Below are 72,089 nucleotides of genomic sequence, written 5' to 3' on the forward strand. Positions count from 1 at the left end.
TTATTAAAATAATTGCATATAATTCGTACAATATCGTCAAATATTGCATATAATAATTGCATATAATTTGATAATTATTATTTCCTTAATACTCTCCCTCAAGTTGGTAGGTGGAGATCAAGAACCCCCAACTTGTGTCGTAGCGTCAAAAATCGTTCCTTGTCCAATGCCTTCGTAAAAATATCTGCGAGTTGATACTGTGTCGGTACATATGAAGGACTGATTATCCCAGCTTGTAATTTTTCTCGCACAATGTGGCAGTCTATCTCAATGTGTTTTGTGCGTTCATGAAATACTGGGTTTGTTGCTATATGTAATGCCGCTTGATTATCACAGAAAAGTTGAGCTGGCAAGTTACATGGCACCTTTAAATCCTGCAACAGATATCGTAACCAAACTATCTCCAAACAAGTATTGGCCATTGCACGGTATTCTGCTTCCGCTGATGATCTTGATACGTTTGTCTGTTTTTTTTTTTACTTCCATGAGATAATAGAGGAACCAAGAAAAATGCAATACCCAGACACTGATCTCCGAGTTGTTTGACAACCTCCCCAGTCTGAGTCGCAATAAGCTGTCAATGTAAGATTGTTTTCAGATGGCAATAACAATCCTTGTCTTGGTGATCCTTTGATGTACTTTAGGACTCGAATTGCGGCATCCCAATGAGGTTTTCGTGGATCCTGTATATATTGACTTAGGGTCCGAACCGAAAATGCTATGTCAGGCCGAGTAACCGTGAGGTATATCAGTCGTCCCACAAGTCGCCTGTATTTGACGAGATCCTTTAATAACTCTCCATCGTCTGGTGTGAGTTTTAGGTATTGTTCCATTGGAAATTTGTCTGGACGAGTACCTGTGAGTCCCGTATCCTGCAAAATATCAAGCGCATATTTTCTTTGGGACATGTAAATACCAGCTTTGGAACGGGAAAATTCAATCCCTAAAAAATATTTTAGGTCTCCAAGATCTTTAATGCGAAATTGTTGTAATAAACAATCTTTAACACGCTGAATTTCTGTCAAATCATTTCCTGTCAAAAGAATATCATCCACATAAATCAAAATGGCAGTAAATGATGAGTTATTATGTCTTGTGAATAGAGAGTAATCTGTCTTGGACTATTGAAACCCTACAGATTTAATCACGTGAGAAAATGTTGAAAACCATGTTCGAGATGCTTGTTTGAGACCATAAAGGGATTTGTTGAGTCGACATACAATGTTCTCCCCCTGTCGATGATGCCCGGGTGGCAAGTCCATGTAAATAATTTCATGCAATGTGCCATGTAAGAAGGCATTTTGCACATCTAGCTGGTGAGTAAACCAATTTCTGGCTGCTGCAATGGTGAGGAGACACCTCAAAGTTGTTAATTTTGCTGTTGGTGAAAAATTTTCAGAATAGTCAACACCTTCAATCTGAGTGTACCCCTTTGCGACAAGGCGCGCCTTATATCTGTCGACCCTACCATCTGAATTGTACTTTATTTTATAGACCCATTTGCATCCGATGGGTTTCTGCCCAGCGGGTAACGATGTCAAGGTCCACGTTTGATTTAGCTGCAAGGCGGAAAGCTCTTCGTCCATTGCTTTTTGCCAATTTGGATCAAGGATAGCTTGAGCATAAGTGTGAGGTTCTTTGGTGGCTGTGATGTTAGCAAGATATGCACTATGTGTAGAAGAAAATCGTGAATTAGAAAGAAAATGATGCATAGGATACCTGGTTCCATTCGGTCGGTCTTGGACAGTGGTCGAATGATTGGCTTGGGATCCCGTTACGTAGTCTTGAAGCCAGGAAGGTTGGGTTGATGTGCGACTGGATCGTCGAACAGGAAGGTCGGTTGGAGAAGGTTTGGTAATGGGTGCTAAACTTCTTGGCATGGGAGAAGAAGGTTGGTCTACTGGAGGTTCAGGTGTATTATGACGAGTAGAAGAAGAAGGTTGATTTGATGGAGGTTCAGGTGCATTGTGATGAGTGGGAGAAGATAGTTGGTTTGATGGAGGTTCAGGTGTATTGTGACGAGTAGGAGAAGAAGGTTGGTTTGATGGAGGTTCAGGTGCATTGTGATGAGTAACAGAAGAAGGTTGATCGAGTGAATGTTGGACAGGAGTGGGTAAGTCAATGTCAATAGTGGGCAAAATACCTTGTAATGGAGGTGAGGATGGTGTCTATGACTGTTGGCAGAATGGGAAAACACTTTCATGGAAGATGACATCCCGACTTGTAAAAAAAGTGTCTGCATCTATATCAAATAATTTGTATGTTTTTTGACTATGAGGATAACCAATGAAGATGCATTGTCGGGCGCGCGGATCAAATTTTTGCTTAGGTGAAACAACAGTTGCGTAACAGAGGCAACCAAAAGTTTTTAGGTGAGAAAGTGAAGGTGGTTGATTATATAGTAGCTCAAAAGGTGATTTATTTTTTAGTAAAGGTGATGGCAAGCGATTAATGATATATGTGGCGGTTAAAATGCATTCTCCCCAAAATTCTAATGGTAAATTGGACTGAAATAGGAGGGCTCGTGCTGTGTTTAAAACATGTCTATGTTTGCGTTCTACTACTCCATTTTGTTGAGGAGTGTAGACGCAAGTGCGTTGACATTCAATACCTTTTTTGAGAAAAAAATCATACATTGAAATAAATTCCAGTCCGTTGTCAACGCGGATGGTTTTAATAGATGCCTGAAATTGATTTTGTGCAAATGTAATGAATGACTCTAAGAGATGTTGGGTTTCAGATTTGTGATTCATAAGAAATAGCCAAGTACATCTAGTATAGTCATCGACTATAGTGAGAAAAAAACGTTTTCCAAAATGAGTTGGGGTTTTATGAGGACCCCAAATGTCACAATGCAATAGATTAAATGGAGAATGAGATTTTATTGTGCTTAAAGGAAAGGATAGCCTTGTCTGTTTAGCTTTGGGACAAATACTACAATGATTCTGAATGGGAATGAGATTTTTACTGATAGGGATAGGTAGTAAGGAAGATACAAGTTGTAGACACGCCGGAGAAGGATGTCCAAGGCGCTTGTGCCATAAATCAGGATCGGTCGATATTTGATATGTGTGGGCTTGGTTTGGAAGAGGGGACATATAGTATAAGCCTGCGTGTTGTTTACCCGAGTCAATCATCCTCCCCGTAGCCAAGTCCTGTAAAACGCGAGTAAAAACGACACAACAATTTAGTGAACTGGTTATCTTACTAATGGACATGAGATTTAAATTAAAAGAAGGAACACAAAGAGAACATCTTTGAGAGTGATTTTGTCATTGAATTTAATTGTGCATGTAGATGAGATGGGCGCAGTTGAGCCTGTGGGCAGATTAACATTTGAAATAAATGATGATGAAGTGTGTGTGAAAAATTGTGAATCAGATGCAATGTGATCGGTTGCTCCGCTATCCAAAATCCATGGTTTCGTAAAAGCATAATTAGAAGAGGAGTTATGGGCAAGCAGATCTGCAGAGCTAACAAACGTGTCACTTTTACCGTTATTGTTGAGCGAGTAAATAGCCCTTGCCAATTGCTGAATTTGCTCGGCACTGAAGCGTTGTACGAGGTTTCTATCGGACTCGTTACTGGTGCCTTCTTTGCTAGACATGATTTTTATTTAGGGAATAAAAATGGAGAGGCTGTCAGGGCACCAAGATCGGTGCTCTGATACCATATAAGAAAATGATAAAAAATGGTAAGAAGAAGAAATGTTTCTTATTCTCTTATGTGTATTTTACATCACTTTATGTATAGGAAATATATAGGGAGTTTCTCTTCCCAAATTACAATCTAATTATGTAGATACTAACCATGAGATTATATAATTATTAAATTAATTGCATATAATTGGTACAATATCTTCAAATATTGCATACAATAATTACATATAATTTGATAATTATTATTTTCTTAATAAGCTTCATTGTTATTTTCTTCAAATTTATGCAGATGGAACAGAAAAGGATGTTCCAGAATCAATAATCAAATATTTTGTCTCCCTAATCCAGAACTCCAACTTTTTTCAGAAAACCCATAATTCAGCAAATTGTACATGCAGTATTTTTTATGAGTAAAAATCACTAAGCCTGCAGTTTTTTACATTCCTTTATCATAGTCTTGTTTTAGCTTTTACAATAACTAGTTATAAACAGTATATAATGATAATATTTTATTGACTGATAAAATAATTTCCTAGAAAACCAGAAGATCATGTGGGGTAGGTGATTTCTAGAAAATGTTCCATATTTAGGTCAAATTCTAGGTCTCCATTGTTGGTATTATATGTTAAGTTTACAAATATTGATATTTAAAACTTACAAAAATATCACTCATTTTCATGTTTTTCTTTCATTGTCATTTGTATTTAAAAAAAATTCAGAAAATCTTTTGTAAGACATTGACTCGCGGATCACTTGATTTTAATATTCTTAGAAAATATTAAATATAAAAAATATCATCTATTATAATGTAGAACTTTTATTACTGTAGAAATGAAATATTGTTTTTCACAGTTTTTCACTGAGAGATCTATGTAATGTAATTTTGGTGATCGACTACAACTACCAGAGTAATGAAGAAAAAGAGAATTGGTTGGATCCAAGTTAGATTCTATCGAAATTTCTCTCATAAAAGAAAGAGAACAAATTCAAAAAGATAAAAGAAAAATAAAAGGAATAAAAAAATAAAGTTTATCAAACTAATGATAAAGTTTAGTATCATATTAATGCTAACAAACTAATGATAGAAGAAGAAAAATTAAAAAAAATAAATATATATATATATATATATCAAACTTTATTTTTGAATTAAAGTTTTTTAATGAATAAGAGATACCAAAGTTATGTCTTAAATACACAAGATAAGTAGAAAGAAAAAAGTTTGCAAAATGATAAACTAGTTAATAACATAGTTATTATAAACATAACACACACAAAAATAATTAAATAAAAATGAATTTTAGGGATAAAAAATGATTAATCAATATATTAATTAAATTATACACTAATTTAAAAACTAAAAAAATATTATTATTTAATATAATTTCTAAATTTATAAATTAATTTTAATTTTATATTTAATTAAATATTAACTAATTTATATTCTAAAATTAATAGCTAAAACTTTGATAACTAATTAAATATCAATTAATTAATTAAATAATAATTTTAATCTCTAAAATAATTTATATTTTTATTAATATAATGATTAATTATTATTTTTTATTTAAAAATAAATTTTATTTAATAATATTTTAGTAGGTAAATACAACTATAAAAAATCCAATGAAAAAACTTAAAATTTAGTTAAGTTTAATCATTATTATTTTATATTTTAATTAATCAATTAAAACTTTTTTCAACACTACTCATAAATACTTGAGACTTTTTTCAACACTACTCATAAATACTTGAGACTTTTTTTAACACTAATCATAAATACTTGAGACTATTTTCAACACTACTCAAAAGAAAATGATTATTTCACAACTGCTTTTTTTTGGGCCATATTATAATGTATTCAAAGTTTTTTTATCCTTCAATAAATCTATACATTTTATAAGTGACTTTTATTCTTGTAATAAATATACCTAATTTTTATATGGTGTAAAATTATCAAATGATGATTTGAATCAAAGTTTTCAAATAAATTTATTTTTTAAATTATAATTTATTATTTTATTTTAACAAAAATATTTGTTTGACAACTAGCTTAAATTACAGAATTAGAAAATTCTTTTTGTGATGTTTTAAACAAAAAATTGATAAATTTTTTTTCTGATTTTACATATTCATTATTTTCAACTAATAGAAAACTTTTTTGGAGTAATCACATTATGTATAATATTATCATTTTCAATACTAACATACAAATATATACAATAAAATATGTTATACTTAAATTAAAAAAGCTAAAATATTGTTAAATAATTGATTTTTTTTTAGTTATTAAAGTCTTTTTATTCAATTTAAACGAGAGTTTGATAAAAAAGAAAATTTTAATTTTTCAAAAAATTAAAACTAAAAAAAATCTAATAATTGCTATATTTAAGAAAGTAACATTTTTAACAACTAATATTTTCAAAAAAATTATGTTATGATTCTAATAATATTATTTATGTAGAGTACATGAAAATCTATTTTTTCTCAAAATAAAATGAAAATTTAAATAATAAAAGTTTATATGTTATATTAATAATATATTTTATTAATTCAATTATTTATTTATAAAATTTATAATTTATGAGATTCATAATTTTTAAGCATAAAAAAATTCACATACCTAATGTCTCTTTAAAATAATTCGAAAAATTAAAACATTAAACATGAAAATTATAAACTCACAAAATAGTTATATTATTCATATAGTAAAACTTAATAGTATTTTTTATTGATCATTTACATCTCTATTTCTTTCTTTATTTATTTCTTGTTAGAATGTTAATAGATATTCTTTAGAAGCTTTTCCTAAATTATTGTGAGAAGTCCATAAAATTTGATGTCGTAACCTGATTAATAGAGTACATAAACATAATAATATACAATGATTATATACAATATAACAAAATACTATCATCAAAAGAATCATAGAATTTGCAAAAATAAAAGAAGTATTAAAAAAGAACAAAATGATGATATGGATTACGAATTTCACAATCATTTATTTAAGAGGTTTTGTGTGCATTCATTTGTATTTGACAATCCTTTTGCACGATTTACATTCTCTGTCAGCATCACCACAAACCCCTCTTGGCTAAATTTAAGTTATATATAGTCAATTCTATCCAAGAAAATTTAACCAACTATATTTTAGGGTGTTCCTTGTTCCAACGATCTCACTAGGAAGGTAAAACCATATAGAAGGGCTACCACTTATGTAAACATATATGTTTTGTGTTGTTCTATTGCGGGGTGGTGCATGAGTGATGACTTTTTTACGGCAAGTGCATTGTGTTGTCAAAAGTAATAATTTGTCTATAGGGACGAATATCGAACCCACAAGGAACAGTTGAATAATCAAGTAAAATATTCACTAAATAGAAAACAAAATAATAAAGTTTTTTGGGATTTGTTATGATGACAATGATTAATAAGAAAATAAGTCAAAGAGTTTGTTGCTTCAATTGAAAAAATAAGGATTGCGGTTCATCTTTCTCACTCTTTTGTATTTTGATTAGCATGAAAATATTGTGTCCTTTGATTGATATTAATGCCCGTATAAAAATCATTTATATCGATTCCTCGCATATAAAATTATTAATATGCTTCCTAAATATCGATTTTTCGCATATTTATAAAAAAAAAACTTATTATTAATATTAGATGTTGATAGAAATTAACATTTCAAATCTATTCCTAGCATTCAAATATGTTAAACATTATCATTTGGGTCAAAACCTTAGAAGTACTTTTTAGCCAAATCTAAGTTTCGAAATCATGGAAAACCAAACATTACAAACAAAAAAATAATACCAATCATTAATCAAGAACAAAATATTATATTTAGATATCACATCAATGCATAAAAGTTAAAACAGATTACTCCTAATCCAAATGGTAGACTTAGCCACACATGATGGTTGTTACAAGTAGGGAGAGCAAGAAAAAAAGATTCTGGATTTTCTCCTTGACGGTTGCCTCCTCTAGGGTTTCTAACACCTCATATTCTCCCAATTGGATTACAATTCACTCAAAGGTGTTTTCCTCTCAATCACTGATATTTAGGGTTGTGCCTCAAGCCCCCTATTTAACCTAATTTTTGTGGGCTAAGTGTCTTCTCACTTGGCCTTTATTGCTGAAATTTGACACTTATCAATGAGGAGTGTGAAAAGTAACCTTAATGGAGGAGACCAAGGTACAATTATCTAATCTCAATCTTAATGTAGTTGGTCAAGTTAAGTGGTGACATGTGTAGGAATAAGCGGTGACCCTTGCTACCAACTTTCTACACAGTTAATTAATTTTAGAAATATTTAGGTTTGTGTTGTTCTTATGTAGAGTGGTGCAATGCATGAGGTATGTGTAAAGTAACCCTAGTGGATGACACGAAGATCAAGGTCTCCAACCTTACTATTATTGTAGTTAGAGATAGTTATATTAAGTGGTGACTTGTGTAGGAATAAGTGGTGACCTACTACCAAGTTTCTGCACAGTTAAGTAACTTTATAAATTTTAAGTTTTGTTCTTGTGTGAGGTGGTGCATGAGGTGTGTGTAAAGTGACCTCAATGCAAGACACCAAGGTACAATTATCAAATCTCATTGTTAATTAATCAGAATAAGTGGTGACCTATGTACGAATAAGTGGTGATCGACTACCAACTTTTTGCACCACAAAGTAATTTTTGAAATTTTAAGCTTTGTATTATTCTTGGGTGAGGTGGTACACTGCATGAGATGTGTGTAAAGTCACCCTAGTGGAGAACACGATGGTTAAGTTCTCTAATGTCATTGTTAATGTAGTTAGCCACAATCACATTAAATGGTGACATGTGTAGGAATAAGAGGTGACTTATAACCAAGTTTTTGTACAGTAAAATATTTTTAGAAATTTTAAACTTTGTTTTGTTCTTAGTAAGTGCATGATGTGTGTGTAAAGTGGCCTTAGTGGAGGACTCTAAGGTCAAGTTCATTAATCTCAATTTCAATATAGTTAGTCACAATAAGTGGTGACATGTGTAGGAATAAAGGGTGATATGCTACCATTTTTTGTGCATAGTGATGTAATTTTGAGTTTTGTTTTGTTCTTAGGTGGGCTGATACATGGGATGTGTGTAAAAAGTGACCTCAGTGGAGGACACCAAGGTCAAGTTCTCTAATCTTGATGTGAATGTAGTTAGTCATAGTAAGTCGTGACCTGCTACCAAGTTTCTGCACACTAATCAAAATTTTGAAAATCTAAGCTTATTGTTGTTCTTGTTAGAAAAGATGGCTTTAAACTAGAGGGGGGTGAATTGTTTAAAGGGGTTTTCGCAAACTTTCCAAAGCTAGAATGAATTTATTTCAGAAACCAATTGATTCAGCAATTCAGTTAGCCAAAACAACAAGCAAAACTGTAATACTAGAAAAAAACAATCGGTTGTTTCTTCGAAACAATCGGTTGTTTATACCAGCAAACAACAAACAAGCTGAAATTAAAGAGTTAGGGATAGAGAGATTGTACACATTTGTTTATACTGGTTCACTCCAAACTAGAGCTACATCTAGTCTTCTCAGAAACCCTAAGGATATCCACTAAGTAATCACCACTTGATCACTTACACCACAACCAAGAGAATGACCTTGAACACCTCAAGAAACACACTCTCCTTGGCCAACACTAAGATTGCTGATCTTGAACACCTCAAGAACACACAGCCAATCTCAGCAAAACATGCACACGAATTGTTCAGCAGTTTACACAGATTACACTTGTTACAGATGAATATCTGAAATCAATACAAGTAGAATCTTATTCCAGCACCTTGATCAATCTCTCAACTCTTAAGCAATCTCAGAACTTCTTGAAAAACTCTTAGTTGTTGTTATTGTTAAACTTTGTCTCAAGATTCTTAATCCTTAAAAACAGTTTTTCAGAATATATTCAAGAATATAGTTTGTTATCAAATCTTAACAAACTCTTAATTGCATTTAAAATAGATTGGTCAAAGCATTTAATGACTGGAGCGTACTCAGTTAAAGCATTTAAAGCTCAGTCAAAGAAAACAGTTTTTCTGTTATGGTTTCAAAACAAACAATCGATTGTTTCCTCAAATCAATCGGTTGTTTTGTTACTTAACAAATTTCACCATTCAAAAACGGTTTTCAAACTTTCTCAAAACACCTAAGTGTAAACAATCGGTTGTTTCGACAAAACAATCGGTTGTTTCGACAAAACAATCGGTTGTTTCGACAAAACAATCGGTTGTTTCGACAAAACAATCGGTTGTTTCAACTTAGTTTGAAAAACATTTTTCTTTGATAAAAGTTGAGATGTTAATGCTTGAGATTTAATCTAAGGGTGGATTACAACATTACACTACCCCAGAACAAAGCTTAAATCAGCACAGCAACACAAAGCAAAGCAGAGGCTTCATCATCCTTCAAAGGATTTGGATTCTTCAAAACATTGAACACCACTTGGTTCAATAATCTCCCCCTATTTGATGAAGACAAATCCTTGATGCTTGTGTTGTACCTGATTAAATCTGAAGTAGTTCCTGCAATAGAACTTTGAGCAATATTTTGAACTTCTGATATTCTATTAGCATACAGATAAACATTTAAGGCTTAAAACAGTTAATATCAGAAACAAAATACATGTTACTTAAACTGTTTTTAATCAAAATGAAAAACAGAGATATTTAAACAAACTGGAAACACAAACACAGCATATATCTCCCCCTATTTGTCTTCACAAATAGAAAAAGATAAGAGATAAAAAAAATTGTTTCCATTACATCAGAATAAACCATCAACAGCAGAAGGAAAGAAATTTTAAAACCAGAAAAGAACAACTAAAAAACAATCGATTGTTTTGTTGACCAATCGGTTGTTTTTCCTTCATTCTTCTTCATCAGCAAACTGAAGATCAAAGATTTGATTCTGGACAGCTTCAATCTGTTCGTCCAGAGTCATAAACCTTGTATCCATGTTGTCAAACCTTGTATCAATCCTCTGAAAGTTACTAACACACAAATCATGAAGGCTTATTTGATTTTCAGCAAAGCTATCTAGCCTATCCATCATTTGTCTTTCAAAAGATGATATGGTTGACATTCTTTCTCTTTGATATCCATCAGCAGCACTAGGCCCTGCATCTTGAAAATCTCCAGCTGGATCTTCATGTTGAACATCCATATCAGCAGGTTCATCTTGTTCAAGATGAGCAGCACCACTTGATGAGGCACCATGATCACCATCCTTACTTATCCACTTTCCACCTACTTTTGTAAAGCCCATCTTGCTGAGTGATCAATTGTTCAACTCTTGAGTTGACTTGACCAGCTCAGAAGTTTCATCTTCAAGATTAACTTCAAAAAAGAGTAGAAACTTAGATATTAAAACAACATAGGGATAGTGGTAATCGCCTAACCTCATGGCTTTTTGCATATGTTCTTTGATTATGTGAATCCAATTGATCTTCACTTTCTTGGTGATGCAGAAGATGTAAACCAGATCTTCTTCAGTCAGTACAAAGTGGTTACTCCCCCTTGGAGTTAGAATCCAAGTAACAATGAGAGCAAGCAATCTCTCATCAAGCTTCAAACCTCCAACCGAGCATGTGCTAACTTGAGATTGATTGTTCTTCAAGCAACTTTTGTAGAACTGGATTTTGTTGAAATCTTCCACCACACCAAGATTTCCCTTGTTGATTCTCAAACCAGAGAACTTAAGCCCAGCAACAGCTGCCCAAACCTCATGAGTTATCTCCATCTCCACACCTTTCACATGAGAGACTAGGTTGTTTCCCTCAAACTTCAAGTTGGTGTAGAATACCCTCACCAAATCTAAATATATGTTCCCTTTTAGCTCCAGAAATTTTCTGAGTGATTGGTCCTTGAGAAGCCTCCTCACTTTGTCAAGCTTTTGACTTTTCAGCCAATCAAAGCACACAACCTTCGGGTTGTTTATCTTCTTGACACTTGTTTCATGCCTATACTTCTCAATGAGTTTGGTGTCACCAGAAAACCAGCTTTCAAGTCTTCCTCCAGATCTTACAGCTCTGGTTTTGACTCTTTTATAGGTGGGAGGGGTTGATTCCATGACAGCAGAGACGAAAACTCACTTCACAGAAAAATTTGCAAGAGATGGAGCAAGAGATATTGCAAGAGATGTTGCAATTGATTGTTCTTGATGGAAGAAATCTGCACCTGATTTTATAGAAGAAAGAGAATCAATTTGAATTTAATTTCAACTCAATGGGTACCTGATTTTTCAGAGAGAGGACTTGACTCTGTTCTGCACTGAAAATGTCAGAAAAAGCTGAAAATCACATGGTCTTCACATGTGATCTTTGACTAGTCATTAAGGCTCTTGAATTTCCAAGATTTTGGAATTTATTCCTTTATGACTGTTGTAACTTCTTTCTGATCATGCTCAGCTTTAAACACAGGTCCCTTGACCAAGATTCTCCCTTTGAAATTGATCTGCAATGGATAAAATTTCAAAAAGCAATTAAATCAATTTCTTCACAGTGCTGTCAGACTCAAAACAATCAGTTGTTTCGAAGAAACAATCGGTTGTTTTTCTGCAGCAGTTAAAAACTTGATTTTGAAATTTTTAACCATAAACAGAAACAGATTAAAGCACATGATATTGATTAAAATACAATTAATCATAAGAAAGAACTTTGAAGCAAAAATTGAGAACAAATAAAGGAAGGTCTTATCCTTGTGTTGTTTCTTCAATGAGCCAATTGCTTGTTGATCAAGAAAACTTCTTTTCACTGTTTTGATCTTTTGCATAGCATTGATTCAGCTTCAATGACTGCCTTTTTCTTCAACAGCTTGATCAGATGGCTCAGTTCTTCTTTTTCTCTTCATTTTTCCTGCATAAACAAATTCAAGTTGCAAGATTTGGTCCCCTTACAAATTTGGGTCCTTTTGGCTTTTCTTTGTTGTTAGAAACATCACATCCCTTAGGAATCCATTTCATAAGGCCTTTAGGAACACAATATTTTCTAATTTTACAGAATCTAACAGAGTGGCCTTTCTTCATGCAGTAAAAGCATGTAACAACCGGTTGTTTCGTCTTAACAATCGGTTGTTTTTCTGATTTTCTTAAAAAAAAAATTGAAAACCTATCTTGCTTATTCTGTGGATTGAAGCCTAAACCAGCCTTTCCAAAAACACAGCTTTGAGATGCCAAGACATTCTCAAAGTTTGATTTCCTTTTTGAAAGCTTGTCCACAGTTTCAACAAGATAGTGAACCTTTTTCTCAAGATTTTCACAATTTGTGCAAATGAGAGTATCACACTTGCAAGATGCATTTTTGAAATGATTTTCCAGTTTTTCAAAATCAATTTTTGCTTTTCTTAGATCCTCTTCAAGTGATTTAACTTTCTTTTCAAGCTCATTGTTAAGATCTTTCAATCGATTGTTTGAAAGAACCAATTTATTAGCTTCATCATGAGTTTCTTGAAAAGCTTCAAGCAATTCACTATAGTTTTGTTCATTTAAGGAAGCACATGAACTTACCTCACTTGAACTGCAAGAATCATCATCATCATTCTCAGCTACTAAACATATGTTGGCTTTTTCATCTTCACTTGATGAAGAACTTGATGATGAGACCTCATTTTCATCCCAAGCTATGTAGGCTCTTTTTGTCTTGCCTTTCTTCTCCTTGTAGCTTGTCTTTTTCTCTTTGCTCTTGTTGGGACAATCTGCCTTTATGTGACCTTGCTCACCACAACCAAAACAAGTATAGTTATTTGAATTAAATTCATTGGGTTTCTTGTTTCCATACATATCCTTGTTGTTGTCTTTGTTGTGGTTTCTCTTTAGAAATTTGCTGAATTTTCTTGACAGCAAACTTAGATTTTCCTCATCACTATCATCACTTGAATATTGCTTTCCCTTATGTTTGGATGCTTTCAAGGCTATGCTCCTTGTGTGCTTATCTTCACTCTCTTGAACATTGAGTCTATTCATCTCTAGCTCATGTTCCCTAAGCTTTCCAAACAAAGAAGCAACACTTAATGAAGTTAGATCTTTGGATTCGGAAATAGCAGTTACCTTTGGTTGCCATGCTTTATCAAGACATTTCAAGATCTTGATGTTCAGCTCTTCTTTATCAAGCGTCTTGTCTAGGCTCATAAGGTGGTTGATGATGTGTGTAAACATTTTCTGCACTTCAGCTATGGTTTCACCTTTAAGCATTCTAAACATCTCATACTCTTGGATGAGAGCATGCTTTCTAGCTCTTTTCACCTCATTTGTTCCTTCACGAGTGACTTCCAAAGTATCCCACATTTCTTTTGATGATTTGCATTGTGAGACCCTGAAAACTCATCAGAATTTAAAGCAGAGGTTATAATATTTTTGGCAATGCAATCGAATTTGGCCTTTTTACTTTCTGCATCAGTCCATTGAGACCATGACTTTTCAATGACAGCACCATCTTTTTCAAACTTTGGGATAAAAGGGCCATTTTCAATTGCATCCCAAATTCCTTTGACAAGAGATTCCATAAATATTTTCATTCTAACTTTCCAAAACTGGTAATTCAAACCACAAAACAAGGGTGGTCTGTTTATTGAGGCACCTTCCCCAAACGGTAGTCTATCAGCCATTTTAAAAGATTTTAGGATCAACTTGAATGACTTACAAGAACCAAGCTCTTGATGCCAATTGTTAGAAAAGATGGCTTTAAACTAGAGGGGGTGAATTGTTTAAAGGGGTTTTCGCAAACTTTCCAAAGCTAGAATGAATTTATTTCAGAAACCAATTGATTCAGCAATTCAGTTAGCCAAAACAACAAGCAAAACTGTAATACTAGAAAAAAACAATCGGTTGTTTCATCGAAACAATCGGTTGTTTATACCAGCAAACAACAAACAAACTGAAATTAAAGAGTTAGGGATAGAGAGATTGTACACAGTTGTTTATACTGGTTCACTCCAAACTAGAGCTACATCTAGTCTTCTCAGAAACCCTAAGGATATCCACTAAGTAATCACCACTTGATCACTTACACCACAACCAAGAGAATGACCTTGAACACCTCAAGAAACACACTCTCCTTGGCCAACACTAAGATTGCTGATCTTAAACACCTCAAGAACACACAGCCAATCTCAGCAAAACATGCACACGAATTGTTCAGCAGTTTACACAGATTACACTTGTTACAGATGAATATCTGAAATCAATACAAGTAGAATCCTATTCCAGCACCTTGATCAATCTCTCAACTCTTAAGCAATCTCAGAACTTCTTGAAAAACTCTTAGTTGTTGTTATTGTTAAACTTTGTCTCAAGATTCTTAATCCTTAAAAACAGTTTTTCAGAATATATTCAAGAATATAGTTTGTTATCAAATCTTAACAAACTCTTAATTGCATTTAAAATAGATTGGTCAAAGCATTTAATGACTGGAGCGTATTCAGTTAAAGCATTTAAAGCTCAGTCAAAGAAAACAGTTTTTCTGTTATGGTTTCAAAACAAACAATCGATTGTTTCCTCGAATCAATCGGTTGTTTTGTTACTTAACAAATTTCACCATTCAAAAACAGTTTTCAAACTTTCTCAAAACCCCTAAGTGTAAACAATCGGTTGTTTCGACAAAACAATCGGTTGTTTCAACTTATTTTGAAAAACATTTTGCTTTGATAAAAATTGAGATGCTAATTGCTTGAGATTTAATATAAGGGTGGATTACAACATTAAACTACCCCAGAACAAAGCTTAAACCAGCACAGCAACACACAGCAAAGCAGAGGCTTCATCATCCTTCAAAGGATTTGGATTCTTCAAAACATTGAACACCACTTGGTTCAACAGTTCTTAGGTGGGGTGGTGCATGAAGTGTGTGTAAAGTGACCTCAGTGGAGTATACCAAGGCCATGTTCTGTAATCTCAGTGTCAATGTATGTTGTCACAGACACACTAAGTGGTGAACTAGGTAGGAATAAATGGTGACCTACTACCGAGTTTATGCATAATGAAGCAATTTTAAAAAAATTGATCTTTGTGATGTTCTTGGGTGGGGTGGTGCATAAGGTGTTTGTAAAGTGACCTCGGTGGAGGACACATAGGAAAAGTTCTCTAATCTGAGTATCAATGTACTTAGTCACAGTAAATGGTGATTTGTGTAGGAATAAGTGGTGACTTGCTATCAACTTTTTGCACATTGAACAAATTTATGATATTTTGAGCTTATTGTTGTTGCTCGGTGGGGTGGTGCATGAGGTATGTGTGAAGTGACCCTAATGGAGGATGCCAAGGTGAATTTCTCCAATGTCACTGTTATACAATTATAGTAGTGGACCAGTCAAATTTATGGTTGTGTACAATATTTATAATTTATGATTTAGGTTGGGAAATTTTATTAGTTACTGAGTTTGTATTACCAATGTTACATTGTTCAAAATGTTTAAAGTAATCGATTTTATTTTTCATTTGATAAATAAATCTTTTGTCTGATAAACAAATTCAGTTCACCTTATTCATCATTCTCCCTTACCACTGTGCAAAAATTTAGACCAGGTCACCACTTTCTAAACCATTTTTTTAAATGACCAACGCATTAACCTCTACCATACTCGAGTCCAATTGTGCAGTACTTCAATGAATAAAATCTTTCATACTAAGTTTAATCACAATATGCATTTAAGCATACAAAAATCATTTTAAATAAAATTATATCAATTATGTCAAGAAAGTCCAATTCAAAAGTATACTTATAATAAATATTTATTTTACTAGACTAAATTAGAATTATAAAAATATGAAAAAATAGCTAACACTAAGTTGAAAAAATATTATTATTAATATTAACATTATTATTATCATAATTACTACTAATATTAATATTATTATTAATATTAAAATTATTATTATTATTTAAATTATTATTAATATTTATTGCTATTATTATTATTATTAATTTTAATAATAATATCAATAAAAATAATATAAAAAACTAAAATGGGAATCAAATACAAGCGACATAAGGAAAAAAAAAATCCTTACACTGTACAAAGAAAATTTGCAAATATAGAAAACAGATTAAAAAAAACTAAAAAAAAATTAGAAAAAATTTCAAAATATGGTCCATAAACTATTAAATATATTAATGGTTTTGGAGAGTTTGGTTTGGTGGTTGGTCCATTAACTATTAATATATTAATACTTCTGAAGAGTTTGGTAGCGCACGTTGTCGGGACCCAAACATAAAATATTAGATTTTTAACTACCTTCTTCTCTTCCTTGATCACACAACAGCAACCACTTACTATTCTGGGATCCAACACAACAAAAAATGTCTGTTCCTGAAGCTGGTGTTCATGTGGGTTTCCTCTCAAGTGCTGGCATGGGTCACCTCAACCCATGTCTGAGACTAGCAGCAGTGTTCCTCCGCCATGGTTGCAAAGTCACTCTCTTCACTCCCAAACCCACTCTCTCTCTCGCTGAGTCAAACCTCATCTCTGCTTTTTCTTCTTCTTTCCCTCAAGTAACTCACATTCACTTCAACCTCACCCCTTTGGATCCAACCCAGGTTAACTCCGATGACCCTTTTTTCCTACAGTATGAAACCATTCGTCGTTCGGTTCACCTTCTATCTCCAACCCTATCTTCTCTTTCCACTTCTCTCTCAGCTTTCATCGTCGATGTTTTCTTAATTTCCCCTATCGTCTCAATTGCTCACAAACTCTTTTGCCCCGTTTTCATTTACTTCACCTCCTCAGCTAGAATGTTGTCTTTCATTGCATACGTTTCTCTTCTTGCTGATTCCGATCCGGCTGCACAACCGCACCCTTCTACGTTCATTGGTGATGCTGTTCAAGTCCCGGGCTTCACATCGCCAATACCAAGATCATCGGTTCCTCCCGCTTTTCTTCTTCAAGGTGGCAACTCCTTTCAGAGAATGATCATGGAGGACAGCTGCAAACTCACGAAGCTCGATGGGGTTTTCATCAACTCGTTTGAGGAACTGGAAGGAGAGGCACTAGCAGCGTTGAATGAAGGAAAAGTGGTTAGAGGGTTGCCTCCGGTGTATGGAATCGGTCCCTTAATGGCGTGTGAGTTTGAGAATGTGGATCAAGGTCAAAAGGGTTGCATGAGTTGGATACTGGAGTGGCTTGATGAACAAGCTAAAGGGTCGGTGGCGTATGTTAGCTTGGGGAGCAGGACTGAGACAAGGAAGGAGCAGATAAAGGACATGGCTTTGGGGTTAATAGAATGTGGGTATGGTTTTTTGTGGGTGGTGAAGTTGAAGAAGGTTGACATAGAAGAGGAGGAGGGTTTGGAGGAGGTGTTGGGGAGTGAGTTGATGAGTAAGGTGAGGGAGAAGGGTGTGGTTGTGAAGGAGTTTGTGGATCAGATCAAGATTCTGGGGCACCCTGCAGTGGGGGGGTTTGTGAGTCATGGAGGGTGGAACTCAATAACTGAGACAGTGTGGGAGGGAAAGCCTATTCTGACATGGCCTCAGAATGGGGATCAGAAGATGACAGCAGAAGCCATAAGGATGAGTGGGGTGGGGATTTGGGCTGATGAGTGGGGGTGGGGGACAGAAAAGGTGGTGAAAGGGAAGGAGATTGCAAAGAGAATCAAAGAGATGATGAGCAATGAGTCTTTGAGGGTCAAAGCTGGAGAAATGAAGGAGGCAGCCAAGAAGGCTTGTGGTGTTGGTGGGAGTTGTGAGGTTATCATTAAGAGACTAATGGAGGAGTGGAAGAGGAATGCTCAAGTCACATGAGCATTAGGGTTTATGGTTTAGCACTCAATACTATTTTGCCTATTCACAATATTATGTTTAAGTGAATTTGAATTTATGTAAGAAAAGAATATTAATTTAGTGTTCGTTATGGATGTTTTGTGTTGCTCTCGTCGAAATAAGGTCTGATGAATTTTGAGATGGTTATCAGATCATATCCTTGTAAGTTTTATGGAGCGGCTCAAAGGAAAATAAAGGTTCCACTTGCAGAAGATTATCCGATACTCAAGTCAATGAGAACATAAATATAGTATATAAAGTAAGTATAGTGTAAAATATGAGTTGAATTTACTTCCTCAATGTAGTGGTCTATTTATAAGTTTTCATGGGCTTGAACAAATGATATTGGTTTTCAATGGCCTTCATGAGGCATAATTAATTTTAATCATTGCATAACAAAATTCAAGTATAATGTAATAAAATCAGAGTATTATGTGATAAAATCTAAATATAAAGGAATTATATAATGACACCTGAATATTTTATTATTAAAGTGAAAAAAACTATATAAATAGAAAATTAGTTATTCAGGTTTCATTTTAAAAGAACCACCATCTGTCTAGAAATTTCTTTTTCCTTTCCTCTCCCTTCTCTCTAAGATTCTGACCTCCTCGCTTATCAGTTTGATTATCAGAGTCTGTCATTGGACTCCTAGCAGTGAACTCTACTAGATTGCCCGATCAGAATCTTAGATAGAGTAAGTTCATTCTTGGCTCATTTTTCTTTGAGTTAGTTTTGATTTGGTTAGGGTTGTCTTTTAGTTAAGTTTGCATGTTAGGTTTTTATCTTCATAATTAGTCTTTGTTAGATCATGGTCCTAGTGATATAGTTAGATTTGTGATCAAGACTTTGTGGTGCAGGTTAGGTTATCCTTAAGCTTTTGGTGGGTTGGAGCTCTTAGTGAGCATATGCTCAAGTACAGGTAAGGGAAGCTAGTTTTATTTTTAAAATAGAACCCTAGGTTAGAAGATCTGGATGTGGGGTGACGTGGTCATCAATTCCAATTTTTGCTTGCAGAATTGTCTCTTTTGAAAAGTAAAGTAATATATTGACTGGAATGGTTGATTTTGAATCTTTTATATTGATTTTAAGGTGAATAATTTGTTGAAAGTGTTTGTGATTGAGAAGTGAAATTGTTTGAATGATGATATAAATGAGTTGAATTGTTTTTTAATATTTACTTAAATGAGATGTTTGATTTAGAGAGCATATATTTGGAACTTAGTTATGTGTTTAATTGAATTTTGAGATATATTTGGATTGTTTAGAAAGTTTAAAATATTTTGTGATTAAATGATGCATTGATGTGTTAAATTATGTATGTAATGAGGTGAAAGTGTGGTCAAGACATAGTATTTTCAGGAAAGGAAATACCGTGTTGAGATTGTTATTAGGGTGTATTGATTTGTAAGTGTCTTGTGAATGAGACGATCCTAACTCTACTGATATAATGGAATCACATAGATGAAGCTATTCAGTTGGTGAGAGTCGAAGGAAGTTCATTTGGCTGAGTCTGAGGTTTGAAAGAACTGATCAGAGAAGATCAAATGGATTTACCCTGTCATATGAGACGATGAGATATTGAGATTGATTATGCGCATGACTGTGTGGATTCAGTGAGTAGTATGACAGGTGCAGGTCTCTGGATGCTAATTTCAATACACGAGTCTTCTGGAAGTATAGTCAAGTGTCTATGTTTTGTGAGTCAGTAGAAGTCTAACATGTGAAAGATGATTTATTAATTTTGATAGACACTTGATGGTTATGTGAAATGTTTAAGAAATTGTATGAGAGTTTATAAATTTTGTGTATGAATTTGAAATTAAATTATATAGAAAAATTTGTTATAGCTAGCTTACTCTGTTATTTGTTTGTGTTTGTTTCTTTATCTGTGATGATCGTGTTGTACACGGGAGCAGATGAGATTGCGGGTAATAGAGCTCCTAAGTGAGCAGTTGGAGGATGTGATAGTTTTAATTTGAATGTTCTATTTGTTTTTTTTTTAACTTTTGATGTATATATTAAAATCCCTATGAAGAGGGATATTTTTTTTTAGATATGAGATAGTTATATATATGCATATCTTAAGGAGATAACATTTGTTTTACTTTTATTTTATTATATATGGGGTAAAAGTTAGGGATGTTACAAAGACACTTATGTTTGACTAAAGCTTATAAAAATTATGTTTTACATTTTGTCTGGACACGGAATTAAAACCAAAAAAAAAAAAATCTATTGAACTTTGATCTAACATGAAATTTTATGATTTAATTTCTATAATTTAATTCATTTTTAAAAGTTATTTGTGTTTTATCCAAAAAAATATTGAACATAACAAACAAACCAATTAGTTTTAACAAGCAATATAATAAAGTATAAGGAAAATAACAATTAATAAATTAAAATTTCTAAAGAAAAGTATAAAAAAAAACTATTGATTATAAAAAATATTAATTACAAAAAAATTATTCAAAAAAAAACTTCTAATTCTATCCTAAATGTAAGAGATAACAAAGAGTAAAAGAAAATATAAAAAATTAGATGAGATAAGATTGCATTGAATGCATATAATTATGACTTATAAAATTTTTATAAAATTATTAAATAAAAATCAATTTTAGAGATAAAATATATTTAGTTGTTATACTGACTAAATTAAATATTATTATTATAAAAATTATTAGTCTTTAAATTAATTTCTATTAGTGATAAATAATTTTTAAATTAATATATAATTAGATACCAAAATTTTAGATGTTAACTTTAGAGTTTAAATAATTGGTAGTTAAAATCTGGGTAACTAATTAGATATCAATTTAGAAATTATTTATAAAAAGAATATAAACTAATTCGAAACGGATGAGAAAAAAAAATGAATGAGAGGTAAGATATGTAAGACAAACAAATTTGGACCAAGGAATTGTAGGAAGTTTTAATCTTCTAAAATCATTTTTAACCTTGATTCTAGTGTGTCATTCTAATTAGTTAAGTAAAAGGAGAGTGATGCTAAATTTTTTATATTAATTTTAATAAATTTATGTGTTTTATTAGCCTTTTGTTTATTTTCAAACTATACCTTGTTTTACTTTCTTTATTTTTTTATACTCCTATTATTTACTTTTATCTCAAGTTATGCATTTACTCTCTTTATTTATTTATAATTATATCATTTAATTTATCTCTAGTTACATACTAATCTATTTATTAATTTATAGTCATGTCAGTTAGTTTATTACTAGATATTTCATTTAGTTTATTACTAGATACACGCTAATACTTTTTACTAGATTTATAATTATATATTATGTTATTTGATTTATATCCAGTTACACTAGTCTATTTTATTATATTTATATTTGTATCTTTTAGTTTATCTCTCACTAGTCCTCTTTGTTAAAATTATGTCTATATAATTTTATTTATCTTTAGTTTTACAGTGGTTTTTTTATTTAAATTTCTTGCTTTCATTCTTATTTCAAATACTGGTTATTTTTAAAAATTCAATCTAGATCCAATAAAATGGATTGGATTAAAATTCAAATCCATTTTAACAAGATGAAAGTTATTTGGATTTTTTCAAATCTATTTAAAAAAGGTTAAATCTAGATTAAATTCACTTTGTCTATTAGATTAAATCCATCTCGATCTGAACATAGACTGACTTATCTTGACATAGGCTCAAGCCGACTCGACTAGACCTAGACTTAGATCAACTAGACTAGCCCTGAGTCAAGGCTGACTTGACTAGATTTGAACTCTGACCGACTTGACTTGATATGGCCCAAGACGACTCGACTTCACCTGAGCTAGGATCGACTCCACTCGACCTTTCACTCTGCAAAAAGAAAAATTTGCAAATTAAGATAAAAACTAAAAAAAAAAAAACAAATTTCAACTTCAAACATATCACAATTTGACCATAAACTAGTTGGTGGTAGGTCCATAAACAATTAAAATATTAACACTTTTTTGGAGAGTTTGGTGGTAGGTAATAGAAATAAATCCTCTGTGTTGATTATGCGGAAGAACTCCTTGAATGATGAAAAGAACCTGTGATGAGAATGATGCAGAGATGAGATGAAGGGAAGATAAACCCTAAAAGGGTTGAAAGGTTCTGACCAGAGAAAAAAGCAAAAAAGTGAATCGTATTATCAAATTGAATTAAGGGAGAGAATACTGAATTACAAAAAGGTACAATCTGTAAAGTAAAAACCCACTAAATCTAAGATACATGGTGACAGAAATAAAAGAAGGCCCAAGGCTCCAAAGCCTAAACAACCCAAAATAATAAAAAAATATGCTAACTAACACCCCCCCCCCCTCAAGCTGGGAATAGATATTTTGCATTCCCAGCTTGGACTTGAGAGTAGTAAAGGTGGAAGCAACCAGTGGTTTAGTGAGGATGTCAGCAGTTTGCATGGAGGAAGTGATTGGAAGCAGCTTGAGAAGACCAACATTAATTTTCTCTCGGACAATATGACAGTCAATCTCTATGTGCTTCGTTCGCTCATGAAAAACCTGATTTGAGGCAATATGAATTGCTGACTGATTGTCACAGAATAGAATTGCAGGTTCAATGTAGGGGATACCAAGATCCTTAAGAATGTAAGTCAGCCACTGAATTTCACAAGTGGTTGCTGCAAGAGCTCTATACTCGGCTTCTGAAGAACTTCTTGAGATAGTAGGTTGTTTCTTGGACTTCCATGATATAAGAGACTCACCCAAGAAAATGGCAAAGCCAGTAACAAATTTTCTGGTTTCAAAACATGAGGCCCAATCAGAATCACTATAGCCTCGAAGCTGGTTGTTACTGTTCTTGTGGAGAAAAATTACCGAGCCAGGATTACCCTTAAGGTACCTTAGGATGCGAAAAACAGCTTGTTGATGGTGCTTTGTAGGAGAAGAGACGAACTGACTTAAGTTGTTGACACTGAAGACTATGTCAGGCCGCGTGTTGGTGAGATAGATCAGTCGTCCAATAAGTCGGCGGTAGGTAGATGATTCTTTTTCATTGATTTGGACGTTGTCCGTGGAAGAAAGGCGAGAGGAATGAGACATGGGTGTAGGCATGAGGGCACAATCCAACATTCCCGTTTCATGAAGAAGATCTAGAGTGTACTTTCTTTAACTGATATGTAAACCAGATTTGTTGCGAGCCACTTCTAGTCCCAAGAAATATGCGAGGTCCCCTAAATTTTTAATTATGAATTGTTGATCCAACAACTTAGTGATATGAGTGATTTCCTCATCATCGTTTCCAGCAAGTACAATATCATCCACATACACAAGAAGAGCAGTGAGTTTAGTATGAGTGTGTTTTAAAAATAATAAATGATCAGCAGATGACAATGTGTAATTATGTGAAAGCAAGAAATTAGATAATTTGGCATATCATTGTCGGCTAGCTTGACGAAGACCATAAAGAGATCTTTGGAGTTTGCAAACGTGGTTTGATGAGGGGAGAGTGAGACCGGGTGGTGGCTGCATATACACTTTCTCAAGGAGATCTCCATGTAAAAATGCATTATTGACATTGAGTTGTTTGAGAATCCAATCATTGGAAGCAACAACAGCAAGTAGTAGATGCAATGTTGTCAATTTTGCAACAAGGGCAAAAGTATCTATGAAGTCAAGGCCTTCTAATTGTGTGTACCCTTTGGCAACTAAGAGTGCCTTGTATCGGTCAATAGACCCGTCGGATTTGTGCTTTATCTTGTAAACACAACGACAGCCAATAGTCGTCTTCCCAAGCGGAAGTGTGGTAATCTGTCAAGTGTGATTGGCATCAAGTGCAGTCAACTCCTCTTGCATAGCTTGTTTCCAGCAGGCATGTTTCGAAGCTTCCCTGTAAGTGTGAGGCTCTGAATGGGAAGAGATAGAAAGAATAGTGCATTTAAAAGCAGGAGATAAAGATTTATAAGAAACAAAATTATTAATGGGATATTTAGTACTTACACTGTTTGTGGTTGTCAAATCAGTTTGAAAATCTGCAAGGTATGCTGGTGCCTTTCTTTGTCTATTTGATCTCCTCAGTGGTATTTTCAGATCATCAATTTGTGTATCATCCAGGGTCTCTTCATTTTGGTTAGGATCCATGTCCACATCAATTTGTGCAGTACCCATAGTTTCATGAGGATGACAGTCATTTTGAAAAGTAATATCACTACTTGAATCATAATTGTGAGGAATAGGCAAAGAAAGGTTGTTGGAATTCATACAGGAATCTTTGTTCAAATGATATGGAAAATGGTTTTCATAAAAGATAATATTCCTTGATACCTCAATACTATGATTTTTAAGATTTAGAAAAATATATCCCTTTGTGTTGGAAGACAAACCGAGAAAGATACCATGCACAGAACGATCATCAAGTTTCTTTCTATGTGCAGTGAGCGTGCTAGAGTAACACAAACATCCAAATACGCGTAAAGAAGAAAGATCATATTGATGAGAATCAAATAAAGGAGGCTTTTATTAAAGAAGGAAGAGGTCATTCACCTGCACATTTGAAGTTTTTCCTTCTAGTCTTCTCAAAATTAAAAGAAGACATAAAATAAAGACGAGGCCCAAGCCCAAAGCCCAAGCCCAAAGCCCAAGCCCAAGCCCAAGAAGGCCAAAGCCTAAAAAGCCCAAGTCCATCCCATGAGGGGCAAGGCCAAGCATTAAATAAAAGAGCATCATTTGATTTACTCTTGTAGGAGGTGTGGATATTAAATAAAGAAGTGTGAATATGTAAAAGAAAGTCACATTGTCCATGTGACTTAAGAGAGTAGGTGTAGGTGTAGTTTTTAGGAGGTGTCATAGTAGAAAAAGGTCACACCTTCCATGTAACTTGTTTTTTGTGAGAATTTCAAATGAGTTTCATTTGAATTTTCCCACCTATTTTTCAGCACCCTCACACTATAAATAGAGGTGTGGGCTCTTGTAAAATTCAGATTGGAAATTGGCTATAGAGAAACTCTACTCAAATTGAGAGAGAATTGTGTGAGAACTTTGTCTTCTCCTCTACCTTGTCTTATCTTGAGTGTCTTGGTTCTCTCAAGTGGCGGCATTTGCTCACTTATTTTGGAGCCTTCACACTTTAAGTGGCGTGACCATTAACAAAGCTCTCCATCCTCATAAGTTCTTCTCTCCTTCATCTTTTCATTTCATTTCCAAGTTCATCCGATTTCAAAAACATGTTTAGGTTCTTTCTATTCGGTGTTTTGAGCTTAATTTCTTGTAGTGTTCGGTTCTTATACTCTTTTGCTGGATTCAATTGTTTCTTCTTCATTTCTTCTTAAGGTAAGGTTGACCATTATTTTCATGTGTATAACGTCCAAGATGACCAAAAACTTAGTTTAGTTTCTTTATCCTTTTTGGACTATGCCAAAGAATGGTGGCATAAAATTGTAATGGACATTATATATCGCAAGAGACCTCCCGTGGTTTCTTGGAATGCTTTGAAAGAGTGTATGCGCGCAAGGTTTGTTCCTCCTTCTAGGAAGGAACACTTGTTGAAGTTCCAAAGGCTTCCTTAAGGACATAGGATGGTAGATGAATACTTTAAAGATTTTGAAACAACTTTGACTAAAATGAATATGCATGTTAATGAAGAGTCAAAGATTAAATGGTTTGTACGTGGTTTGAGAAGAGATATTAGAGACTTTGTAGAATTAAAAGAATATTCTTCTTTAAAGAAAGTGTTTCGCAAAGCCATCAAGGTGGAATCATATCTTTTGAAAAAAACTTTCAAAAATACTCATGATGATGATTTCTACAACTCTTCTAGGAAGGATGCAAACAAAATTTCTACTCAAATTTCTCCTTCCAATTTTTCCAAACAAACCATGTTTCCAAAAAAAGTTTATACTACAAATCTTTCTACTCCTAAGTCACCTACCAAAACTTCAAATATCAAATGTTTTAAATGTTTAGGTTTTGGGCACATAGCTCTTCATTGTCCACAAAAGCAAACCTTAATGATAAACAAGGTAAAACAAGACCTAACTCACCCACCTACCACAAGTAAAAATGAAAAAGACAAAGAAGGCCAAGTTGACATGGGTCTTATCCTTTCACCTCAAAGGTGTTTTCCTTCCTTATCTTTTTCATTATCCAAGGTTCCTATTTCAACACCATCTTGGTTAAAAAAATGTTAGGGATGATTTTTTCATACCTTCTCTTTTTTCAAAACATATCATCATTCCTAAAAACATTTTCCAACTTGGTCGATTTATAGAACCTCCTTTTCTGAAATCCCATTGTTTACAAATGCTAAGTCATGTTTGCCTTTTTCTTCCACTTTTAATTGTAAAAATAAACTGACTTTGTTATATGTAGGGATTCAGAATTCGTGGACGAATTCTCTCCAACTCGAGGAGTATGATGAGAATCAAATAAAGGAGGCTTTTATTAATGAAGGAAGAGGTCATTCACCTGCTCATTTGAAGTTCTTCCTTCTAGTCTTCTCAAAATTAAAAGAATACATAAAATAAAGATGAGGCCCAAGCCCAAGCCCAAGAAGGCCAAAGCCCAAAAAGCCCAAGTCCATCCCATGAGGGGCAAGGCCAAGCATTAAATAAAAGAGCATCATTTGATTTACTCTTGTAGGAGGTGTGGATATTAAATAAAGGAGTGTGAATATGTAAAAGAAAGTCACATTGTCCATGTGACTTAAGAGAATAGGTGTAGGTGTAGTTTTTAGGAGGTGTCATAGTAGAAAAAGGTCACACCTTCCATGTGACTTGTTTTTTGTGGGAATTTCAAATGAGTTTCATTTGAATTTTCTCACCTATTTTTCAACACCCTCACACTATAAATAGAGGTGTGGGCTCTTGTAAAATTCAGATTGGAAATTGGCTATAGAGAAACTCTACTCAAATTGAGAGAGAATTGTGTGAGAACTTTGTCTTCTCCTCTACCTTGTCTTATCTTGAGTGCCTTGGTTCTCTCAAGTGGCGGCATTTGCTCACTTATCTTGGAGCCTTCACACTTCAAGTGGCGTGACCATTAACCAAGCTCTCCATCCTCATAAGTTCTTCTCTCCTTCATCTTTTCATTTCATTTCCAAGTTCATCCGATTTCAAAAACATGTTTAGGTTCTTTCTATTCGGTGTTTTAAGCTTAAATTCTTGTACTGTTCGGTTCTTATACTTTTTTGCTGGATTCAATTGTTTCTTCTTCATTTCTTCTTAATTTGTTTGGTGCATTTAAGTTCTTAAGCTTTTTAATCGGTGCATTTGCTTTCTTGTTCAATTTAGTCGGTTCAATTGGCAAGAAATGGGTCTTCCATGTGAGTTTGGTGTTTGGTGCAAGTTTTGGTGAGTTCTTGAAACATAGAACATTGATCCAATTCTATTAAAAGTGCCTATTCATTCTCCAACTCAAGTTGATTCCATAAAATATCAAAGAATCATTTACATCTTGCTAGTGGAATCATATCACATATGGTCTACCATTCAATTTTTCATAGGGTGCAATGTTGTGTAACAAAGGAGTGGGAGTGCAATTGATTAAAAAAATAGCATGTTGTACAACAAAATTCCAGAATAAATGAGGTAAATTTGCTTGAAAAAACAAGGCACGGGTAACATTTAAAATGTGTTGATGTTTTCTTTCAACAATACCATTTTGTTCAGGTGTTTCTACACATGTGGTTTGATGAACAATGCCTTTAGAAGAAAATAATTTTTTCATGGCAAATTCAGCACCATTGTCAGTGCGAATAGTTTTAACCGTAGTTTTAAACTGATTTTCAACGTAAGCAATGAAATTAACAATATGATTTCTAACTTCAGATTTTGTGTGTAAAGAAATAACCCAAGTAAAACGTGAAAAATCATCCACAATGGTTAAAAAATATCTAAAACCGTGCATTGAAATGACAGAACAAGGACCCCAAATGTCCATATGCAGTAATTCAAAGATGCTAGCAGTATGAGATTTACTTAAAGTAAAATGGAGTTTCTTTTGTTTGGCACGATGACATACATCACATACATGCGGTTTTATAGTGCCACAGATTAATGTCTTTGACAGTATAATTGAAAGAATGAGCAATAGTGTGTGTAGCAGTATTACGAAAAAAAGAAGATTCAAAAGCATACAAGCCAGCTTTGACACTAACTATACCAATCCTCTCTTTGGTTGTATTGTCCTGTATCATATAACTATTGGAGGAGAAAATTAAACTGCAGTTCATATTTAAAGAAATTTTAGAAGTAGATACAAGATTAAAGGAAAGTCGAGGAACATATAAGACATCAATGAGGTAAAATTTGTGATTAAAAATCACAGTTCCAGAATATTTTGCAAACACATGATGGCCATTAGGTAGACTAATAGAAATAGGTTTAATGCTTTTGTACGAAGTAAACTCAGATAAAGAAGAACACACATGATCAGTTGCTCCTGAATCTAGAATCCAATAATTTCTACCATGTTGTAAATTATTTAAGGTAAGAATATTACCAGTTGAAGACCTCTCTGCCATTTTATGATTGGTGTCTGCAGTGAACGAGCCCACCTGATTTACTTGAATATTGGTTGCAGTGTTATTGTTGGTGCTTTGTCTAAACAAATCTGACAAAACTTGATATTGTTGTGTTGTGAGGTGATATTCTCCTTTTTCTTGTTCTTTTTGGCAAGGCTCAGAAAGCACATCATCAGATATAACAATATTATTAACCTGATTGGTTTTACTACCATAAAACTTGTATCCAGGAGGATACCCGTGTTTCTTGTAGCAAGTTTCTATGGTGTGACCATTTCTTCCACAGTGAGTACATATTTTCTTATTCCCATTATTTTTGAAGGACTTATTTTCTTGATTAGGAAACCCAACCTTCCGAAAACAAACGTTCTCTGTATGGCCATTTTTACCACAAAAGGTGCATATCACAGAAGAAGAGATGTGATTAGAATTAGCACTATTAATATTTGAGACAGAAAGTTGTTGGCAGTTGACGTTCTTGTTGCACCACAAGAGAAAAAAAAATTGTTATAGGAGGTATAGGCTCCATAAGAAGTACATGAGATTTTATGTTATGATATTGTTCATTTAACCCCCTTAGAAACTGCATGGCCTGGTCTTCACATTTTCTTTGATTGATAAGAGAAGTAAAAGCAATAGAGCAAGAACATTTTGTCTCACAAATGCATACAAGATTAGGTCTAAAGTTTTCTAGTTCATCCCAAATTATTCTCAGCTTAGTGAAATAGTCAGTTACAGTCAATTCACCTTGATGTAAAAAAGCAACTCCCATTTGTAAATATGAAATTCTAGATAAATCCCCCTGAGAAAATCTACTTTTCAAATCATTCCATATATCTAAAGTTATACCCATCCATACGATGCTTTGTCTAATGGGAATAGAGACAGAATGGACTAACCACGAGACGACCATATTGTTGCATCTGTACCAAGCCGAGTAAGTGGGATGGTTCTTGAGCGGACATGGGCATGTGCCAAGGACAAACTCCACCTCATTTTTTGCGCTCAACGCCGTTATAATCGACATACTCCAAGAGTGATAGTTTGTAGAGTCCAACGCTGGCGAGACCAAAGGGACAACAGGGTTCTCACTGGGATGGAGATAAAGGCAGTTGTTCATCAAGTTCAATTGTTCCACCAATTGATTTGTTGCATTCGGCTGAGACAATTGCACCGTGGTTCCTTCAGTTCCAGCGGTTTCAGCCATATCTGAAAGAGAAACAAAAAATTCAAGATTTGGAACAAGAAATCGTGAAGAACGAAATTCATAGAAGAAGACGAAATTCAGAGTGCACAGCAGTGCTCTTCAAAGAAGACCTCTGATACCATAATAGAAATAAATCCTCTATGTTGATTATGCGGAAAAACTCCGTGAATGATGAAAAGAACTTGTGATGAGAATGATGCAGAGATAAAGGGAAGATAAACCCTAAAAGGATTGAAAGGTTCTGACAAGAGAAAAAGGAAAAAAATGTGAATCGTATTATCAAATTGAATCAAGAGAGAGAATACTGAATTACAAAAAGTAAAAACCCACTAAGATGGCGACAGAAATAAAAGAAGGCCCAAAGAGCCCAAAATAATAAAAAAATATGCTAACTAATAGTAGGTCCGTAAACTATTAATATATTAATACTTCTGAAGAGTTTGGTAGCGCACGTTGTCGGGACCCAAACATAAAATATTAGATTTTTAACTACCTTCTTCTCTTCCTTGATCACACAACAGCAACCACTTACTATTCTGGGATCCAACACAACAAAAAATGTCTGTTCCTGAAGCTGGTGTTCATGTGGGTTTCCTCTCAAGTGCTGGCATGGGTCACCTCAACCCATGTCTGAGACTAGCAGCAGTGTTCCTCCGCCATGGTTGCAAAGTCACTCTCTTCACTCCCAAACCCACTCTCTCTCTCGCTGAGTCAAACCTCATCTCTGCTTTTTCTTCTTCTTTCCCTCAAGTAACTCACATTCACTTCAACCTCACCCCTTTGGATCCAACCCAGGTTAACTCCGATGACCCTTTTTTCCTACAGTATGAAACCATTCGTCGTTCGGTTCACCTTCTATCTCCAACCCTATCTTCTCTTTCCACTTCTCTCTCAGCTTTCATCGTCGATGTTTTCTTAATTTCCCCTATCGTCTCAATTGCTCACAAACTCTTTTGCCCCGTTTTCATTTACTTCACCTCCTCAGCTAGAATGTTGTCTTTCATTGCATACGTTTCTGTTCTTGCTGATTCCGATCCGGCTGCACAACCGCACCCTTCTACGTTCGTTGGTGATGCTGTTCAAATCCCGGGTTTCACATCGCCAATACCAAGATCATCGGTCCCTCCCGCTTTTCTTCTTCAAGGTGGCAACTCCTTTCAGAGAATGATCATGGAGGACAGTTGCAAACTCACGAAGCTCGATGGGGTTTTCATCAACTCGTTTGAGGAACTGGAAGGAGAGGCACTAGCAGCGTTGAATGAAGGAAAAGTGGTTAGAGGGTTGCCCCCGGTGTATGGAATTGGCCCCTTAATGGCGTGTGAGTTTGAGAGTGTAGATCAAGGTCAAAGGGGTTGCATGAGTTGGATACTGGAGTGGCTTGATGAACAAGCTGAAGGGTCTGTGGTGTATGTTAGCTTGGGGAGCAGGACTGAGACAAGGAAGGAGCAGATAAAGGACATGGCTTTGGGGTTAACAGAATGCGGGTATAGTTTTTTGTGGGTGGTGAAGTTGAAGAAGGTTGACATAGAAGAGGAGGAGGGTTTGGAGGAGGTGTTGGGGAGTGAGTTGATGAGTAAGGTGAGGGAAAAGGGTGTGGTTGTGAAGGAGTTTGTGGATCAGATCAAGATTCTGGGGCACCCTGCAGTGGGGGGGTTTGTGAGTCATGGAGGGTGGAACTCAATAACTGAGACAGTGCGGGAGGGAAAGCCTATTCTGACATGGCCTCAGCATGCGGATCAGAAGATGACAGCAGAAGCCATAAGGATGAGTGGGGTGGGGATTTGGGCTGATGAGTGGGGGTGGGGGACAGAAAAGGTGGTGAAAGGGAAGGAGATTGCAAAGAGATGATGAGCAATGAGTCTTTGAGGGTCAAAGCTGGAGAAATGAAGGAGGCAGCAAAGAAGGCTTGTGGTGTTGGTGGGAGTTGTGAGGTTATCATTAAGAGACTAATTGAGGAGTGGAAGAAGAATGCTCAAGTCACCTGAGCATTATCACTCAATACTATTTTGCCTATTCACAGTATTAAGTTAAGTTTACGTGTGAATTTGAATTTATGTCAGAAAGTAATGCAGTAGTAACCTCAACTGCATAAAATAGTATGCAAACATATACTCAAACTGTAATTTGTGGTTACATTTCCAATTTGGTTTAGTGTTTATTTTGGGTGTTTGGTTTAGTGTAATTTGGTTACATTACCAAATTTGGTATAATGTAATAAAATCGGAGTTTACATCTTAGGAAAGATTTTTCCTTAGAAGTAAATATTGACAAGGAGAAACTAGAAACTTTAAAAAGACTCCAAATAGAAGACTCTTTCTTTATTCACTGTCGTTGTGTTTGGTTATTATAGTTATGTTTGGTTAGGTATATGTACTATTGAACTGAATTTGGAGGTTGAGAAAATGGTTGTACTCTTCATGTTTGGTTGGATATATTTGAAGTGAAATGCATAGAAAAAAAAAAATGTGTGGAAAGTGGGACATGGTGAATGATTTACGTACTTAATTCTTACATGGTTGAAGAAGAATGTGGACATGCATGGTAACATGACTATTTTGATACTTAGGTTAGTCATTCATCATTTAACATGTTTTATGTGGAGTTGTGCATGTGGCTTCATGAACACCTATTTTCACAAAAAATTTCCATGCTCCAAATTAAATATATAAATATGATACCTTCAATTATAATATTGATTCTCCCAAAGTTTTAGTGTCAAATCCTTTCTTTAATTACAAACTCTAAACTAATTTTTTTTTTATAATCATATAAACATTTTATTTACATTTATATTATCCGGGGATGGATCTAAATCTATGTACCCATGTGCACCAAAGTCATGGATTTCTTCTCTTACAATTGGCCTGTATATAAAGATTCAATTTTGTCAAAAAATTTGTGTAGTTCACAATTCTTAGCATGGCTTCTGCTTATGGCAAAAATTCATATGTTGGTGACTTTCTTGATTCAAACAAATGTGATGGATTCAGAGACAAAACATTTGGGGTGTCAACACTGTCCATGGCTCATTTTAAGCCACAACAACATAGTTGGCCACACTTTGCACTCAAACATGATTCATGGTCAGGGCAGTATACTTCGGATTATGTTCAAGCTACCATTCACAAGTTGGAGACTTTGATAGCTGAAGACGAATTTCATCAACACCACAAATCATATCAACCTTTGATTTCTCCTATACTTGGAGGTGGAACACCAAATTCAGGGTCACAATCACAGTTATTGTTTAATCTTGGTTTATGTGATAAGGGGAATTTTTGGCATTCTTCAATGATATCACATAATGAAATCACATATATTCCTGATTTAAATGGTTCACTTGATGATCAAAATTCTGCTGAAGAAAATAGTTTTTCTCCCATGGCTACTAATGGGGTGGTGGAGAAACTTGATTTGACTCTCAAGATTTAAAATCACAAACTAGTTTTAATTTGAGAAGTTCTTGTATATTCATTTCATGTTAGAAATTTAGGAAACTACTTTGTTTCTATTTTGTTTTTGTTTACTTGAATATACCTATGTCATATTTTACTCAATCAATAATTTTGATCTTTTCATTTTAAATTAGAGAATTTATTTTTTCTAAATTAGTAGGACCAACGTTATATTTTTTTTTTATATTCTTATGAATTTAAGAAATGTATCAAGAGTTTTACAAGAACTCACTCATCCCCACCAACTTATTTAATTTTTTTTCTCTGTGCATGGTAATATTAATTTTCATCTTTTGTTTTGCTAAATTCAAAATATATTTTTACTTTTTTAGCATTCTTTCATTTTATTACTCTTCTATTTCTATATTTTATACGTTTTAATATAATGTGATTTATTAAAAAAAAATATTATATTTTACGAGTTCTTGAAATGGTGAATAGAGAAAATAAATAAATCTAGAAAGCTAGTAATCCACACAGATCATAAAATAAAATGGATTCATCTTTTAGAATTGACATTAAATCTCTATGATAATCAGTAACTAACTAATTATTTAATTGATTGTTAAAGAATACATATTATAATTTGTGATATATTCTGTATTAATTAATGGGTTGTTGAGAAACGTACAAATTATAATTACTTATCTTTTAAAAGGATTGTAATTTGTTATAAATTAAATTTTAAAATGATTACTTAAGAACTAACTTTATTTTTTTTATCTAATGCATTTAATTAGCGTAAAAGACGGGTAAAATTCCTTCTTAATTATGATTTTATGTTTTCTTATATAAGATTTTGTGCTTACTAATACACACGGAAAACATTCAAACCTCAAATAAAAGAATAATAAATGATGAATAAATATTTTTTTTACCAAAATATTTGGATATCATTTCTTATCATCCCACTTAATCAAGAAAATTGATGCCTATAAATATAAAGAAAATCATAAAAAAATATTGTTTTTTTTCTGAGAAACTATTTGTGCATGTTCGGAGATATACCTAAAAAATTCATAGTAATCAATCAAAGTACCCAGAAGTTTTTAGGATTTAGGATTTAGTTTTTACATAACTAGTTTTAATCATAATCATAATCATATAAATAACATCACATGACCAAGATTTATATTCTTCATTTAAAAAAAATCATTATTAAGGTTTTAAATATTCTAATTCTAAATTCTAAAAGTTACAAAGAACTCATTCTTTGGTGCTATTTAACGTAATCCTTTTAGATAAATATTGATTTTGATGTTTTCTTAGTCTCCACTAATATTCTACCAGCAAGATAGAAGATGTTTTGGTGGAGGTTGCATCAACATTCACCTTAATATTCAGTGGATGCAGAAAGTGCTAATATAAATATTCTATCATTTTGATTTACCTAATTTATTTCTAAAAGGTAAAAAATTATTAATAAAGTTCAACTCAATTGATTAAACAGCATATAATAATCGTACCCTTATTCAATGTTATTTTTCAATATTTAGGATATTCACTTAAAATTATTAAGAAGTTCTCTCTATAAATACACAACTATTCTAATATAGAAAAAAAAAACTTAAATACTTTGATTTAAGACTATTTAAACTTTAACAAGAACATATATATAATTAAGACATAAGTTTTATCCCTCATGAAATGAGATATTATAAATAATGTTTAATAGTTTTTTTTAGTCAATAGTAATTTTCTTCAATATTTTTTTTTAAATCATGAGAAAAACATGTTAAACTTATAAACAAATACGAAAAAGAAGAGGAAGTCAACGAAAGTCATATTTTGTGTCGGCAATTAAATGGAAACGCACTCAGTCGGTGGCTTCTTTCCAAATTCCATTTAATAGCTGCAAAACCTTTTTCCACGTGTTGTTTCTGTGCTTTTACATAAAAAAAAAAAAAAGAACCAAAAACAAAAAATACACCATTTTTTTTTATCAAGAAAGGACACAAATAACAAGTCAGATTGGATTGAATTTAAAAAAAATAATAATAATAACTTCTTTTTTTTATCAATTAATAAGAAAGGATTTATGCAATTTAGATCCATCGAATCTCATTCTATATATAAAATTTAGCTTTAAGAATAACATAAAAAAAAAAAAAACACGAGTATATCTAAAGAATTAACACGTGCTAAAAAGTTATCTCGTTTGCAAGAGATAAGGTTGTCGAAAAAGCAGAATTACACGCGGATACCTTACTTGAACTGTGTCCTCACTACAATCATAGAAAAAAAACTATTTTATAATAATAACTATTTAATAAGTTATTTAATTAAAATATAAATTAAATTATTAAGTAAAAAATTATAAAAATAGTTATTAAATCAGAGTATAAAATTTGAAGAGTGTCAAATTATTATGTCCCTTCATATAATTTAAGCATTATTTCTCAAAAAATAGTATCCTAATGCAAATTGAATAAAGCATCCAAGGCAGACACAATACTCATCATGTTCCCTTTTAAGCACTATATAATAGAGGCTACTCTTTCCTAATCCATTCTCCATTCAGAAACAATGAAGGCCTCACTCTTACCATTTTCCATTCTCTTTTTTGCTTTCACCATACAACTCTTCATTGGTATTGCTGTAGCAGCACCTGAACCAGTGGTTGACACCTCAGGCCAGAAGCTGAGAACTGGTGTCAAGTACTACATTCTGCCAGTCTTCAGAGGCAGAGGTGGTGGCCTAACAGTTTCAAGCAGTGGCAACAACACATGCCCCCTCTTTGTGGTGCAAGAGAAGCCTGAAGTATTGAATGGCACCCCAGTTACTTTCACACCCTACAATGCCAAAAGTGGTGTCATCCTAACCTCAACTGATCTCAACATCAAGTCCTATGGCACAACCACCTCCTGTGACAAACCCCCAGTGTGGAAGCTCCTCAAGGTGTTAACTGGGGTGTGGTTTTTGAGCACTGGTGGTGTTGAAGGCAATCCGGGGATTGACACCATTGTCAATTGGTTTAAGATTGAGAAGGCTGAGAAAGACTATGTGATTTCTTTCTGTCCCTCAGTGTGCAAATGCCAGACTTTGTGTAGGGAACTTGGGTTATATGTTGGTGATGATGGAAACAAGCATTTGTCTCTCAGTGATAAGGTTCCATCCTTCAGGGTTATGTTCAAGAGGGCATAATAAATGGCATATGCTGTTGTTGAAGTGTAAGCAAGCACTTCTTTTGTTCACACTTTGTGAAGGAAAGAGTTAATTGGTTGGTGATCAATAATGCATAACCCCTTTATCATCTTATTTATCTTTTGTGCCTAGTTGTAAGCAAACTTAATTACATTACTCAGTTAACTTGAAAAGCAAAACTTGAAAAACAAAATAACAATCATGAATCACAAATGGTACTAAATTCTTCATTTGGTCCCTAATTGACACGGTCTTCTAAGCCATGTTGCATTTTTCACCACTTCTCACAGTGGACACAACCATGATGTATTTTTCTGTGGCATATACAAATTAGTCACCAGCTGCTGTTAATCATCGCCAAAAGATAACAGTGAAAATAATACAGAACAGGCAACACAGATAAACTTGAACATCACATTGCAAGAAATCTCATTCTCATTATAAAACTTAACTACTCAACAGAAAAATTAAACTAAGTACTTCACAAAAATAGAGTTAATATTTACTCCTTTTGGTAGTGATTGGACATGGAAATGGCTTTATTGAGATTCTTGAGAGCTTTCTCGAACCGCAAGAACCCCAGAAACCAAAATTCAGAATCATCCTCTGTCACTATCTCTATGTACTTCTGTTCTACATTATTCACATTCTGGCTTTCATTGACCTCTTTTATTCTACCTATTGGGATCAAAACCTGCATATATAATAAGAAGAAAAATGACATCAGAATCCAGAAGAATGCAATAGATAAAAAAACATATACACAAGATTTTAAATTAATTTGAGTTTAAAGCTAGGTTGCATCATGTGAAAGACTACCTTGTAAGGTGCCCTGGCTAACTCTCCTGTCACAGAACTGAAGGTTATTGGCCTTTCACTGTAAAATGCAACCTTTTCGGTTGAGATAAAGAGAACTCCAGCAATAGGACCAGCAGTGGTATATAAATAACACTGAGAGGCCTTCAACAATTGCTCTTTTTCTTGCATCCCAAAAACATTCTTGAAGATGTTCCCTCTTCCTCCTTCTTGTATAATCCTTGCCCCCAAACTCAACTTCCCCTTCAGAATCTCAGACAGATTAGGACCCATTTTCACTGCAGAGTCATGCATGCAAACAGCACATGGTGAGTTAATCTAATGTTCAATAGAATTGATCACTTTTTTTATAATATGGAGTGTGATCTCTCAACTTTGAATTACCATGGTCATGAATCCTACATGTAAAACTGCTGCTTTTTCCTGTGTCATTTTCTTTACCTGCAGAAGGTACAATAGAACTCCCTTTATAGTCTGTTACATGTTTAGTCTCGTGCATCGATGTCATGAGTAAAAGTGTAAAACCAAGGAAGAAAATGGTGGTTCTTACCTTTGCTGATGAAAGAATAGCTATCAACAGAAATTTGATTTTGTGGTAAATCGTCATCAAGATGTGGAAAAGAAATGAATCTCCCCGGAGAGGTAGTAGGAAAAGACTTCATAATTGTGATTTCAGAAATTTGATATTCAAAAATGGAGTTCTTCAATATATGCTGACACAGATTGTATGAGCTACAATACAATTCTTGTTAAAAGCTGTTCAAGGGAAACTTTGTATTATAAGTTTTGTAGTGATTATTGTAATCAAAATACAATTTGGTATATAAGACAAAATCAAGTCTTGATTTTCACAGAATATGCATTGTTTCTGGGTAATAACTTGGCTGAAATTTAAGCCGAATGAGCAAGTGGATTCGAATATTTTTTCCAAGTCAAAGAAAGTTGGTATACTCAGTGGTTTTGAATTTGATTATCTATTTAATGGTTGGTTGACCTAAGCGTGGCCATCATTGACTATTCTAGAATGAACTGCTATTCTTTTATTTCGAAATTTAGAAGAAGAGAAAGCACAATTTTATCTGATTACGTACAGTATATAGAATATTTGTTATTCGATTCAACAAATGTTTTATGATTTAGGGTTTTGACTTTTGGGTTAACTAGTTGTACAAAATTATCAACGTTGTTAATTATTCGATATTTTGAGTGTTGTTAATGTTATAATAAAATTATATATTTATTTTATTTAATGTATTTTATACACCGTATGAGTATAATCATTAATATGGAATTATCTTATTTATTTTTAGTTAATTGACCGACCTGATTATAAATGTTAATTTTAGTTAGGTTGATATTTCTATAAATTTTGTTTTGAGTTGGATTTTGAAACAAGTCAGAAAGAGAGTATAAGTGTTTAATATTATTATTATTATATAATTATTTATTTTTCAACTTTGAACATTAATATTAACTAAATAAATGAGTGAATTTTAACAATCCATTTTTGTATGTAACATTAAAATTTTAAAGATTACATGATTTTATAATTAATCTTAATCAGGAAAATAATAATAATTAACAATTTAGAGGTTTACATTATGCATTGTTGGTATAAAAAAATATGCATTTAATAAAACATAAATTGTGGTAAGTATAATTTATAAAATAATTAAGGGAAAACGTGATATTTGTTTTATACTTTTCTTTGTCTAACCTAATTTTAATCTCTTATAGTTTCAAATTCATGAATTGGGTTCTCAAATTTTGGAAAATATGTCTATTTAGTCTCTCCTTCAATTTTGTAGTTATAAAAAAACCATCACTGCATTTTGAACTTAAGCAAGATTTATTCTACAAAGTTTGAAAGCTAATTCGTCAATTTAGAATTATTATAAATTAAAATCAAGTTTGACAAGAAAAGCACAAAAAATATATTTCTCTCAATAATTACTATAAAAGTCAATAAAATAACTTAACACCACCATCGATTAAAAAATTTATCCTCAATTAGTAATTTGTGATATTAAAAATATAAATTTATTTATTAAAGATCTTACTTTACTAAAAGTAAAATAAATTTATAATATATAAATAAAAACGAATCTCATCTTACTGATTTTATAAGTTTAATTTCATAAGATTGAGTTATATTATGATAAAATAAAATAAATTTACAAAATCGGTTATAAAAGAATATTTAGAAAAATATTTTTCAATTATTATATTTCAAAAATTGGACTAGAAATAGATTCATTTAATCAATAATCGGTCTGATTACATATAAGAATCAGTTTGTATAAAATCAGTATTTAATGATATTTTATATTATTACTGATTCTCCACTTTTTTATATTATTAAAAAAAATCAATCAAAAAAATCAATTTTTATAAAAGAAAACAAGAGACTTCTCGGTTTTGGGTAAGTAACCCCATATTTGGGCCCAACAAGAAGCCCAATCATTCCCTATAAATTCGTAGACTCGGCTTCTCCAATGTTTTCATTGTGCATCAGCTCCGAAGCGAAACCTAAAGCCTAGAACCTTCTTCTTTCACAGTCTGCCGGAATCACCGATGGATCCTCAGCCTGAGCCGGTCAGCTACATCTGCGGAGGTTTCTTCCCTAATCTCGTCTCACTTTGACCTAAATGCGTTTTTCGGTTTTTCTTTTCTGCAAATATAAATGTGTGTTTAGGGTTTTGATGATGAATTGTGATTTTACTTGTGTATATGCTTCAGATTGTGGCATGGAGAATACGCTGAAGCCTGGTGACGTTATACAGTGCCGCGAGTGCGGTTACCGTATTCTTTACAAGAAGCGCACTCGTCGCAGTAAGTTTCAATTTCATTGACGCGCTATTCTATATACATTCTGTGTCGATCGTGGTTGCTGACTTATCTTCTGTTTTCTTCACTTATGTTTATTAATTCAAATAATAGAAGTAATGAGTAATTATTATTGACGTTGGAAATTCTCTCTCCTTAGGTGTGTCTTCTTTATAATGCGTTCGTGAGTTTGTTAGAGAAGAGTGTTAGTTTAAAACAAGTCTCTGTTTCTAGTTTTTCGATTCAGTCCTGTGTAACAGTGTAGACTAAGGCCTTTTTGAAAACTGTATTTGTTTTTTTTTTTTTAAACTTGTATGCCGCAGAGCACATTTAGAAGTGTTTGTAATTGAGCATGATTTTTTTTATAAGCTTTTTCTTGAGCACTTGAATAGAGCATTTGAAGGAAAAAAAAAAAAGACGATGCGAAAGCATGTGTTACATTAGCAGATTTTTATGAGTTTCTAAACTAGAACACTTGTTCTGTAAATATTTTTTAGAACTAAACTGATTTTGTATGAGAAATTGATTGTTGTCTGGTGTAGACTATTTTTAAAAGCTTATTTTAAAATAAAAAATGAGAAGCTATTAAATAGACCCTGAGTTTTTTCTCTTCTCTTCGGTATTGCATGGTGAGCTTGATTACTGGTAGAAGACCTAGACAGACAATTCATTTACTAGTTGCTGTAGGCTATTCAATTATACATTTATGGGTTTTCATGATTTTGCATATTATGCTAATGTGTGTGTGTGTGATATAGGCTACGCATTTTTTTGGAGTCATACAGAAAACAGACTATTAATATGATTGGTTCAATTTTAGCCTTCTATAAATTTGTAATATTTTTGGTGTGCAAGTCATCTCTATAAAATTTAAATTTTATAAACCACAATAATATTGATAGTTTAAGTATGAATCAAATGTTTTAAATGTTGGGACATGAAAACATCGTTTCTCAATGTCCCACTATAAGCACCATGATTTTGTTGGAAGGTGGTTAAGATCAAAGTGAACATTGTTTAGTGTTTAGGCTTGTTTAGTTTGAAGCATCATGAGAATGATTTGTTTAGGGTTTAGACTCAAGTTTGGGCAATTCCATTGGAAGAGCTACTTGTACTTGGCATATAAATATAGATAACATAACTAATATAAACTATGCACAGTTTAGCTGCATGACTTATACGTACCATACTTATAATATATTGTTTTAATGCAGTTGTCCAATACGAGGCCCGCTGAAGAAAACTGCTGTGGCATTGGCAAGTGATTTCCATGGAGAAAATGTTCTGCATATGTGCCATGTGTTTTATTTGTTGTGATATTGAAGAACTACTTACAGGACAATGATGATTAAGAGTAAATCTACAGTTTGCATTTGGATGATGCTTTTAGAAAAGGATAAAAAAACTTTTAAATGTGAATAATTATTACCATTTTTGTCATTAGTTTGCAATTTAAGTTTCAATTGTAGAGTTTGGTGCTCAAAGTAGAAAAACTGTGACTGTTGTTAGGTTTTGTTAGTCGTCTCATATCCTTGTTTATGCTTTGCTGTAAAACAAAATGAACAGTTTTTATTTTATTATTTTTATCGATATTTCTTACTTTTTTAATAAAATAGTAAGATGGCTACTGCATAAAAAAAGTTTATGTATTTAAATTCTTTATTTATTTTATGCGTTTTGGGGTTGTTTTTCAAAGCAGGTAAATTTTAAATTTTAGTTAATTAAATCATTTGTTGGGCTTTCTTGATTATAACAACGAAATATTTTGCAACTACTATATTACATTATATGGCCGAGTCTCTATGATCGATGTTGAAGAACAGAAGAATTGGAATTTGCTCCGGTAATTTTATTTTCATCATTCATTTATAAGCCAACGCCAGCTTATGAAGAAAATGTGGATGCAATTATTGGTAGGAATAAAGGACGCGGGAATAATAGAATTAATAAGATCCATGTGATGTTGAATGATGGTTTTCTGCAGATTAAGTGGATTATTCTCTTGGATTGCGCAAGTGCTTGTGAACTGCAGGACCTTTACTAATTTGTGAGGATATATGGCTCCATACAGTTTTAAGGATTCTATCTATTCAAATTTCAAATATTTTGATTTGAGATTAAAGGGTATTATAAAATATTTTGTTTTGTGCGAACGTATTTTTTCTTAAAATTTGCTTTTTGTTTAAAAATATATTTATAATCTAATGGTTCATAAAAATAAAGCTAATGATACAATGAATGCCGAGTTTAATCCTTATATTAGTCCATAAATGGTTAATTTGGCTTTTCTATTTGTCGATCACGGGTATAACATTACATAATGACCATATTATGCAGTTTGGTCCAATTTTTTACCTAAATTAGCTAATGAATTGCATCCATCAAATTTCTTTTTTCACCCCGTCAATTAGGTGAAATCACTAAATATTTTATCTAATTTGTTCGCTGGAAAGCTATTTCCAGAATACACGAAAAATTTATTCTGGAAAAAAATCTTTATTGTGGAAATTGTGTTTTAGGAATTCTAGTTTGGAAAATTTCTTCTAAAAGTTCTATATTCCATAAAATATTTTTCAATGTTCCAGAAAACGTTCTCTAAAATATGAACTTTGGAAATTTTGTTCTAGAAAACGTTTTCTCAAATATATTTCATGAATTCTGTAAGTATGTTTTAGAAAAAAACTTTTCAAAATATTATCCAAAAGTCATTTTAAAAAAAAGGTAAACAATTTGTTTTTGAAATTAATGGGTTGCACGAAGAAATACGATGGGTGCAGGAAGAATGAGCCATTATGAGATGGACTATATATATACTTGTGGATTAAGACATTTTCTTCTTGCATCCCATAATTTCTAACGGCACCTTTTTAATTTTTAAAATAACTATTTTACTTCTTTTTAAATGTGACTTTCTGATTACCTGTTTCATAAATCTTTTGTAACAAGTTTTACAGAATATGATCAAAAATTCTGAAACAAGATTTTGAGGATAATATAGAGTGTAGTTAATAATATACATTTTGAGGAATAGAAAGTCCAAGCCATTGATTAATTTTGTGGTTGGAGGGAGGTGGAAGAAATCAGTGAGAGAATATTTAAATCCATGGATTTTATTATATTCTGAATAATGTACCAAAATAGTGATATATCACACAATTCTTACCAATTTACTAAAAAGTAAATACATTTTTGCTTTTTGGAGGAGTCCACATAAATAGTAAAATAGATGGAGCCGTTCAATTAATTCCTCACTTTTTCTCACTTTCATCACCCTTTTCCCTCAATACAAACTTTTTCATTACACAACCTATTATAACTTTTCTTTTTCTTTTAATATTTTTCTCGTCAAATATCATGTTTCTAATAATATATATTAATGGAATTTTTATTTGATAAATTTAATATAATTTATATCTTATAACAAATTCAGAAGTTTCATTGATGCCACTAAAAATACAACTTACACCTTCGTAATAAAAGCATATGGAACAACGTTACTGACATTTCCTGAATACATAATTAAACCTATATTTTATATATTAAAAAACCACACATTTGTAGAATAATTACTTTACATGTTTTTTATAATTTTAAAATTAAAAAATCACATTTATATTAAAAAAACAATAAAAACATGGGCATTAAAAAAAAAGAAAAAAAATGTTTTTATGTTATACTTTGAAATCGATGAATTAGTGCTAGAAATTTAAAAATACGCGAATTTAATTATTCTTTCAACTTTTTATAATGAAATATTTCACTAAATGGTATGTTTAGTTAAAAAAAAATGCATAAAATCACGTTCTTTTAAAATTTATGTGACCGATTCATAAGAAATCAAAATTAATAAAAGAAATAGTAAAAATATATTTTGAAAACAATTAACATTGATCATAGGATTTTAACCTATTCAAATAAATTTTATAAAGAAGAGTGTGATACAAATTTAGTTTGAATGTTCAATACTAATTAAAAACAATAAAATTTTGATAGTCAAAGATTTCACATTAATTAAAAAATATAATATTTTATAATATATAAATAACTACAAATCTTACAAATCTCACTTTATGAGTAAGTTTTATAAAATTAAATTAAACATAAAATATATTTTTTAATATGATATAATAAAAAAATATAAATATTATTTTATAAATCAATTATTTATTAAGTATCTATTATCGGATCTTATCGATCAATTCTTAAATATACAACCAGAATAACTAATATCTCATAAAATGGTGTAAATTTTACCTTATCAACAAATTTCAAACTTAAAGTCGAACAAAAATAAAATTTGTAATAATCAATAAAAATGATGGATGCGCATCTTAAGTTTTGGGATAAGAATATCTCTCTGGCAAAATAATTATTTAATGTCATTATTTTTAAAAATGTCTCTAAATGGCACACTATCTTTAATCATGATTACAAATATAATTAAAAAACTAGTTTATAGTTTATAAAGTGAAAAGGATTGAATAAACTTAACAACATTATTAATCTACATAAATATTTTTTTTAAATTTAAGTCTGATTTTTATGGAGAAAAGCAACAAGAATAGAAGAATATTCGGTATCTATGATCAAATATTATATTGTTTTTCTGGGAATTAAATACAAAAAAGTGAATAAAGAAAATATTTGATGAATGATGGTCCCAGTGTGGATTATGGGAACATCAACTTGGAGAAAAGGTGAAAGTCTGAGCAATGCAGAGTTTTGGACCACTCACCAACTAAACCAGATCACATTAAAGATACCCTTTTTATGTTACCTCTTTTTTTTTTCTTTTTTTTTATCATAAAGCAACATGTGAAGATACCCCCCATAATATTATTATTATATTTCATCTTTGAAAAATATTTTATAATAAAAAATATTACTTTGATAATTACATGTATAATATGAAAAGACACTGAAAAGCATCCATTTACAACTATGGTAGAAAATCTAATTTAAAAATTATTTTATTTTAATAAAAAAATATTTCTTTTTTATTTAAAATCTGATGTAGATTGTCAACCTATTAACATTTTTTTTTTGTACCCTTCCCATAAATGTTTCAACCTCAAGTTGGTTCGCTTTGGAGGTCGATGCTTTATCACGGTTTTGTCTTGAAAAAGAGTCTTTTGGGTGTCAATGTTCCGACCTCAAGTCCAAGAGATAGCATAGTTAGGGTCAATCACCGCATTCGAGGTATTGTCCGCTTTGGAAGTCGGTGTTCCGTCACGATTTTGTCCTTAAAAGACGTCTTGATGGGTTGAGGAAGGAGAGAGTATATCACTACAAGAAAATCATGAAATAGAAACCAATTTTTAGAGACAAAATATAATTAGTTGCTATAGTGATTAAATTAGAAACTAAAAAAAATTTGGTTTCTAAATTAGTTTCTATTATTGTTAAATGGTTTCTAAATTGATATCTAATTAATAACCAAAGTTTTTGCTACCAAATTTAGAAACTAGATAATTGTTAGTTAAAACCTTGGTAGCTAATTAGATATCAATTTAAAAATCATTTAACAATAATAGAAACTAATTTAGAAACCAATTTTTTTTATTTTTAAAATGATCTCTAATTTAGTTACTATATCAACTAATTATTTTTTTTCTAAAATTTGTTTCTATTTCATATTTTTCTTGTAGTGTATAAATTGTCCGTGACCTCGATATGAAACTATATTGACATACGAGAACACATTTTTTTTTTTTTAATGGTTGATAAGATGATATTTTATTCGAATATATTTTCAAATTTGATTAATGTATGATTTATTTTTTTTAGATGGAGTTGTATTTAGAGTTGGCAGATATTAATATTTTATAACTAAACCAATAATTGATAAAAAGAATAATTCATAATTTCTTTACAATAAAGTTGATGTTAAAAGAACAGATATTTATCAACCAGTACATTTTATAAGTATAACAGTTATGCTTTGGATTAACCGTGAAAATATATTACTAATTAGTAATTTTATTCCATCACAAACTAATGAAAACTTAAGTTTAATCATTATTAGGATTGGTTTTGACATTTTTGTAGGTTCATAAAAAAAAATAAGGAGTCTTCTTTGCATAAATAATATATATAAATTTATATATGGATTTTGTCAAATATATGTATCAAAATACAGTAATTAATGAGTCATTCCAATTAAAATTTAAAAATATATATACATTGTGGTTGTCATAATCTTTTTCAACTTTTTTCTTGTAGTTTCAGATTGTTATTGTCCACATTCATGTCTTAGAAGAACTATATAATATAAAATAAAAATGAATAGCATTAGCCAATTGGTCGAAGTGTGTGTCTCATTTTTTACGAAAAATGATTTTTTTTTCCATCTTAGATATTTTCAAACTACCATTAACAAGGATTAGGATAGATTTGGATAATTTTTTTTAAATATTTATTGGAAAAAAATAAAATTATGTGAATTAAAATTATTTTGTTATGTATAAATCAATGTTACTTTTTTTAATCTCTTAATTTCTTTTATGAAAATAAGCAATTGTATTCTCGTACTGTTACTACAAAACTTCAAGAATATGGGTTGAAAACAAAGGAATAAAAAAAAAGTTCAATTATATATTTTTAAACTTATTATTATTTTGTAGAAGAAACTCACCATTGAATAATGATAACTAAGCCTAAAATGTTTTAATTTGAAAAAGAATGATAATCTATTAAAACTGAATTCCTTCAATAATTTCTTTGTTAGGTAGTTGTTTCATTGTTGCCAAATAATTGTAACATATAATAATACTATATTTATATAATAAAATTATAATTAATATTGTTTATCAAACTTAAAACCAACATTATATTTTTATAATTTCCCTAAACATTGACATTCGAGACATAATTAAACACACTTCCAACTTTAACATTGACCATTACACTTAATATGAATAAAATAATTATAATTATATAACTTAATCCATGCAAATTTTAAAACTTTTAGATTTATAAATACCAAAAAATATCTCTTAAAATTGGCAATTCATCTCTAATCAATATTATTCTTTTTTAGGAGGAGTTGAGACAAGTTACTCGTTGAACAATTAATTTATTTTCTTCTATCGTATTTTTTTTTCTCAATGTTAGGTTTTGACTCTCGGCACCTACAAAAGTTTTTTCAACTTTCAAATGAGTATTTAGTACTCAGGTGTAATTAATGTTGTAATAATAACATATAGCGTATGTTGGGTTTGAATTAAAGGGTATGTCACAATTAGCTTTCGAATTACCTAATTTTCGTACAATTTAATTATTATTAATACACACTTTAACTAATAAGTTCAAATTCAGATTGTTCGACCTATACGAATACATGCTATGGGACCATTCGTCCCCTAACTTTAGAGATATAATAATAATCAATTTAGTTATCAAATCATTCTATTTAATAATTTAGTTATCAAATCAATTTAGATATAATAAAAAATTAGTGATGAATGTAATAAGTGACAAAATTAGTGATTAAAATCAGTAATTCTTTCGGTAACTAATATTAATTAGTCAACTAATGAATGAAATCAATATGAAATTACTTAGCTAATTCCCTTTAGAAACTGATTATAAAATAAAGAACAAATTTAGTAATTCACTATAAGAAAATTATGAAATAGAAACTAATTTTAAAAACAAAAAATAATTAGTTGCTATAGTGACTAAATTAGAGACCATTTTAGAGACTATTTTTTTTTCTAAATTAGTTTTTATTATTGTTAAATGGTTTCTAAATTGGTATCTAATTAACAACCAAAGTTTTTGCTACCAAATTTAGAATCTAAATAATTGGTAGTTAAAATATTGGTAGCTAAAAAAATAAATATATATATATATACATATATTTATTTCTATTGTTAAAATTCATTAAAAATAAAACTAGTTTATAAACATTTACAAAATTATGAAGTATAAACAATAATTAGGAAGTTTGCGAGTAAACATAGAAAACTCATAAAAATGTAACATGTAGATAAATATAAAAAATGTTTAACTTCATATTTCAAAAGATTGAAAAAAAAAAATCATTAATCAAGAGTTGCAACATTTTGTTGTTAAGTTATATTCATTTTTTAATTATTTAATATTCTATCACGAATATTATCTCTCTCAGTTTCAATATCTTGTAAAAAGAAATAATTGTTCAGTTTTTTTTCTCATGACATGGACAAATGATGAACATGGTCCCATAGGAGTTATGAGGAAAAACAATTGTAATAAATGATATTTGGGAGGCTTCTTTCCTTTCCATGCACACATACATTCTACTTGTAAATATCAAAATAAAAAATTGTATATTTATTAAATAGGAAAAAACATAAAATACATCACTTTTCAACAAATTAATCTATCATTTATGAATTAAATTAACTTGCGTTTATTTTTTATTCATCCATTTTATGTCTTTTTTCTCTTAACGTGTATGATAAACAACTTTGATGAGTTATGAGGTTTTTCAACTTTGTCTAAAAAAAATGATAAAAGTAAAAAAATTAAAAATCATTATTAAAAAATTATTAAATAAAAAATAATTTTAAAGACAAAAAATACTCAGAGGTCATATTGGCTACATTAAATATTATTTTAAAAAATAAAAAATTATTGATATTTAAATTAATTTTTATGAGTTTGAGTTCGTTTCTTTAGAAGACATGCGGTGAGTCCTCGGGATGAGTTCCTTGAAGCTATCTCTGGGTTTCTTGAGACTTTTTGCCTAGACAAAAGATTTTGTTCCAACTACCATGAAGAGTACAAAAACTCATACCTGGGTTAGAATCTATAGTTTGCCTTTGGAGTATTGGAGGCCACATGTGATTTTTTCAATCATAAAATGTCTTGGTACTCCTTTGGTCTTGGATGAGAATACTATGAGAAAGAAAAGGGGTATGTTTGCTAGAGTGTTGGTGGATATTGATATGTTGTCTCCTCTTCCGGATCATCTCTGGGTTTGTAGCTGGTGTGGAATATGAATGACTCCCTCCTTTTTGTTCTCACTGTAAGGTGATAGGCCATGAGCTTGCTCAGTGTCGAGTGATTCATGATCAGGGTCGTGCTCCTGGGCCTCAACATAAATCTTCTCAAAAGATAATTTCTGATGAACGAGATCAAGGGAGGACTGAGGTCCCAAAACAACGTAAAGAGTATCGTAAAAAAGATCCGCAGCTGAAGCACGTGGAAGGTTACACTGATAAATTGACCATTAATGCTTCTGGCGGAGCTAAAGCAGGGTCACTCTTGGGTCATACTGCTCCTGATAAACCAGGTGGAGTGGAGGATGATTTTGCTGATATGCCTTCTCTTGAAGATGTCTCGGATCATGAATCCAGGCAGGGATTGCCCACTCACACTTCGGATTTCCTAGAAATGGGGACGCTAAGGAATTCACCTGCTGTTATGCAAGCCAAGGGCTCCGAGTCTCATGCTCCTTTTGATGCTCATCATGTGGAGGTCTTGACTCATGTGGTGGTATCACCTCAGTTGCGTCTCATCTCTACTCAGCGGGTTAAATCACCTGTTCAAACTACAACTCTAACCAATACTCCAATTGATGGTCATCATGAGGAGGTCTCTACTATTGTTCCTGTACCATCCCCGTCGTTGGTGCTAAAAAATCACTTCTCCTCTCTTAATGGTTTAGACACTACAGATGTGGGAGGTGATCCTTATATTGGTATGTCTACTGCCATTGTTGAACCTCAGAAGGCTAAATCTTCTGCGGATATTAAAGCACTATCGTTGGTCCTGCAAAATCACTTTTCCTCTCTTAATGGTTTGGAAAATACAAATGTTCTTTCAAAATTTTGGGTTGGTCCCAACGAGATAGAGGAGGATGATAGTGATACTGGGGATGAAATAGTTTGCACTAAAAGAAAACCAGGGAGACCACCTAAGAAGAATGGTAAATCCAAAAAAACTGCTAAGGCAGTTCTCTCCACAACGTCGCAATAAAAGTCTCTTCATTTTTCTGGAATGTTAGAGGATTGGGAAACTACAAAACTGTGGAGATGTTGATTAGTTTACTCAAACTACATAAACCTCTTCTGGTTTTTCTTGCTGAACCTATGGTGCTGTACACTGATGCTTTTGAAGTCATTTTCAAATCTGTTAATATGCATTTGGTGGCTACGACTCCTATTGTTAATAAATCTGCTAAGCTTTGGTGTTTGTCGGTTCCTAACTTGTCATTTGCATGATAAATGTTTTAGTTTTGTTAGTGTTTATGGTGCTACCACATACGTGGCTAGACGGGTTTTGTGGAGGGATCTTAGTTCCTTCATAGGGTCTTGGTGTATCATGGGAGATTTTAATGTTGTGCTCTCGGCGGATGACTGTAAAGGAGGGGTGGCTCCTAAGCAAGTTTCTTGCAATGAATTCCTTGATTGGATTAATACTAATGATCTTTCTTGTATGCCTTTTACTGGAACTTGCTATACTTGGTGTAATGGAAGGAGAGGGCCCCATAGAATTCATAGAAGATTGGATAGGGCGTTATGTAACGGAGTGTGTTTGGATGAATGGGATTCTTGTACTTATCAGGTTCTTATTAAAAATTGTTCTGATCATTCCCCTATTCTTACTAGTCTTGCTAGTAATTCTTTGAGGAAGGTTAGCAATTTTCGTTTCTTTTCTATGTGGCTTCAAGACGCTTCATGTATGAAGCTTATTCATGATTCTTGGGCTAATAAGGTTGTTGGTTGTCCTATGTTTATTTGTTACTCATATTTTTCGTGAAGGAAATGCATGTGCTGATAAGTTGACTAATTTAGGATTTTTTCATAGAGAATCTTTTCTTTGGTATAATAGGCTTCCAGCTTGTCTGTTCTTAGAATTCTTTATGAATAGGTATAGTCTACCTATGTATCGTTTTTTATAACATATGGGTTTTGGTCTAGTCCCCCGTATTTTTGTATTTTCTTTCTTTTTTCTTTTGTTTAATAATACTTTTTTCATGTGATGGCAAATGATTGTTGTTACTTGAGGTGTCAGCCTAGCTGAGATCTTAAGTTGCATAGTGAGGCCTAACATGAAAACTTTTATTTAAAAAAAATAATTTTTATTATTGATGAATAGTTTCTAAATTGATATTTAATTATATACGAATTATTTGGATTCTAAATTTGTAACTAATTAGATACTAATTTAGAAACTATTTATTAATAATATAAACTAATTTAGATACCAATAATTTTTGTAGTATCTAAAATAATATCTAATTTAGTTAATAATTATTTTTTATCTCTAAAATTGATTTCTATTTAATAATCTTCTTATAGTGAATGACAATATCTATCAGATAAACAATTCTCAACTTATCATTGTGCTTAATAGAAAAAAAAAATGTTAAATAATAAATACAATCCCATGTTTATATTTACTTTTGAATTTTACTAATGCACAAAGTCTTACAACAACATACATATATATTTTTTTCCTAAATATGAGAGATTTAAAAAAAAATAAGAAACACTTTTAACAATACCTCAAAGTCAATAATATGAAAAACTATGAAAAATGACCTAATGTAATGTATTATTTCTACACCCAAATGTAGAAAGATCTCCATAATTCATATATAGCTAAGTTGGCTTCAAAATTTCAATGTAAAAGTAAGATGTGTAAAAGTTTCAACATTGAAAAAAAAATTCAATGCAACCAATAATAAAACATAGTATATAGTTTAGTACAAAAACACAACCATCTCAACCACCTCAAAAACATTAAAATTAAACTTAAAACATTAACATTAAACCAAAGTAGTTAATTATGGATAGTAGAGGAGAGTAGTCACCCCAAAAATATTACAACAAGATAGCAAAATGTTGTTATCTTCATCCTTAACGAAAAGAAGTAAACCTCATAATTATTCTTACATTACTAAACAACACTAACACCAAATCTTGCATCAATGGTGATAAACAACACATTAAATAAGTAGTATTGTGGTCAATAATAATCATAAAAATGGACATAAAATAATATTTGAATAATTAAGTTTAAGTTGCATAGTGATGCCTAACATGAAAGCTTTTATTTAAAAAAGCAGTATTGTGTCAAATTATTATGAATTAAAAACTGGGTTTAAATGGATTAAAAACTGATGCTCTATCCCCTTTCCCATTCCCATGAAGACAAGTGTGGATCTATCAAAATAAGTTTTAAGCATCATAATTTAGCAATATAAGACTAATTTTAAATTTTAAATTTAATACTACAAATCAAACACAAATAAGGTAGAACTTACAATAGATATAATTCATTAATTATAAGTAATTGATATCCAGTCACATTATGTTTAGGTTATTGGTTGTATGCTACCACGATTAGTTTCATTGTTATTTCTATGGTAACTGATACGGAAATTATCACATTGATCAATAAAGTAATCAAGACAAATCTAATTAAATGTTGGTAACTTGCAATATGAAAACAACAATTGAAATTTACAATGTGAACTTATTGATAAAATTTATGGGAATGAACGAAATAGAGATAATAAATGAAGTTACACATTACAATCTAAAATAAAATATATTATTGAGAAACATATTTTAATTTAAAAACCAATCATTTTAGAATAGTTCATAGTGTTTTTTAAGGCCTTCATGTACTTGAGATTTCAACTTACAAACTTAGAGAAAAAAAATTAATAATAATATTTTTTTATTAAATCTTGAAAGAGATGACATTACATTAATAGAGTAATATTAATCTTTAAATATAGGTTTTAGTGATAGTTTCTTTGTCAATGATGGCTTCTCACCCATTGATGCTCCAACATTATTAATCTCGGATTCAAATTCAAAAAAGAAAAATAAGAAAATATACAAACTTAACATTTGTTATACACAATAACCCTAAGTTGACTGCTTGTGGGACAACATCTCTAATTGAAGGTTTTTATACTCAATTCCATATATCTTATTAATCTTGTATAACATATAACAAGTGCTCTAATATATTCACAAAACATTGTTCACTATAAAAGTTCTTTTTGGCTTTAAACTTTATTGGGTGTTTCATTTATTTTTTTTAAGCTAGTCATTTTGGTTGTTGCCTAGTAAAAGCTAAAATAAGTTTTATATTATAAAGTACATAAAATGAATAAATTTATTTCCTTAGAGTATTGATAAGTTATAAACCTATTGTTATAGTAAGGTGTCATTCACAATAGCTTGAATATATAATTCAATTACTATAAAAAAAACATCATTGAGCTCTTTTAATTTGGAATAACAAATTATTAGTGAAACATCTTCTACACATAATGCCTTAGAACATAAGTTGTAAACTTAGGTTTCCTTTTTTCTTTTCTTTTTTTTCTTTTTATTGAAGTCATAACTTTATTTTTCATTAGATTTTATCAACATATTTAACCACCTAATCTCAGAAGTTTAATACTTATCTGAAAAATAAATTCCCAAATCATGAACACAACAAACTTCACTTCTTCAAAAACTTATTTTTTATATTGATTTAGACAATGACACAACAAGTCTTTATGATGATATAATCGAATTTCAATTTGTACACAAATGAATAAAGAAAGTGAATCTTTTTTTGAAAGGAATATATTTTGATTCCTATAAATTATAGTTAAAAGCTCAAGACATATTTTGTTATCTACCATTTCTATTTTAGTGTTTACAAGCACAATATACATGTGCAAGAGAAAAAGTCTCACAATCAACATTTGTTATAAAAGTGTTCCCACTTGAGGGAGTTACAAATTTGGTGTCAAGTTGTTGAATGAAAAAAGGTATATGGACTTGACCTAGATTCAAGAAAAAGCAATTGATAGACACTCTTATCATTATTATATTACATCAAATACTTACATACGAATATTTCTGTGTGTAATTATATACAAATTTTTTTCATATGTAATTACATATTGATCTTTTTTGTATGTACATACAAATTTGCAATATTTGTATATAACATTTACCTACAAGAGTTTTACATACAAATTTTATCTATTACATACGAATTTTGACTGTATGTAATACCAAATTTTCTTCTTGTAGTAAGAAGATGAGAGATTGAAGAATTGAAGTGAATTGAGAGTTGTTGAAATTAAGAGGAATGATCTTCGTGTTAGTTTGTTAAATAAAATGAAAGATATACAATAGAACAAACAATTAAGGCCTGTTTGTTTTTGTGGATGTATTGTTCACAAGCAAAAATGTGAGGGTATATCAGTTATTTGGATTTATGGTTTTGTGAAAAAGAGAAAGAGAGACTATAAGTGTGAACAATAAAAATATCTTCTCCCCTTGAAATAAAGAAAACCAAAGGAAAAGTCAGTATTGAGTTTTTCCCAAGTTTGCCCTTTTTCATTAATAAAAACTACACTTCATTACAAATATTAGTTATTAACTAACACAAATATTTTAACAAAATGAAATAGTAATAATTAATAATAAAATAAATTTTAACACAGAAATATATAACTATTTATAATAAACAAATTATATAATAATAATTATTATTAAAAATATAATAATACTATTTACATTTAATACAAAAGGATTTTATAATTAGAATTTGTAAATTTATGAATATTTAAATTATTTATTTCTATATAACCATTTATAATTTTTACATATATTCCAATTTTAATTGTAAATTATTTTTTGTTAAGTAACTCATATTTGATTATTCTATTTTTTTAAGACAATGGTAAATTTGTAATCTTACATTTTACATCTTTAAAAAATAAATATACTCTCACAACCATCATATCACTTACAAATTTTAGTAAACTTTCTTTACACATTCACTCTAACATATCATAATTCAAACACACTCACTTTCTTTACACTTTCCTCTCAAATCTTCACACATTCACTCCCTCAAATCCTCACACTCTCACCCCTCAATCCAAACACAACTTTAATGTAGCAATTTTTAGAAAAGATAAACTTTGTTCCATCATGAGTGTGACTTTTTTATAATTCCAAACAAAATGAGCTCATGAATTAGACTTAAAAAGACATTTTATGTAGTTATATAATACTTGTTTTGGATAGATTTTGATACTTTAATGTAGTTATCTTCATAACTCTTAATGTGTTGTTATTTTAACACTGTATTTTAATGTATTATAATACTTATGAGGATCATACTATGATATATTAATTTTGATTCTTTGCTTGAATTTTGATACTTATGTGGATGATTTTTTTTTTTTAAATTATTCATTACCATTTTTTGTCTACCATGTACCCTTTTTGTAATTAAAAAGTATTTGCAAGAAAATTAAAATCAACGACTAATTTGGATCGAAAGACTTAAACAAAGGCTAATGAAACCATAAGAACAAATTCATCACCCACATCAATTTATCATTGATTTGGTATTGAATTATTTACAAATATTTAAATTATTCACCAAATCCTTCAGTAACATTAATCAATTGTTAAATCTCAATTAGGTGAATAATTTTTTCACAACTAACACCTTGAATGAGTAGTTGACTAGCACCTTTAGTTAGTCATTGATTCGGTTAGTGTTTTTAAATTGTTGTTAAATTCGTTATTATTTTCCTCATTAAAAAATTTCTTCAGTTAATCGTTGATTCGGTTATTAACTTCCAAACACTAAATTATTACAAATTTGTAGTCATTGAATAGGTCATAGATTTAAAATAACTAAAGTGGTAGCAGAATTTTAGTCACCAAAAGTTGGTATAAGAACATTTTAGTCTCTAATTTAATTATTGATTTTTAAGTTTACGACCAAATCTTTTATCACTATTTAATTTCGTTGATGTAATAAATGGACCCAAAATATATAAAAGTTCATAAGGGAGAAAAAAGTGGATAAAAGTTCAAAGTGATATAGGCTTGTCTTTCATATTATGAGTTAGATACTTATTTAACAATTATTTATCAATAATTATTTTAGTTTTTAAGATATAATTTAATTTTTTTAAATTAATTTTTATTTAATAATTTTAAGTAATAATTGAATAAACAAATTTGTTGTTATTGCTCATCATGGGATGAATATTTTTTAAAATAAATAGTTAAAATTTAGCTTATATAAATTTAATGAATTAACAGATTAATGTAGGGTAGAAATCATATTAGATTATTTATGATTGAATTGAGTTGAAAAAAAATATTCGTGGTATATCCTATATGAACAGTTACGTAAAAGATGTTAGACACTATACCTCAATCATTGTCTTTTTTTGGTGGGACAGAATACCCTTATGATAGGGACTTCTTGGATAAAGTTTTAACCCTATCATGGCCATACCTTCTTTGTTTCAACGTTATTAAATCATCAGAATAAATTATATGATTTATTTTTCAATAAATCTATTTTTATATGATTTATTTTTCAATAAATCTATTTTTTTAAAAATCACAAATTGACTTATGTAAATATATTTTTTTAAAGTAGACTTATTTACTATTTATATTGAGAATTCGATTTCTGAATTTCTGTACAATACAAGAAAATCATGAAATAAAAATCAATTTTAGAAACAAAAATAATTAGTTTCTATAGTGTCTATATCAGAGATCATTTTAGAGACTAAAAAAATTGATTTCTAAATTAGTTTCTATTGTTAAATGATTTCTAAATTAGTATATAATTAGCAACCAAGGTTTTCTACCAAATTTATAATCTAAATAATTGGTAATTAAAACATTGATTGTTATTAGATACTAATTTAGAAACCATTTAAAAAACTAATTTAGAAACCAAATTTTTTTTAGTTTCTAAAATGGTCTCTAATTTAGTTACTATAACAACTAATTATTTTTTATCTCTAAAATTGGTTTTTATTTCATGTTTTTCTTGTAATTGCGATTTTTTTTTTAATTTGCGGAATTTTATTTTTTCAAATAGATTAATTGCAAAAAAAAATAATTATGTTGATACTATACTTCTTATTGGAAAAGAGTGTGGATTTTAATAATTATTCATGTTCCATGAAAATTATGAGATGATAAAAATATATTAAAAACATGTCGTTATTATTTTATTATAAAAAAAATCACAGATAGTTCATTATTAAATATATAAATAAATATTGCATATTCTTATGTATATTTATTGTTTATTTTTTAGAGTGCTCTTTGTGATAATTGTGTTTTCTAATTATAGGTGTTGAAGAAAAAATTATCAACGAATATAGATAATCTACGTAGTAATTATGAAAGTGTTTTTTCAACATTGGTTTTAATAAACTTGAATTTCTTTTTTGAGGAGGGTTACGTCTTTCATTGTTATTCTTTTGAATCCTTCAATAGATACACTTGCTTTAAAATATTCTTCTCTGATTATTCCTTATTTGTGTGATTTATCTTATACCTAATGTGTTTATAACACATGTTCACATATGATTATGTCGTGTACAACATTATTTTCATTTATTTCTCTATTCATAAAAGAAGAAAATTGCCCATAACACTTTTCTTTGGTGGCAAGTTTTCGTGTTAAATGTTTAGCCTTTTAAGACATTATTTTCTATATTAATTAATATAATATGTGTTCTAGGATCTATTTCATATATCGTACATCAAAAGATAAAAATATTTTATACTATATAAATTAATATAAGTTTTATCTTTTTGAATTAATTTTATAATATTTAATTATTTATAAAATTTACTTTTTAATACATACAATATGATTATTTATAATTATACAATATTATCACTTAGAGCAAGTCTTTATGAACAAAAAAATTGCAATTGAAAAGAAGTATATGATTAGTTAATTTTTTTGATAAAACCATATATAGCAAAATCATATGAAAAAAAGTGTATTAATTTTGTTCGGTAATGACAAGATTAATAATTTATCTATAATTTATCATGATAAAACTATTGACTTAAAAAAAATGTTAAGAGTTTGTGAATAAATTTTTATTCGAGTTTATTTCTAACTATTGATACGATAAAACTTTTTACGATTATATTATAATTTTCGTATAAACCATGGTTATCTTCTATTCAAGGCTCTTTAATTGAGTACTTAATACGACTTATATATTAAGCTAATTCAGGATTATTATTTAAGTTAGAACTTAGAATAGCTTAATATTAGTTTGTTTGCGCGCTAATTAAGTTGTGAAAAAAAATTATATTAATAATGCGTAAAAATAAATTAAAAACAAATTTATAATGAAATATTAAAACAAATTAACTAATTTTAGAATTAATTTAATTAAATTAATAAGATTAACCTTGAAACTTCAAGATATATTAAAAAGATTTAAAACAAATATTGTGTGTTTAAAAGAATAAAACAACCACAGGCCATTTGTTGCTACCTACCACTTTCTTATTTCAAAAAAGGTTGGTGCATTATCAATAAGTGTTTTTATTGGGTTTTATTTTGAAATAATAATTACTTATAATTATTAATTTGAGTAGTTTTAACTAGTATACTAAATTTTAAATTTGAAGAAAAAGAAATACTTTGAAGAGGACAGTTAATGATTATTATTAGTAGTAGTAGATTCGTTTATATATTGAGATAAAATAAAGTGTAACACAATAATTCTAAAAAAAAAGTGTAACATGTATTAGAAAAAGACAAATGCTAAACTTATTTAGGAATTTTAAAATAGGTTCTGTAACTGAAAATATTATAAGGTATTTATGTAATGCCACCGTTAATCTAATTCCTCTATATTAGTTGGTATATAATAATAAACTATCATTTAGTCACTATGTAGATAATATATTTAGGTCACATTAAAACAAAAAAATTAAACTATAATATTAATTGTTCTCGTATAACAAAGTTATAATAATTTATCAAAAACACATATAAGGACAGTTAATTTAGTATAAACATTAATACTATCACATTAATAAATCACATACACAAATTACATAAAAACTACCATTAAGATGCAAGAATCTTTAACCATATATTCAATGAAGGATAATTTATCCCTAATTACTTTTCAAAAAACTTATATTAAACATGTTTGAGTATAAACTAACACTTAACTCAATAGAAATACAATTGGTAAACATCAATCTTAGTTTCTTAAACTAGGGTAGTTCATGCACTATCCAAGCTTAATGCACAAATCTTTTTAAGTTTCTAATTATCTAATGTCTTAATCCACTACAAGAAAATCATGAAATAGATACCAATTTTAGAGACCAAAGATATTAGTTGTTATAGTAATTAAATTAGATATCATTTTAGAAACTAAAAAAAATATTTCTAAATTAGTTTCTATTATTATTAATAGTTTCTAGATTGGTATTTAATTAGCTACCAAAGTTTTAACTACCAATTATTTAGATTCTAAATTTGGTAGCAAAAATTTTGGTCGTTAATTAGATACCAATTTAGAAATCATTTAACAATAATAAAAACTAATTTAAAAACAAAAAATAGTTTTAGTCCCTAGAATGGTTTCTAATTTAGTCACGATAGTAACTAATTATTTTTTGTCTTTAAATTTAATTTTTATTTCATGATTTTATTGTAGTGACATGATAAAATTAATATGAAACATATCCTAAATATCACTCACCAATCACCCATAAAGAAAACCAAAAATTTATATATATATATATATATATATATATATTACATATAAATTCTAAATTCACTTATTTAATGATTTTTTAATTTTTAAAATAATATTTATTAATTAATATTTTTTATTTTTAAATTTAATTGTTATTTAACGATTTTCTTATAAGGATTAAATATCAAATCCTCACAAAAATCCAATGAAATATAAAAAAAAATTATGAAAATATAAGGTATGGATGTAAATTTGAAAAAGAATGAATTGAGTGCAATGGATGAAAAGTAATGAGAATGGTGGGAGGAATGATATATGCATGGGAACTGAAGTAGTAATTGATGATGCTGTGGGAATAGGGAAGTTGTGGTTTTCGAAACATGTTGGTAAGGATGAACAACCTTATTTGCAGAAATTTAAAGCATCATCAGAAATGGTCCAACGTTGGAAAAATCTTGGTTTTGGGGATGTGGTGTCTGAATCTGATAATAATCAAGGAAGTTATTAAGGTTCTTAATGGGGTGTTTGTTTCTGTGCATGTTCATAGATATGCATGAGGAGTTGCAGAAACCATATTGGAGCATCACTTTGTAGCATAGCTATGGAGAAGTTAATGGTGCAGTGGATATGGATAACAGGTGGAAGTTGCCTCCAAAATTACGTTTTTCTTTCCTTCCTTCTACCAGACACAACAAGACTTATATTCATCTATCAAACCTAATTTTATTTAGTTCAAATTTAGTGTTTTTTTACCATTTTTTTGTCATTATCATCAAAATAACAGATTGTCTAAGGATGTAATATTTTTCACCAAATGAAAATTCAATTTTTAGTGTGTAGAAAATTATTTGAACCAATGTAAATCACACTTTTACGATGAATTATGTGATAAATATGTATAATTTTTATTACTATATGAGTTTTAGTCTAGTTCTCCATAATTTTATATCTTTTTCAATAATATTTTTTTCATACGATAACATTTGATTGTTGTTATGATTATTGTTATTTTTCAAATGCAAACTACATGATAATATTTAACATGAAAACTTTTATTAAAAAAATTGACAATGTAAACTATTTTACAGTGTAACTACCATAATTGAAAACTTAAAAAGTAATAATATTTTGAAGAGCAAATAAATATTAATTATTTTAAAAATTGAATAAATACTTATTTTTAATTTTTTTCTCCTAACTCAGTTCAAGTTTGAAGGTTGTATATCGTTATGATTTAACAGATTTGATAGAGAATCATGACCGAGTCTCTCATGGTTTGTTCATTACGTGTTTATAACTTTTAAATTATTATTTATAAATAAATATTTTAAATCTCTATTATCAAAATTAGGATAAAATGCTGTTAATTATTGGTATTTAAAGTTAAAAGTAATATTAAGAGAAAAAATACTTATGTTAGAGATAACTATTAAATATATAAATGATAATTTTATTATTATTAATTAAATTACTTATTTTATTTTATTAAAAGGTATATCTAAATCAGTTATCTTAGTTAAGATAAAAATTATAATTTTTACAAATTATACAACTTTATTACAAGAAAGAAAATTGTTAGTTAATGAAGATAAGAAAAGCAAACTATAACTCTTTTAATGAAGATAAGAAAAGCAAACTATAATTTTTGTTTGAAAATATGTTTTGAAATTTAAAGTACTAATAGTTATAAAAAAAAAATATTGTTAAAAATAACATTCTTAGAAATCAAAAGTTACTTTCTAAAACATGACTAACTCATTGATAAATTTATGATAAAATAGGTTCAACTCGGTTGGGATCTAATCTTGGAAGGATTAAGGTTGATGATAAAACGATTTCAGTTTGGTTGATGTTCGATCTTAAAAGGATGGAAGTCGATGATAAAATGACTCCAACTTGGTTAGAATTCGACCTTAGAAGGACTGAGGTCAACAATAAAGCAACTCCAGCTTGACTGAGGTTTAACTTTAAAAGGACTGAAGTCGACGATTAAACGACTCCAACTCAATTGAGGTTTGGTCTTAGAAGGACTAAAATTGACAATAAAATTGTTCTAGCTTAACTGGGGGTCCAACCTTACAAGTGATGGGAAAAACGCATGCGGAAGCAACACACATAATCACGAATCAACTGCAAAAAATAAACAACACATGATTTAACATGGTTCGGTCGCCAACTGCAACCTACATCCGCACGGACAACTATTAGGTTTCCATTTATGTCCTGTTGCACACCAATTACAAGTACAATGATCTCTTTAAATAGAAATTATAAAAGGGATACAATGATTAAACTCACTCACTAAACATGGTGTTTAGTCAGCCCAACTCAATTGGTCCTGACTTCATACCCAACAAGAAGGACTGAGGTCAATGATAAAGCACTAACGTTCAACAACAAAGGGGCTATGGATGACCTTATCCAACCAATTTTGCCAAAAGATATACAAGTATATCAAAATTTTAAATTTCAAACCAAATTGATAACGACAAATGGTTTATTAAAGTCATATACACTACATGGGCATTTGTTCCAAGTAATCACTTAGATAATGCATCAATCCATCTAACCACTGGAAATTTACTTTAGAAGACATAAGGGTTGTGGGGTTTCTCACTCCGAAATGACGTGACATTTGAGAGTCCTTATGGAAGCTTCCAAAACTAACATTAGTTAAGTTTTGTTTCCTAGTTCGATTCAAGGTTTGAGGTCTGTCATGTATAAATATAATATTTGAAAGTCGAACAACACTACTTTTTGAAAGTCTTTTCGTCTAACCTAACTCAAAACTGGAAAGTTGTGTACCATTATAATTAAACGAATCAGATCAAGTTTAATCATGAACCATGACCTAGTCTTTCATGGTTCAATCCGATCAAGATTCAGTGTTAACACCTTAATTTTAAAACCTAGAATCTTCTTTAGAGAAGTTAAGTCATCCTCGTAACGAAATTGTTGATCATCTCTGTGATGATATATGGAATTCTAGAAACATACTCAAGGATAATTTTAACATGATTTTCTATTACAGAAAATCAAGGGTTCAATAAAGTAAAAAAGAAAATCTATTTTTCAGTATTATAAATTTTTTTCACTTCTAATGAAGTTGTTTCTCAATACCTAGAATTTTGTTTCCATTAAATATAAGATAACTTTAATTTATGAGAAATTCTTAAATAGTTTAGTTTGTAGTGACTTAAACTTTGAACAAAGCATTAATAAAAAATATTAAATTAATTAATTAATTAATTATATCACTTAAAAGACTAGTATAGTAATATTTTTAAGAGATTGAAAAATTATTAATGAAAAATATTAAAGTTAATTAATTACTGCATTAATTTTTTTTACAGAATTATTTAAGTCATTTATAATTTCAAAGGTCATATAAAAATATTTTTAAAGATAAAATAATTATTAATAAACAGAATAAAATTAATTAAGTAATTAATTTTATGATTATATATTAGTTAAAAGATCCTACTAAAAACAGTTAATGATATTTATGATAAAAAATATACATTGATAAAAGTAATAATTACTATATCATTAATAAAAAAATAGGAAATTATTTTGTAAATATGGTAATTATAAAACTAATATAGACGTTGTCATAAATAAGTGGACACATAATATATTAATTTTAAGAATAAATATGGTATGTGTTTAATATTAAGGTGTAAATTGTGCATCTCTCTACTTTGCACTTGTATCGTTTTTTTTATGTTAGCTAGATTTATTTTTTAGTCTTCATAAAAAAATGTATTTACTTTACATCTTAGAGTATTTGAAAAATTGTTTATAATTCTCATAACATGCGCAAAATTCAGTTTTACACCCTAAAAATATTTTTTAAAATAGATAAATAACATTTATTTTCAGAAGATAAGAAGGTATGGTAAATGACATTATGTTATTCTACATAGTAGTTAATAATAGGGATAAAAAATAGTGTTTTTCAATTTTATAAATGTAAAAAAAATTATTTTACAAATACTAAAATCAAAACTCCCCATGATCATATTTTTAAATCATAAAATATATAATTTTTAATTTTTAATAAAAATTCATTATCAGTATTTCAACATTTTCATTATTTGTTATACATGTAATACTGTTAATTTGCTCGTCAATAATTAAAATTGCCTATTTTATCTTCTAAAATGGGTTAGTTTGTATAAAGGAGATGAATCCATTTTTGTTTCTCACAAATTTAAAATCAATACCAATTTTATTTTAGGGTCACGTTACTCAAAAAAAATTTAATTTTTTTTTTCTTTATTCAAACGTCATTTTCACACACGTTGTAGCACAACTAAATCTTCAGCCTCATAATTTGAAAATAAAATAAACTAATAAAAAAATTATGAAAATAAAAAAACTAATAAAATAATTTTTTTAGTGTTACATATATATATATATAAATACATATATATATATATATATAAATATATATATAACATAATAAATCTCACACAAGACAAAGCGAAAAAAAAAACCCACCAAAATAACAAGTCTATTAAAGGTCTCCTTTATAAAAAAAATTCTACCACATACTCACACAAACATAAAAGAATCTTTTTACATATTATCTCTTTCCTCTTGCACTCGCCAACAATAAGTCGTTGTCCCTCTTTATGACCACTTTAGATAATAGAAATATGTCTCCTCAAATCTGCAAAACACACAACTTCTTCCTCCTTAAAACAAAGGATTAACTATTCAAAAAGCCACTAACATATAACATTCATTGTTCTTACAAGGTCGGGATCCTAACAGAGTGACTCCTTCAGTCTTCATCTTCCAGTCTTCTCGGCCTTCAAGTGTGGTGATCTCCTGTTGATTCTTCCTTTCTCCAAGCCGAATGGAGGGGGGTACCTGCGAAGGCACTCCGACGATCAAGTCAGTCCGAGTACAATGTGCATGTAAGTTGAGAGTGAAAAAATACCTTTGGTACTGGGGTCCCCTCCAATATTTATACTTTTTGGGTGAGCCTCAGTTGTTGTGGGTTTACATATGAGTCCAACTGAGGGTCAACTGCGCCTTAGTCATGGTTTACCATTAAATATGGTTTAATTACAGTTAATTGTAAGTTTATTATGAACTATGTTTGGATTAGGAAAATGATTCAGCATTCTCAACTTTTTGCCATGTTGTCCTTTCGACAATTCGGTAATACATTCTTTATAGTTAAAAGAATTGTTTTTCTAATGTACAATTATGATAAAAGATTAGAATCTAAATCTTTATCCATATTATTATCTTTTTCTATTTATTGACCTAATAATCATAAAATTAGAATTCTTTCTTATCAGTATAAAAGAAATAATAAGTAGTATAATAAGTTGTATAAAAGAAATAACAAACAATTGTAGAATATTTTGTAATGTAGAGAAAAGAAGTAATTATACTAAGTAATTATAAATTCTCTTAAATTATTCATTTACTTTTTTTTTGTTTCTGAGCTCACAAACAATAAGTATTTGTAAAGACTTCAATAATAATAAAAAAATACTTAAAAAAATACTTATGATGACAGTTTTTGCATAAACTTCAATGATAATCTATTAAATATTTATTACTCTGGAATGAATTGATAACTTATTTAAGAAAATAATGATAATATTTATCTATCTAACTTAATGAACTTAATGACTTCTTTTTATAAAAAAGAGTGTCTTCAAAAACTAAGACTTTTAGAACATTATTGGATTGATTTTTTTAAAATTTAAATGAAAAATAAATTATAATTCATGGCTAATTCTATCTTTCATCTTGTCATACCATTGTCATTATTTTCTTGTATATTTTGATAATTTTCTGTTAATTTTTTTAGATTTTTTCTTGAGTGGTACTCCTAAATGGTCTTATTTTTTTTTTATGAAATTTGATCTTTCATTCACAAGTTAGAAGTCATCACTACCTTCATTTTTCAAAAGATATATAATATTTTAAAATAAAATCCACAATTAAAACATAAAGCTTATATGTCTATTGGGAACTAGTATTCTAACCTACTAAAATCAAATCACAAAACTACAAATTAGGGTAAGTTAGTAGTTTAATATTATCAAATCAGACACATAATATTCATGAGTTATCTCATTCAGTTGTTTAATTCAACAAAACACATCATCTCGTTTCACATATTTTTCGATTCAAAAATAAAAAACAATACCATATAACAAATTATATTTAACTCATCATAAGCATTTTTTACTTGTAAAAATCACATCCATGAAATTAGAATCTCTCATCAAATCTTTTCGAAAGATTCATATTAAGTATGTATTATAAAGTGGACTTTAAGTCTAACTCAACCCCATAAAATCGGCTCATGAGGTTGAGGTTTGCACCCATTTATATACAATGAAATGTCTTCATCGATGTATGGGTGGTCCGATAACGATCCAATAGCGGGTGGCCTGATAAGTCCAACAAATACTCGTTAGGATAGGATCGAAATGACTATGATATCATATTACAAAGTGGACTTTAAGCCTAACTCAACCCCATAAAACCAACTCATGAGGTTGAGGTTTACACCCAGTTATATACATTGAAATGTCCTCATCTCTAGTCGATGTGAGATCTCCAACAAAATGTTTCATTAGAGATTAACATTTAACCTATTTCAATTCCTTTTGCTATACTCCTCAATTATATGACATTATAATAAATAATTCTTTGTACAAAATGTATACACAATAGTAATACATGAATCTTTTGTAGTTTTCACCGACTGATACCTTGATTGAAGTAATTTACTCTATTAATAAAGTTAAAATATCTCATTTTTAATTGATTCATGTACATAGTATCACGATCATGACTCGACCATAATATCATCCTGGGTACCAATCTTTACTCATCCACTTAGGATCACATATCACTATATCACATATGTTTTTTTTTTAAAAAAAACGTATAATTGAAATTAAGGATGTGCCACTTAAGTGACCTACCTTTACTAAATAGAGGAAGGTCCTTCGCTTAAGCTATAATCCATAATCTATTGGTTGAATAATACCTTATGTAGCTTAAGTGAACTTATGTCACTTTAGTGATAATAACTTCAAAAGAGAGAAGGTATGCTTGACTTTTTCCTTGTTTGAACATAAAAAATGAGATTTTGAATGTCCAACTCTCACTGAAAAGATAATTAACGTTGACTTTAGTCGCTTAAGCGGACCACTTAAGCAATATGTCTTCTAACATCAAGCCACAAGTTCTAGTGTTATATATGTAACATTTCTAAATTATTCATAGCTTGGACAATGAAAGTTACAAATAGTTACTTCAAAATTTCTCTTGCTCAAATATGAAGTTATGGTTTAATAGAAGAAATTTATCTTTTGACCAATCACTTGAGCACTTAAATAATAATATTTTGTGCATACAATAAATATCATCTTTAAAGCTCACTCGAGTGATATATGTAAAAAAAATAGAGAAACCTTACTCAAATCTACAAACTTTATAACACGTATTCCTATTATTTGATCATGAAACATACTCAAATTAGTTGTATTTATCCAATTTGACTACTATAATCTAAAATAAGATCTATAACCATAATTACACCATTTTCTTAACGGGTTAATTCACTGTCCAAATATACTTAGAAATATCTATTTCATTTCACCAAATTCAACAAATTTCCATTATACCAAAACTAACTACTTCCAAAATTTCTCTTGGTTTTCCTTACCAAGAGATAACTTGCTTTGATAAAATAAAAGTCTAACACCTAATTACTTTCAACTTAAACTTCCAAAATTTCAATCTATAAAATCAACACATCCATCCATTTGTTCAAATTACCAGGAAATTCTTATTCCTTAGTTGATTTAATCAAACAAAATATAAAAACTCTCGATGCAAGGAGAAGAAGGTAAAAAGATAAATCCAATTATAAGAAAGTCATAAACTTACTTAAATAAAGATTATTATAGGTCTATTTTTATTTATTTTTGTTATCTCCTCAAATATAAAATGCGATTCTGAAAAAAGAAGAAGTAAACAATGACTCTAAAAACTTAAAGATAATACATAGAATTTAGAAAGATATTTTTATTTATTTATTTTTGTTATCTCCTCAAATATAAAATGCGATTCTGAAAAAAAAGAGTAAACAATGAGTCTAAAAACTTAAAGATAATACATAGAATTTAGAAAGATAAAATTTTATATAAATTGTGAATGAAATGTTTAAATATATTTGTAGTATTTTTTAGAAGAAATATTCCTTCACCATTTATTTAACTTTGAATACCAAAAATTAAAATTAGGATGTCTTTCAAAAATCTCACAAAACACATTAGAAACTAACCATGCATAATTTATATTTTAATCACATTATTTTGTATACATATGTAATGTTACTATATAATTTATTTGTGATGTGGTGCATAGAGTTGGCTAATTTATTGTTTTTGGTAAAAAATTCACATAAACAAATTGTGTTGGACATATTTAAGCATACTCAAAAATGGGCATTTGCAAGTATAGAAATTTAACACTATTAACATGTTATTAAAAAAAATTAATGCCTAAAACAGGAATTAAGTGTTGACTTTATAAAAGATATACTAAATACAATAGTGAATCCTAAATTTTATTAGTTCTTTTGTTGCAAAGATATCAATTGGGTTAATGTTTTCTATGTTACATCAAAATGATCAAACAATTATTTAGTATGAATAATTCTAAATTCTCTTACAATGTATTTCTATTTTTGTATAGTAAATATTAAATGCATTTTATATTTTCAAGATATTAAATTTAATACTACTATCTCTATAGAAAATGAAGAAAATTAGATAAGAGAATATAACATTATACCATGTAGTTGTTATCCTTTGGTTGAGTGAGAACAAAACCAGAGAAAAAGTAAAGTTAAAAAAGAAATTCTATCATACAGTAAACTACATAAAAGAAAAGGAAAGAGAAAACTATAAGCTAAAAATACATTTTCCCTTTTTTGGATGAAGAAAATTGAGAAAAGAATAATTTTTAAAATAAGAAATAACGTTTTTTTATGTTAAAAGAATGTAAAAATATTTAAATAAATCCTTTATGTCTAATAAACTTAAAGAAAATACATTAATTTTCTCTTTAATTAAATGATAAAAACTTTTTTTTTCTTTACACTTATCTTCATTTTGTTTCCTTTTATTTGGTTCTATGTCCCATTTGGAATGGGAAAATGAAATAGATAGGTTCCTAAACAAGAAAGTTTTTGCTTTGTTTACCTAAAAAAGAAGATTTCTGTTTAAACAAATCTCTTCTAAAAACGATGTTTATAACTATTAATTAAAAAGTTAATAAATAAATTTTAATAACTTTAAAAAAAATTATTTCTATATGAGATCAGTGTAAAAAGTTCTATAGAAGCTACCTATAAATTGTGAAATATTATGATTGAATAATGATAATAATAATATAATTCTTTTACATCATCAATATGTGCACACACAAAATTTTATTGATTAAAATAAAAATAATAATTAATTTTTATTTAATGTAACATTATCATCCAAAAATAATATTCAAAATAACTGATATTTTATTTTGATTTAAATATAATTTTGGTACTATAAATAGTTTTATTTGATATTTTTTTTTCTATAAAAATAGTTTGTTAATTTTGCATTTTTCATTAACTGTAGTAATTACGTTTTTAAAGGATATTTTATAAAATTATTATTATTTTAAAAAATAAAATTTATAGGATATGATATAAAAAATAAGTAATTAAGTTATCTATAGAAAATAATAAATAAATTAATTAAATTATACACATAAAATGATTTAAATACCTTAAGTTAAAACACTTCTATTACCTTAATTATTTATACTAATATTGTCATATTTAATTCTAAAAATTAACTACAATTATTGCTGAAAAATAAACATGAAAAAGTGTCTATGATTTTTATGTAACTATTTCTTTTACGAGGACTCAAATTTAAGTCTTTTATTTTCAATGCCTTCTTTCCATTTTTTTTATATTATGCTTTAATAAAAGAACTTTAGAGACACTATTTTTTAAATGCGATCAGAAGAAGTAAATTATATTAATTAATTTTATTGAGTAGTGTAAATGCTTATTAATTTTCCTTATAATGCAACACTTTTTTATATTACAATTAAGTCCAAATATATAATAATTGGGTGAATTTTATTTATAATATCTATAAATTGATTGTAAATCTATATTAATTGTAGTTGTTTTTCAACAATCTTTTGTAATTAAAAAGTTGTTTTTTCTGTTTTGCTAAAATGTCGTTTTTATTAATTATAGCCGAATAAACACATTTTAAACAAGAAAAAAAGAAGTTAATTTTTTTATAAATTAATATTAGTCTGTATAAAAAAAAATTCTTATATAATTTTGAGATAAATTATTTCAAATTTTTTCCATTTTATTTTATTTTAGAAACTATGATGGGTTCTTGAAGGTGTATTTTCACTTCTCTGCAAAAAAAATTGTGTTCTCCATGAGTGCTGCATGCTTCACGCTTGGCTAGTTAATTTTTGTTTTTATTTTGTTTATTGGTGGCACGTGTTTGAAAAGGGAAACAGCAACACCAACACCAACACCAACCAACCAGTGATTGAATTTGGTCACATTCTTATAGAGCTTCGAATTTGACAAAGGAAAAACCCCACAGAGAGAAAAAGAATTTCCTTGTGTGCCAAAACGATTGGCATATTAAAGGGCATTTATGTGACGATATTGTCCCCTGATGATGTGAGTTTGCAGTCAAATCCAAATCATTTTTCTTTTGTGAGTTCTCATTTTCTTCAAGGCCTTGTCTGTCTGTTCTCTGTGTGTGTTTGTGTATGGCCACTGAACTACCTCAGTGTTCTCTGGGTGTGTTTTTGTGTTCTCAACAGAAACCGGAGTCGCTTTCTCTCTGCAGAAAGTGACAAGAGAGAGGGAGAGAGATAAAGAGGGAGAGAGTTTTTCAACCCCAAAAGACAAAACGGGTGATTACTTGAGAAAAAAGAGAGCCGTTGAGGCTTGGAAGAGAGCCATTCAGTTCCGGCCCTTTGGAACTTGTATCATGGTTTGTCCCAATTATCGTTTCTTTGCTTTTTACTATGTTTTTGTCTAGGTTCTTTTTTTTTTTTTTTATGTTTTTGGAAATGACCCTGTTTGAGCTTTGAGTGTGTGTGATTAGATTGTTTGAAAATTTTGGGTTTTGAAATTGGGAGTGATGGTGGGGTGTGGTTCTTTTTGCTGATTTCTTTGGTTCTTTGAAAAAAAAAAGTGATTTTTTTATGTGGGGATAGATGATCGGGCTTATGGGGTGGGTGGAATCTATATTTAGGAAATCTTTGACTAATTTGGGTGTTCTTGTGCGTATCTATATTCTGAAACTTTGGCCTAAATCTGGGGGCGAGTTTTATGGCTAAGGATGCGGTAGTCCTTCTTTTTGATATTTTAGGTTGGGGATTTGTGGTTCAGTCAAATTTTACTTGTAGATTTTGTGTGGATGGTTCAGATAAGCCATGCTTTCAAGTTTGATTTTCTTTATTTTCTTTGTTCCTCTTCGTTTTCTTATTTATGTAGTTTTCAGTTATTGAGGTTGGCTTTGTATAGGCTTTAGTGAGGTTTTGGTTAAATTAGAAGAGGGTAATCTTTGTTATGACTGGTAGATAGAACACAAATCCCTTTGGGTTAATTTAATCGTTTCCTGGTTTTAATTTGGAGAAACCCAAGTTGAGGTTTCTCCTTTCCTGCACATATCTATTGTGTGTGTGGAATTGCATTCTTTGTTCATTTTTGAATTTTGAATAGTTTTCTTTAGACTTCAACTTCGTTTGTTCGTGAAAACCCAGAAAAGTGGAGGGGTTTCGAGTTTGCATGCATGTCCTATAGAATATGAACCAAAGGCTATCAGCAGCTAGGGGGAACAAAGGCTTCATTGTCTTTAATTGAATGTGCTTGCATAGATTGGATCAGCTAGAAGTTGAATTTGTTGGGTTTAGATGCCATCTGTTATTATGTTAGAATCAAGAAGGTGCATTCGAATATTGCGAAAACAAGGTTAGGAATTTTCTTGTCTGACATGGAATTTTCCAATGAAATTTGTTGACAGAAGTTAATAATTTTCTATATTGGCTTATTTGTTATGTTTGACATGCCACTTGGACCCTGGTTTTAGTCCAAGACAGTTTTATTAATTAATTATCCTTCAGCATGT

At 30.1% G+C, this 72,089-nt stretch overlaps 5 protein-coding genes and 1 pseudogene across 5 annotated transcripts in view; 5 read left to right on the forward strand and 1 right to left on the reverse strand.

Annotated features, from left to right (window-relative positions):
• Positions 1-16,803: 16,803 nt before the first annotated feature.
• LOC137837821 (UDP-glycosyltransferase 708D1-like) lies at positions 16,804-18,510 on the forward strand. Its single transcript, XM_068646968.1, has one exon. The coding sequence runs from the start codon at positions 16,961-16,963 to the stop codon at positions 18,395-18,397; it is 1,437 nt and encodes a 478-aa protein (XP_068503069.1). The 5' UTR covers positions 16,804-16,960; the 3' UTR covers positions 18,398-18,510.
• Positions 18,511-30,536: 12,026 nt separating this feature from the next.
• Positions 30,537-32,424, forward strand: LOC137837825 (UDP-glycosyltransferase 708D1-like; annotated as a pseudogene).
• Positions 32,425-36,068: 3,644 nt separating this feature from the next.
• Positions 36,069-38,366, reverse strand: LOC137837828 (putative GEM-like protein 8). The gene is made up of 4 exons (XM_068646973.1): positions 38,065-38,366; positions 37,899-37,955; positions 37,518-37,792; positions 36,069-37,392 (listed from the first exon to the last, which is right to left on the reverse strand). Exons 1-4 carry the CDS (start codon positions 38,174-38,176, stop codon positions 37,201-37,203), a joined length of 636 nt encoding a protein of 211 aa, XP_068503074.1. The 5' UTR covers positions 38,177-38,366; the 3' UTR covers positions 36,069-37,200.
• On the forward strand, positions 36,081-36,816 carry LOC137837829 (kunitz trypsin inhibitor 5). The gene has a single exon (XM_068646974.1). The coding sequence runs from the start codon at positions 36,081-36,083 to the stop codon at positions 36,696-36,698; it is 618 nt and encodes a 205-aa protein (XP_068503075.1). The 3' UTR covers positions 36,699-36,816.
• A 1,630-nt stretch (positions 38,367-39,996) lies between the features above and the next one.
• LOC137837827 (DNA-directed RNA polymerases II, IV and V subunit 12) lies at positions 39,997-41,932 on the forward strand. Its single transcript, XM_068646972.1, has 3 exons — positions 39,997-40,128; positions 40,254-40,346; positions 41,555-41,932. The coding sequence occupies exons 1-3, from the start codon at positions 40,089-40,091 to the stop codon at positions 41,575-41,577; spliced, it is 156 nt and encodes a 51-aa protein (XP_068503073.1). The 5' UTR covers positions 39,997-40,088; the 3' UTR covers positions 41,578-41,932.
• Positions 41,933-70,538: 28,606 nt separating this feature from the next.
• The window catches only part of LOC137837830 (probable GPI-anchored adhesin-like protein PGA55), a 7,889-nt gene continuing 6,338 nt past the window's right edge, over positions 70,539-72,089 (forward strand). Inside the window, exon 1 of the mRNA XM_068646976.1 lies at positions 70,539-70,666. The gene's annotated coding sequence lies outside the window, so the exon portion shown is untranslated. The remainder of the gene's footprint in view (positions 70,667-72,089) is intronic.

This window comes from Phaseolus vulgaris, chromosome 4, assembly GCF_000499845.2.
Source record: "Phaseolus vulgaris cultivar G19833 chromosome 4, P. vulgaris v2.0, whole genome shotgun sequence".
In the NCBI taxonomy this organism is placed as follows: Eukaryota; Viridiplantae; Streptophyta; class Magnoliopsida; order Fabales; family Fabaceae; genus Phaseolus; species Phaseolus vulgaris.

What these genes read in the sequence shown, in the direction of transcription:
- LOC137837828 (XM_068646973.1), bottom strand. Translation starts at nt 38,176, where the DNA reads ATGAAGTCTTTTCCTACTACCTCTCCGGGGAGATTCATTTCTTTTCCA. An exon ending in CTATTCTTTCATCAGCAAAG is followed by an intron (nt 37,956 to 38,064) that starts GTAAGAACCACC and finishes TACCTTCTGCAG; the next exon opens with GTAAAGAAAATGACACAGGA. An exon ending in ATGTAGGATTCATGACCATG is followed by an intron (nt 37,793 to 37,898) that starts GTAATTCAAAGT and finishes ATGACTCTGCAG; the next exon opens with TGAAAATGGGTCCTAATCTG.
- LOC137837827 (XM_068646972.1), top strand. Translation starts at nt 40,089, where the DNA reads ATGGATCCTCAGCCTGAGCCGGTCAGCTACATCTGCGGAG. An exon ending in GGTCAGCTACATCTGCGGAG is followed by an intron (nt 40,129 to 40,253) that starts GTTTCTTCCCTA and finishes TATATGCTTCAG; the next exon opens with ATTGTGGCATGGAGAATACG. An exon ending in CAAGAAGCGCACTCGTCGCA is followed by an intron (nt 40,347 to 41,554) that starts GTAAGTTTCAAT and finishes GTTTTAATGCAG; the next exon opens with TTGTCCAATACGAGGCCCGC.
- LOC137837821 (XM_068646968.1), top strand. Translation starts at nt 16,961, where the DNA reads ATGTCTGTTCCTGAAGCTGGTGTTCATGTGGGTTTCCTCTCAAGTGCT.
- LOC137837829 (XM_068646974.1), top strand. Translation starts at nt 36,081, where the DNA reads ATGAAGGCCTCACTCTTACCATTTTCCATTCTCTTTTTTGCTTTCACC.